The sequence below is a fragment of the Amblyraja radiata genome, chromosome 1, assembly GCF_010909765.2.
Source record: "Amblyraja radiata isolate CabotCenter1 chromosome 1, sAmbRad1.1.pri, whole genome shotgun sequence".
Lineage (NCBI taxonomy): Eukaryota > Metazoa > Chordata > Chondrichthyes > Rajiformes > Rajidae > Amblyraja > Amblyraja radiata.
Genome location: NC_045956.1, coordinates 190,845,458 through 190,917,546, shown reverse-complemented (window position 1 = coordinate 190,917,546; position 72,089 = coordinate 190,845,458). Strand labels below are relative to the sequence as shown.

The 72,089-nt window shown below is 46.3% G+C and overlaps 1 protein-coding gene across 1 annotated transcript; it reads left to right on the top strand.

Moving 5' to 3' along the window:
• The first annotated feature begins 49,404 nt into the window (after positions 1-49,404).
• Positions 49,405-54,006, top strand: LOC116982858 (NACHT, LRR and PYD domains-containing protein 14-like). The gene is made up of 4 exons (XM_033036384.1): positions 49,405-50,013; positions 53,215-53,301; positions 53,455-53,622; positions 53,787-54,006. The coding sequence occupies exons 1-4, from the start codon at positions 49,436-49,438 to the stop codon at positions 53,872-53,874; spliced, it is 921 nt and encodes a 306-aa protein (XP_032892275.1). The 5' UTR covers positions 49,405-49,435; the 3' UTR covers positions 53,875-54,006.
• The last annotated feature ends 18,083 nt before the right edge of the window (positions 54,007-72,089 follow it).

Here is a 72,089-nt window from a genome sequence, read left to right as displayed (position 1 = left end):
CCATATCCACATCCAGAATGTTAGCATTTGATAGAGGGAGAGAGGCTGAATTAATTAATTATTGAAAGAAAGAAAAAGGTTGCTTAACAAATAATTAGAGATCACAAGAAAGAAACTGGATATATATAGAAATTAGGTGCAGGAGTAGGCCATTCGGCCCTTCGAGCCTGCACCGCCATTCAATATGATCATGGCTGATCATCCAACTCAGTATCCCGTACCTGCCTTCTCTCCATACCCTCTGATCCCCTTAGCCACAAGGGCCACATCTAACTCCCTCTTAAATATAGCCAATGAACTGGCCTCGACTACCCTCTGTGGCAGGGAGTTCCAGAGATTCACCACTCTCTGTGTGAAAAAAGTTCTTCTCATCTCGGTTTTAAAGGATTTCCCCCTTATCCTTAAGCTGTGACCCCTTGTCCTGGACTTCCCCAACATCGGGAGCAATCTTCCTGCATCTAGCCTGTCCAACCCCTTAAGAATTTTGTAAGTTTCTATAAGATCCCCCCTCAATCTCCTAATTCTAGAGAGTATAAAACCAAGTCTATCCAGTCTTTCTTCATAAGACAGTCCTGACATCCCAGGAATCAGTCTGGTGAACCTTCTCTGCACTCCTCTATGGCAATAATGTCCTTCCTCAGATTTGGAGACCAAAACTGTACGCAATACTCCAGGTGTGGTCTTACCAAGACCCTGTACAACTGCAGTAGAACCTCCCTGCTCCTATACTCAAATCCTTTTGCTATGAAAGCTAACATTACCATTCGCTTTCTTCACTGCCTGCTGCACCTGCATGCCTACTTTCAATGACTGGTGTACCATGACACCCAGGTCTCGCTGCATCTCCCCTTTTCCTAGTCGGCCACCATTTAGATAATAGTCTGCTTTCCTGTTTTTGCCACCAAAATGGATAACCTCACATTTATCCACATTATACTGCATCTGCCAAACATTTGCCCACTCACCCAGCCTATCCAAGTCACCTTGCAGTCTCCTAGCATCCTCCTCACAGCTAACACTGCCCCCCAGCTTAGTGTCATCCGCAAACTTGGAGATATTGCCTTCAATTCCCTCATAGGGAATAGATCATTAATATATATTGTAAATAGCTGGGGTCCCAGCACTGAGCCTTGCGGTACCCCACTAGTCACTGCCTGTCATTGTGAAAAGGACCCGTTTACTCCTACTCTTTGCTTCCTGTTTGCCAGCCAGTTCTCTATCCACATCAATACTGAACCCCCCAATGCCGTGTGCTTTAAGTTTGTAAACTAATCTCTTATGTGGGACCTTGTCGAAAGCCTTCTGGAAGTCCAGATACACCACATCCACTGGTTCTCCCCTATCCACGCTACTAGTTACATCCTCGAAAAATTCTATAAGATTCGTCAGACATGATTTACCTTTTGTAAATCCATGCTGACTTTGTCCAATGATTTCACCACTTTCCAAATGTGCTGCTATCCCATCTTTAATAACTGACTCTAGTAGTTTCCCCACTACCGATGTTAGACTAACTGGTCTGTAATTCCCCGTTTTCTCTCTCCCTCCCTTCTTAAAAAGTGGGGTTACGTTTGCTACCCGCCAATCCTCAGGAACTACTCCAGAATCTAAAGAGTTTTGAAAGATTATTACTAATGCATCCACTATTTCTGGAGCTACTTCCTTAAGTACTCTGGGATGCAGCCTATCTGGCCCTGGGGATTTATCGGCCTTTAATCCATTTAATTTACCCAACACCACTTCCCAGCTAACCTGGATTTCACTCAATTCCTCCAACTCCTTTGACCCGCGGTCCCCTGCTATTTCCGTCAGATTATTTATGTCTTCCTTAGTGAAGACAGAACCAAAGTAGTTATTCAATTGGTCCGCCATATCCTTGTTCCCCATGATCAACTCACCTGTTTCTGACTGCAACGGACCTACATTTGTTTTAACTAATCTCTTTCTTTTCACATATCAATAAAAACTTTTGCAGTCAGTTTTTATGTTCCCTGCCAGTTTTCTTTCATAATCTATTTTTCCTTTCCTAATTAAGCCCTTTGTCCTCCTCTGCTGGTCTCTGAATTTCTCCCAGTCCTCCGGTATGCTGCTTTTTCTGGCTAATTTGTACGCATCATCCTTCGCTTTGATACTATCCCTGATTTCCCTTGTTATCCACGGATGTACTACCTTCCCTGATTTATTCTTTTGCCAAACTGGGATGAACAATTTTTGTAGTTCATCCATGCAGTCTTTAAATGTCTTCCATTGCATATCCACCGTCAACCCTTTTAGAATTAATTGCCAGTCAATCTTGGCCAATTCACGTCTCATACCCTCAAAGTTACCTTTCTTTAAGTTCAGAACCATTGTTTCTGAATTAACAATGTCACTCTCCATCCTAATGAAGAACTCAACCATATTATGGTCACTCTTGCCCAAGGGGGCACGTACAACAAGACTGCTAACTAACCCTTCCTCATTACTCAATACCCAGTCTAAAATAGCCTGCTCTCTCGTTGGCTCCTCTACATGTTGATTTAGATAACTATCCCGCATACATTCCAAGAAATCCTGTTCCTCAGCACCCCTGCCAATTTGATTCACCCAATCTATATGTAGATTGAAGTCACCCATTATAACGGTTTTGCCTTTGTCGCACGCATTTCTAATTTCCTGTTTGATACCATCTCCAACTTCACTACTACTGTTAGGTGGCCTGTACACAACACCCACCAGCGTTTTCTGCCCCTTAGTGTTTCGCAGCTCTACCCATACCGATTCCACATCCTCCAAACTATGTCCTTCCTTTCCATTGCGTTAATCTCCTCCGTAATCAGCAACGCTACCCCACCTCCTTTTCCTTTCTCTCTATCCCTCCTGAATATTGAATATCCCTGGATGTTCAGCTCCCAGCCTTGGTCACCCTGGAGCCATGTCTCCGTGATCCCAACAATATCATAGTCATTAATAGCTATCTGCACGTTCAACTCATCCACCTTATTACGAATGCTCCTTGCATTGAGACACAAAGCCTTCAGGCTTGTTTTTAAACACTCTTACCCCTTATACAATTATGTTGAAAAGTGGCCCTTTTTGATTTTTGCCCTGGTTTTGTCTGCCTGCCACTTTTACTTTTCACCTTGCTACCTATTGCTTCTACCCTCATTTTACACCCCTCTGTCTCTACACTCACACATTTAAGAAACCCTTTCCCTTTAACTCCATACTCCACTATCCCATTCGACACCCCACCCCCCTTATTCAGTTTAAAACCACCCGTGTAGCAGTGGCAAACCTGCCTGCCAGAATGCTGGTCCCACACCTGTTAAGATGCAATCCGTCCCTTTTGTACAGTTCCCCCTTACCCCAAAACAGATCCCAGTGATCTAAGAATCTAAATCCCTGCCCCGTGCACCAGTTCCTCAGCCACACGTTCAGGTCCCGCATCTCCCTGTTCCTGCTCTCGCCAGCACGAGGAACTGGAAGCAAACCGGAGATAACAACCCTGGAGGTCCTGCTTTTCACCATTTTTCCGAGCTCTCTAAAGTCACGCTGCAGAATATTCATCCCCTTCTTTCCGACATCGTTTGTGCCGACATGCACTACCACTTCCGGATGTTCACCTTCGCCCTTGAGGATTTTCTGCACTCTGTCCGTGACATTCTGGATCCTGGCACCAGGAAGGCAGCACACCATCCTCGCATCCCGTCTGTTGCCGCAGAAACCCCTGTCCATACCTCTCACAATGGAGTCTCCCACTACAATGGCGTTGCCTGCCTTCGGACTTTTTGGTTTTGGCTCAACAGCCCTATTCGCATCACAAGCCAGTCCGCCGCCCAGTGTAAATACCTCTTCTGTCCCGACAGCTTCTAAGTGGGTGAACCTGTTCACAAGAGGTACAACACCCGGGGAAGTTGGCATTCCATGCTTCCCTCCCGTTTTCACTGTCTCCCACCTTCTCTCTTCCAGTACCTTAGGTGTAACAATCGTACTGTAGGACTTGTTGAGGAACGACTCCGTTTCTCGGACGAACCGGAGGTCATCCACTTGCTTCTCAAGTTCCCCAACACGGCCCTTCAGGAGCTCTACCTGGATGCACTTCTCGCATTTGTAGCAGCCAGAGGCACCAGCGGTGTCCTTGACCTCCAACAAACTGCAAGCATCACACTGAATCAGCTTGCCTGACATCTCCTTCTTTCGTCTCTGATATATGATTTATAATGAATATATATGCGTTTATAATAAGGAACTAGAGAAATATATGTATGTGTGCGTTATATAATTCTCACATGGGAGGCTTGGTCCCTCAACGCAATAGACAATAGGTGCAGGAGGAGGCCATTCGGCCCTTCAAGCCAGCATTGCCATTCAATGTGATCATGGCTGATCATCCACAATCAGTACCCCGTTCCTATCTTCTCCCCATATCCCCTGACTCCGCTATCTTTAAGAGCCCTATCTAGCTCTCTCTTGAAAGAACCAAGGGGGCGCCGTTGACTATGGTTGCCCTGCCTACAGCTGTTTGTCCTTTTCACCCTTTTTTGCTTTTAATGTGTTAAGGGTTTTTGTTTTGGAGGTCTAGTCTTTTTGTGTGTGGGGGTGGCAAGGGGGAAACTGTATTTCTCGGTCCCTACCTGGTCGGAGTTGTGGCTTTCCTCTGAGCCGCATCTTCGCCCCTTCCTTGCGGCCTACCAACGGGACTGCAGCGGCGTTTCCTGCTGGAACCTGCCAGAACATCAGCTTCGGCGACGGCACAGCACTGAAGCACCATCGCAGAGTGGGCGATGCCTTACCCGCGGCGCTGTGTTGTAAGTTCCGGAGTGCTGACACGGCCGGCTCCAACATCGCGGAGCTGTGCTTGCGGAGCGTACAGTTGCGGGCGGCGCTGACTTTGAACACCGCGAAGCCTGGGATCTCTCGCCGAGATCGGCAGTATTGAAGCTCTGACCAGCGTGGCCTGTGGACTTCGGGAGCCGCAGACTCCTGGGAGGAAGCAGCCGTTCCAGATGCTCTAAGCCGCTGAGAGTGTTCACCCGACAATGGAGTTCCATCATCCAGCGAGAGGGCCTGAAACATCGGGCCACCATTGCGGCGACTGCGGAGGCCTCAATAGGTCCGACCATGGGTGAACAAGAGGAAGAGGATTGGATTTTGTTGCCTTCCCTCACAGTGGGAACCATTGTGGGGGGATGTTTTTATGTTTCGTTTTAAATTCTTTGATGTTGTGTTTTGCTTTTGTTGGTGTGCTGCAGATGGCTCGGAAAAGATGGCTGCTGGAGGTGAGAGTGGATGCTGGCGCGATTGGCTGCTGCTGCTCTCTCTCCGAATTGTGTATTGTTGCTGTATATGTTGTTTTTGTTTCATGCTTGTGCCTTGAGAGTCCTGAAAGGTGCCCATAAATAAAATGCATTATCATTATTATTATTAAGTATCCTGAGAACCGTCTCCACTGCCCTCTGAGGCGGAGAATTCCACAGACTCACAACTCTTTGTGAGAAAAACTATTTCTTCCTCTCCGTTCTAAATGGCCAACCACTTATTCATAAACTATGGCCCCTGGTTCTGAACTCCCCCAACATCGGGAACATGTTTCTTGCCTCCAGTGTGTCCAAACCCTTAACAATCTTTTATGTTTCAATAAAATATCCTCTCATCCTTCTAAACTCCAGAGTGTACAAGCCCAGCTGCTCCATTCTCTCAGCATATGAAAGTCCCGCCATCCCGGGAATTAAGCGGCATCCTAGGAATTAACACCATCCCTGGAATTAACCTACGCTGCACTCCCTCAATAGCAAGAATGTCCTTCCTCAAATTAATGGACCAAAACTGCACACAATACTCCACGAGTGGACTCACTAGGGCCCTGGTTCACTCAATCACGTTTTGTGGACTCACAGTTCACTCATTTGCAGCTTGTGGACTCACAGTACACTCACTCACGGCTTGCAGACTCACAATTCACTCGCTCACGGCTTGAGGACTGACAGTTCATTTAGTCGCGGCTTGTGGACTCACAGTTTACTTGCTGACGGCTTGTGGACTCACAGTTTACTTGCTGACGGCTTGTGGACTCACAGTTCACTCGCTGACGGCTTGTGGACTCACAGTTCACTCGCTGACTGCTTGTGGACTCACAGTTCACTCGCTGACAGCTTGTGGACTCACAGTTCACTCGCTGACAGCTTGTGGACTCACAGTTCACTCGCTGACAGCTTGTGGACTCACAGTTCACTCGCTGACAGCTTGTGGACTCACAGTTCACTCGCTGACAGCTTGTGGACTCACAGTTCACTCGCTGACAGCTTGTGGACTCACAGTTTACTCGCTCGCGGCTTGTGGACTGCCAGATATGGCTGATGATCGACAGGAAACAATGTATGGCTACCCATGTTGTATTCCGATAAAAGTGGTTTGATCTTGTGTGAGACATGCATGGTATGACATTTGGTTGTATTGAATGACATCTGCCAGGTTTTTCCCCATTCACAGAGAGCATCCAGATCCTTCTGTAAGGACAAGCTGTCTTCTGGTGTTTTAATCTCTCTATAAATTATGGCATCATCTGCGAAGTGTCGAATTCTGGACAAAACTGCATTTGGAATGTCATTGATATACAGTAGTACGAGCAATGGACCCATGACAATCCTCTGTGGTACATCTGATGTCACAGAAGTTTCAATAGACGTCTCTCCCTCCAAGAGCTCTCGCTGGTGTCTCCTTGTCAAAGATTTTAAGAGGTTACATAGAAACATAGAAATTAGGTGCAGGAGTAGGCCATTCGGCCCTTCGAGCCTGCACCGCCATTCAATATGATCATGGCTGATCATCCAACTCAGTATCCCGTACCTGCCTTCTCTCCATACCCTCTGATCCCCTTAGCCACAAGAGCCACATCTAACTCCCTCTTAAATATAGTCAATGAACTGGCCTCGACTACCCTCTGTGGCAGAGAGGTCCAGAGATTCACCACTCTCTGTGTGAAAAAAGTTCTTCTCATCTCGGTTTTGTCTGTCTATTCCTACATGTTGCACTTGTACAGGAGCCGCTTGTGGGGAACCTTATCAAAAGCCTTACTGAAGTCTAACATAATCAGGTCAGTCTGACCCTTGTTATCAAGTGACCTGGCTAGATCATCGATGAGTCCCGCTAGTTGGGTTTCACATGATCGACCCTGTCTAAATCATAGAAACATAAAAACATAAAAAATAGGTGCAGGAGGAGGCTATTCGGCCCTTTGAGCCAGCATCCTTACCAACTGTATCACAGTATGGTACGGCAACTGCTCTGTCTCCAACCGGAAAGCATTGCAGAGGGTGGTGAAAATTGCCCAACGCATCACCGGTTCCTCACTCCCCTCTATTGAGTCTGTCCAAAGCAAGCGTTGTCTGCGGAGGGCGCTCAGCATTGTCAAGGACTGCTCTCACCCCAACCACAGACTGTTTACCCTCCTACCATCCGGGAGGCGCTACAGGTCTCTCCGTTGCCGGACCAGGTCCAGGAACAGCTTCTTCCCTGCGGCTGTTACATTACTCAACACTATACCTGTACCAGTGATTTGGCCTCCACTGTAGCAGGGAATTCCACAAATTCACAACTCCTCTGTACACAATACTCCAGATGTGGTCTCACCAGAGCCCTATACAACTGCAGAAGAACCTCTTTACTCCTATACTGAAATCCTCTTGTTATGAAGGCCAACATTCCATTAGCTTTCTTCACTGCCTGCTGTACCTGTAAGCCAACTTTCAGTGACCGGTGTACAAGAACAACCAGGGCTCGCTGTACCTCCCCCTTACCTAACCTAACCCCATTGAGATAATAATCTGCCCCCTTGATCACCTCACATTTATCTATATTATACTGCATCTGCCCAGCATCTGCCCACTCACTCAACCTGTCCAGGTCACCCTGCAAACTCCTAACATCCTTGTCACAGCTCACACTGCCACACAGCTTTGTGTCATCTGCAAACTTTTAGTGTTGCTCCTAATTCCTTCTTCCAAATTATTAATATATATGATAAACAGTTGCGGCCCCAACACCAAGCCTTGCGGAACTCCACTCGCCACTTCCTGCCACTCCTACTCTTTGCTTCCGGTCTGCCAACCAATTTTCTATCCATGTCAACACCCTACCCCCAATACCATGTGCTCTAATTTTAGTCATCAGTCTCACGTGCGGGACCTTATCAAAGGCTTTCTGAAAGTCTAGATACACTACATCCAGTGGCTCTCCTTCATCCATTTTACTGTCAAATCCTCAAAAATTCCAGCTGATTAGACAGGCATGATTTCCCTTTCATGAAGGGAATCCAGAGCTTTCTCACGGAGCGACCGCAGGCAGTGAGACTGGGCCCGCACCTGTCCTCCACCATCACCCTGAGCACCGGCACACCACAGGGTTGTGTACTAAGCCCCATGCTCTACTCCCTCTTCACTCACGACTGTGTCCCTGCATTCGACACCAACACCATCGTGAAGTTTGCAGACGACACAACAGTGATTGGGCTGATCACCAACGGTGATGAAACAAAATACAGAGCGGAGGTGCAGAACCTGGCGGACTGGTGCGCCAATAACAACTTGGCACTAAACACCTCCAAGACCAAGGAGCTGATTATTGACTTCAGGAGGTCCCATTCTGGAGAATACACCCCAATCTCCATTTATGGGGAAAGTGTGGAGAGAGTGTCCAGCTTTAAGTTTCTGGGCACTCACATTTCAGAAGACCTCACATGGTCCACAAACACCGCCGCGCTGGTCAAGAAGGCACAGCAACGACTGTTCTTCCTGAGGACATTAAAAAAGACTGGTCTGCCCCAACAGCTGCTGACGACGTTCTACCGCTGCACCACAGAGAGCATACTAACGTATGGCATCTCTGTGTGGTATCTCAGCTGCACGGAGGCGGAGAGGAGAGCTCTTCAGCGCGTCGTCAACAGAGCGCAGAGGATCATCGGGACAGAGCTACCAGCCTTGGAGGGCATCTACCACACGCGGTGCCTCAGGAAGGTCCTCAGCATCCATAAGGACTCATCACACCCCTGCCACGGTCTGTTTCAACTACTTCCCTCCGGCAGACGTTACAAGGCCTTCTACGCCCGAACCTCCAGACTCAGGAACAGTTTCATCCCAAGAGCTATAGCGGCTCTGAACCGGCCCTAATGAGTGCCCCCCCCACCCACCCCCTTTGGACAGTCTCCCTCAGATGGTCACGTCAATCAATTCAGCTTGTTTATTTATGTATTGTATTTATTTACCTTTCTTGTACATCAGTGGAGCTGCACACTAAATCTCGTTGCACTGACGTGCAATGACAATAAAAAAAAAAAAAGATATATTATATTATTATGAGTCAGAGAGGTGAAAACAGTTGAAAAGTAGAAGCCAAGCACAGGCAGACTTTACTCAGAACTGCTGTAGTTTTGGGAGCAACAGCAGCAGGAGTTAGCAAGAGATACGACTGATTGGCTCTAGCCCGAGTGGGAGGAGAGAAGTGAGTCAGAGGGGTGAAAACAGTTGAAAAGTAGTAGCCAAGCACATGCAGACTTTACTCAGAACTGCTGTAGTTTTGGGATCAACAGCAGCAGGAGGTTAGCAAGAGATACGACTGATTGGCTCTAGCCCAAGTGGGAGGAGAGAAGTGAGTCAGTGCCGGGAAACCAGTTGAAAACTGAGGAATTTGTAAACTGAGGTTTGTAAATTGGTAAATCAGTCAATTTATCAGTCAATTTAAGCAAGACGGCTCTTAGCGAGCAGCAGTGAGTGAGCGGCCTTGTGAGGGAAGTGTGAGTCTTTCGCTCGAGAGTCTTCGGCCAGGAGGCTGAGGAGAGGAGACCACGCAATACGCTTGAGAGGTAGAGACGAAAGAAGGAGATGTCAGGCAAGCTGATTCAGTGCGATGCTTGCAGTATGTGGGAGGTCAAGGACACCGCTGGTGCCTCTGGCTGCTACAAATGCGAGAAGTGCATCCAGGTAGAGCTCCTGAAGGGCCGTGTTGGGGAACTGGAGAAGCAAGTGGATGACCTCCGGTTCGTCCGAGAAACAGAGTCGTTCCTTGACAAGTCCTACAGTACGATTGTTACACCTAAGGTACTGGAAGAGAGAAGGTGGGAGACAGTGAGAAAGGGAGGAAAGCATGGAATGCCAATGACCCCGGGTGTTGTACCTCTTGTGAACAGGTTCACCCACTTAGAAGCTGTCGGGACAGAAGACGTGTTTACACTGAGCGGCGGACTGGCTTGCGATGCGAATAGGGCTGTTGAGCCAGAACCAAAAAGGCCTAAGGCAGGCAACACCATTGTAGTGGGAGACTCCATTGTGAGAGGTACGGACAGGGGTTTCTGCGGCAACAGATGGGATGCGAGGATGGTGTGCTGCATTCCTGGTGCCAGGATCCAGGATGTCACGGACAGAGTGCAGAAAATCCTCAAGGGCGAAGGTGAACATCCGGAAGTGGTAGTGCATGTCGGCACAAACGATGTCGGAAAGAAGGGGATGAATATTCTGCAGCGTGACTTTAGAGAGCTCGGAAAAATGCTGAAAAGCAGGACCTCCAGGGTTGTTATCTCCGGTTTGCTTCCAGTTCCTCGTGCTGGCGAGAGCAGGAACAGGGAGATACGGGACCTGAACGTGTGGCTGAGGAACTGGTGCACGGGGCAGGGATTTAGATTCTTAGATCACTGGGATCTGTTTTGGGGTAAGGGGGAACTGTACAAAAGGGACGGATTGCATCTTAACAGGTGTGGGACCAGCATTCTGGCAGGCAGGTTTGCCACTGCTACACAGGTGGTTTTACACTGAATAAGGGGGGTGGGGTGTCGAATGGGATAGTGGAGTATGGAGTTAAAGGGAAAGGGTTTCTTAAATGTGTGAGTGTAGAGACAGAGGGGTGTAAAATGAGGGTAGAAGCAATAGGTAGCAAGGTGAAAAGTAAAAGTGGCAGGCAGACAAAACCAGGGCAAAAATCAAAAAGGGCCACTTTTCAACATAATTGTATAAGGGGTAAGAGTGTTTAAAAACAAGACTGAAGGCTTTGTGTCTCAATGCAAGGAGCATTCGTAATAAGTAGTAATGTTACAAAATTTTGAGATTTTAAAAATCAAGTCTGTAATTTATCCCATCAGATAAAGCATAAAAATAAGTTTAATTTGACACCTAATTCACTTTCATATCTCAAGTATTTAAAAGGTTATGGCCATTTTCATACTCGGAAATGAGCATCTTGTTCCCTATTGATTTTCTATGGACATAACAAAAAAGTTGTGATCGTGAACAGTCAAAAGCCCATAACTTTCTTAAAAATTAAGAGAACTGAATGAAATTTTCAGTTATCATAGATTGAAGCATTCTGAAACAAATATAAAATAATCTTACTTGGATGACCTGAAATTAAAGCATATAATTAGTTAGTTACCTAATTGTAGCTAATTTCAGACTTCAATACTAGATCTAAACATCTATCCATTTCTTAATAAATTATTAACATTTTTAAATAGCCTAAATGTCCAAATAATATTCACAAATAATTCACAATAAAACATGATTTTTAAATCTCATTTACATTAATTTATAGACCAAATGGAAGGAATTCAGTGTTCAATTGCTGTAAATAAATGCCCATTTAAATCAGCTTTCTAGTGGGATCCTGTGGAACGCGCTGGTTTAGAACGTTCACATTGCGGTAGATTTGTGCCCCAAATGCCGAGAAAAATACTGCGCGATATAATTTGCCCAAAATGAGCTACTCGCAATATTAAACTTTGTATAAAGGGATCTTTAGAAGCCCTTTTTAATGTAAAAATGAACAGCCTACCTTCTGCTATTTGCTTTATGAGACCCTGCGGTTGCTGACGGTCGCGGGTTTAGAGATTGATTTTTAAACTACTATAACTATTATACGAGGCCTTTAAACCTAATAATAGCTTTTGCGACGGGGTCTTCCAGCGATTTTTCGTTAATAATTAACTAGGCTGAACATCTTCGATTTGAACAGCCTAGAGAAAATCGCGTTTTAAACCCGCCCCCTCTAAACGGCGCCAAAATCGCGCACACCCGCAACGGCAGATTTTCAAAGACGCTTCAGGTAGGCTTTGCAACATACCTATAATAAGGTGGATGAGTTGAATGTGCAGATAGCTATTAATGACTATGATATTGTTGGGATCACGGAGACATGGCTCCAGGGTGACCAAGGCTGGGAGCTGAACATCCAGGGATATTCAATATTCAGGAGGGATAGAGAGAAAGGAAAAGGAGGTGGGGTAGCGTTGCTGATTACGGAGGAGATTAACGCAATGGAAAGGAAGGACATTAGTTTGGAGGATGTGGAATCGGTATGGGTAGAGCTGCGAAACACTAAGGGGCAGAAAACGCTGGTGGGTGTTGTGTACAGGCCACCTAACAGTAGTAGTGAAGTTGGAGATGGTATCAAACAGGAAATTAGAAATGCGTGCGACAAAGGCAAAACCGTTATAATGGGTGACTTCAATCTACATATAGATTGGGTGAATCAAATTGGCAGGGGTGCTGAGGAAGAGGATTTCTTGGAATGTATGCGGGATAGTTATCTAAATCAACATGTAGAGGAGCCAACGAGAGAGCAGGTAGACTGGGTATTGAGTAATGAGGAAGGGTTAGTTAGCAGTCTTGTTGTACGTGCCCCCTTGGGCAAGAGTGACCATAATATGGTTGAGTTCTTCATTAGGGATAGTGGAGGATGGAATCGATATGGGTAGAGCTGCGAAACACTAAGGGGCAGAAAACACTAGTGGGAGTTGTGTACAGGCCAATCGAACCTGCCTCCACCACTTCCACTGGAAGCTACCACTCGATGTAAGGCTTGAGATTCCAAATAATTCCTGGCTCATTTTCTTGATGTAATTCCAGAAACGCTTTGTGTCTTCTGATTTTAAACTTTCCCATATCACATCTTGGATGTAATCTTGATCCGTTTTCCTGATTTGTCTGTCAATTGAACGCTGACATTTCTTGAAATCTGTCCATGCGGATGTTGACCCCGATTTCCTTGCTCTGTTTTAAAACGTTTGTTTTTGTCCTAATTGCACGTCTTATTAATGAATTTACCCACGGTAAATTATATCTGGTGGAACACAGAACAAGAACCTGTTTAAAATCTAACCATAGCGTGTTTGTGTCTGTTGCTGCCAGATAATCTTCTGTTAATTTCTCATTAAATTCTGATATGTGTTCATCTATGGAAGAAATATCTGCCTTTTTGTAGAGGAAAATCGTCCTTCTCGGTGGTCTAACTGCTTTGGCTGTCATCTAGGCTTGGACAATAACAGCATCATGGTCGCTTATGCCTGGTGTCACATCATAACTTTCTACAAAGGAGCGATGGCTGACAAATCACGTCAAGTATATTTCTGTCTCTAGTGGGCTTATCAACCATTTGAGTGAGGTTAAAATCATTGGCAAAATCAAACATAATCTTGCTACATGCGGTATCTTTTCCCCCAGTACGAAGATCGTCAGCGGCCTCTGCAGTCCGTCTGCGTTTTTATTATTTTATGTCTTATGTTTTTATGTAGTTTTTGTTATTTTTTGTTGGGGTATGTGTGTGGGGGGGTGGGGGTGGTGTGGGGGGGAGGGGGTAACTTTTAAATCTCTCCCTGCACGGGAGACTCGACCTTTTCTTTGTCGGGTCTCCGTTGTCGTTGGGGCTGCAACGAGGAGCGGCCTCCAACAGGAAGACCGGGAGCTGTGGTGCCGACTACTCACCTCACTGTCGCGGAGCTGGCCGAGTCCAGAGCGGGTGGAGCTGTGGTGGACGCTGCTGCGGCCCGACCCCCGGAGTTTCGGTGGCTGCAACTGCGGGTTTGGCGGACGGCACCGGGAGCACGCGGGTCCCTGGAGGGAGACCGCTTTTCAGTGCTTCCGCAACGGCGACTTCTCCCACCCGAGTTGCGGGGTTGAAGAGCTCCTGGAGCGGGGCCTTGCACCATCGCCCCGCACGGCTTGGAATGGCTGCGGGCTGCGAGCGCACGCCGGGGGCTCTAACACCAAGACCCGGTGTGCGACCTTGCATCACCCGGCGTGGCTTTAATGGCCACGGGACAATCGCCATCGCCCGCCGGGGGCTTTGACTTTGACTTTGACATCGGGGGGGGGGGGGGGGGGGAGTGCAGTGGAGAGAGAAGTTTTTTTGGCCTTCCATCACAGCAATGTGATGGATGTTTATGTAAATTATGTTGTGTCTTGGGTCTATTTGTTTGTAATGTATGGCTGCAGAAACGACATTTCATTTGGACCTCAAGGGGTCCAAATGACAATAAATTGAATTGTATTGTATAATTGTTGGACCAGTCTATATTAGGGAGATTAAAATCACCCAGTAGCCTCAGAAGCAGACTTTGGAATCTTGGATAAAGAAGCTATTAAATGTTGCTGTCCTGATGATGAAGGGGGGTAAAATGCCTCGATGTATGTAGTCTTTATCCCCTTTATGTGAATGCTAACCCACAGCACCTCGCAGTTTGCATCAAGATCTTTTTCTTCAGTAGCAATATGCAAGTTCCTAATAGCGATGAATACAACCCCATGAGAGTCCCCTTCGTCCCTGTCCTTTCTAAACACCTGGTGGAATGTTGGAGAATTTTCAGCTGCGGCAGTGTCTTTGTTCAAACAAGATTCTGTACCGATTATTATGTCTGGGTTTTCCTGGTCTATAAGAGCCTGGAATTCTGCTTTCTTTGCTCTAATGCTCTGGCAATTGAGATGAAGAATTTTTAGAGTTTCTTGTTTACTATGACCAAACTTCATCGTCTTGGGCTTTGACTTGGCCCCGGAGTTTCTTTCACCAACATTTTTGCTTTTTTCAGACGTGCTGATCACCGTCTACTTTCGGACTAGATGTCCTAGGGCTGGGTGAAGCTGAGTTAAGACTAGGTACGACGTCAGAGTCTGCACATATGTTGAGATTTTCAAAGCTGTTTGCCAAGTTAATGTTAAAAAATGAAGAATCAAAAATTGGGGGGGCCACATTTGCAGCACACCCACGAGTACGATGGATGCTGGACAAGCACGCTATAAATGTGTTCATTCATGCCAATACTGTTCCTGTGAAACCACCAGTCACATCCCTCACATTCTATTGCTTGTTGATCATACATTGCTGTCTTGTTGCACACCATGCATGGGTATTTGGGTTGGTAGGGCCCGGCTTTAATGCTACGTCTCCAGCAAGCATGATAATTAAGAAAGTGTAAGTCATTGGCCTTAAATTAATGTTAATTTAAGACGGTGGGATACACATATCAGAGGAGCCTGCAGTGCAGCGCATCACCACATGGTGGGAGTGTTGACCACAGATTGGACAGATATTTGGATGCCCAAGCCAACTATGAGATGCTATAAACAATAGTTCAAGTTCAAGTGAGTTTATTGTCATGTGTCCCTGTATAGGACAATGAAATTCTTGCTTTGCTTAAGCACACAGAAAATAGTAGGCATTTACTACAAAACAGATAAATGTGTCCATATACCATGATATAAATATATACACACATGAATAAATAAACTGATAGTGCAAATAACAGAAAGTGGTTGGTAATAATCAGAGTTTTGTCCGAGCCAGGTTTAATAGCCTGATGGCTGAGGGGAAGTAACTATTCCTGAACCTGGTTGTTGCAGTCTTCAGGCTCCTGTACCTTCTACCTGAAGGTAGCAGGGAGATGAGTGTGTGGCCAGGATGGTGTGGGTCTTTCATGATACTGCCAGCCTTTTTGAGGCAGCGACTGCGATAAATCCCCTCGATGGAAGGAAGGTCAGAGCCGATGATGGACTGGGCAGTGTTTACTACTTTTTGTAGTCTTTTCCTTTCCAGGGCGCTCAAATTGCCGAACCAAGCCACGATGCAACCGGTCAGCATGCTCTCGACTGTGCACCTGTAGAAGTTAGAGAGAGTCTTCCTTGACAATCCGACTCTCCGTAATCTTCTCAGGAAGTAGAGGCGCTGATGTGCTTTTTTGATGATTGCATTAGTGTTCTCGGACCAGGAAAGATCTTCAGAGATGTGCACGCCCAGGAATTTGAAGCTCTTGACCCTTTCAACCATCGACCCGTTGATATAAATGGGGCTGTGGGTCCCCCTCCTACTCCTTCCAAAGTCCACAATCAGTTCCTTGGTTTTGCTGGTGTTGAGGGCCAGGTTATTGCGCTGGCACCATATGGACAGTTGCTCGATCTCTCTTCTGTACTCTGACTCATCCCCATCAGTGATACGCCCCACAATAGTGGTGTCGTCAGCGAACTTGATGATGGAGTTCGCACTGTGGTTCGCTACGCAGTCATGGGTATAGAGTGAGTACAGCAGGGGGCTGAGCACGCAGCCTTGAGGTGCTCCCGTGCTGATTGTTATTGAGGCTGACACATTTCCACCAATACGAACAGACTGTGGTCTGTGGACGAGGAAGTCAAGGATCCAGTTGCAGAGGGATGCGCAGAGACCCAGTTCTGCGAGTTTGGTAACCAGTTTGGAGGGGATGATTGTGTTAAATGCCGAGCTGTAATCAATGAATAACAGCCTGACATATGAGTTTTTGTTGTCCAAGTGGTCCAGTGCGGAGTGGAGGGCCAGCGAGATCGCATCCACCGTTGATCTGTTGTGGTGGTACGCGAACTGCAGTGGGTCCAGGTTTTTGTCGATGTAGGAGTTGATTTGCTCCATGATCAACCTCTCAAAGCACTTCATCACCACCGGCGTTAGTGCCACTGGTCGATAGTCATTGAGGCACAATATAATAAACAAGAGAGTAAAACACGAGAGAGGGAGGGGGAGGGGGGGGGGGGCGTGAGCGAGAGGCACTCTACGTGCTTGTATTGCTACTTGCAGGGAGCTGTGGACCTGTCACCTGTACATCAATGCTGTTGAGGGTCTTGCTATTAACTTTATACTTGAGGTTCAGAAGTAGGTTAACTGACCCCATGAACTTGCTCTGCTCATCAGTAAGTTGATGCACGAATCAGTCTTGGCCCCAGCATCACTTTCTCACCCATTATTATTTTGCGGTTGAAATGTCTGCAATCACTGGCTTGAATATGTTCAGTATTCCCACCTCCACAGCTCTCTGGCAGAGAAATTGTAAAGAAGAATTTCCACATGATTTCATATTTTCTTTCAAAATCACATTTTCCTACATCACCATCTCTCACCACCTTGCCTGGCACCCCAGTGATTTATACAGATTGCAGCTCTTTCTCGCCTCCTGACATCTGAGGATCGATCATCAGCAAATTTCTCTCCATTACACTCGGTCCAGTCATCCACATCTTGTTTACAGTTTGTAAATAGCTTGGCCAACTGCAACTCCACTAGTTATTATTGATCGCTAATACAAAGTCACAACATTATCACAGAAGCATTTGATAAGGTGCCAGTCTAGGGACTGCTTTGTTCATAAGTATTTGTTGTCCTTGAGCAGAAGTCATGAGCTGCCATCTCCAGTCACGACGGAGTTTAGGGAGGGAGTTCAGCATTTAGACTGACAAATGTGGGGCGGATGATGATAGATTGTTACGTTGAACATCAACTTGCAGGATGTGGTGTTCCGCACATGTGTCCTTGCCATCTTGCCAGCACACTTGATGGCACATGTGTCCTTGCCATCTTGCCAGCACACTTGATGGCACATGTGTCCTTGCCATCTTGCCAGCACACATGATGGCACATGTGTCCTTGCCATCTTGCCAGCACACATTTCAGATGTATGTTTGAAATGAACGAGCCAAGTAACTGCAATGCTTTTATTGATGGCAGAGACCGACCCATTTTGTGTCATTGGTAGAATTGGTGTCATTGCACATAGACCATAAACAGCACAGGCACTGGAATAGACCCTTCTGCCCACAATGTCTATGATGTCAAGTGAAACTAATCTCCTCTGCCTGCATATGATCAATATCCCTTCATGCCCTGTAGATCTACATGTTGATATAAACCCTCTTAATGCAATTATCATAAATGGCTACACCAAAAACTTAGGCACTCACCCTTCTATACATGTGTAAGAAAATAAAATATGCCCCACCCACCTCCTTTAAATCTTGCCCCTCTCGCCTTTAAACTATGCCCTCTAGTCTTACATTTCCATCCTGGGACAAAAGTTGTCACTGTCCACGTTATGTATAATTCTCATCATTTTATATACCTCCCCTTAGCTTTCGACGTTCCAAAGAAAATAATCCAATTTTGTCCAAACTCTCCCTCCAGATGATACACTCTAATCCAGGCAACATTATGGTCAACTGCTTCTGCAACCTCTCCAAATCCTCCACATCTTTCCAGTAATAGCAGCCCGAACGGCACACAATGCTCCAAATACGGCCTAACCAAAATCATACAGGCCGGATTGCCAGATTAATAGAATAGAATGCCTTTTATTGCCATTCAAACAACTTGGTTTGAACGAAATTACATTTCTACAGTCTTAACATTACAAAAAAACAAACAAGTTTTTTAACACAGTTTACACAAAGATCCATCACAGTGAATCTCCAATACATCCTCACTGTGATGGAAGGCAAAGTCTTATCTCTTCCCTTTGTTCTTCTCCCACGGTCCAGCAGTCCAACTGCAACGTCTAGGCGACTGGGGCTCCCGATGTCAAAGCCCCCGGCAGGCGATGGTAAGTAACACGGCCGTTAAACCGCGCCAGGCGATGTTAGGCCCCGCTCCGAGTCCTTTAAACCCCACGATTCCGGCAGAAGAAGTTGCTGTTGCGGAGCTCAGAAAAGCAGTCTCCCACCAGGGACCTGCGAGCTTGGGATGTTCCTGTCCACCGGGCCTGTGGCCAGAGCCTCAGAAGCCGGGTCGCAGCCGCGCGCCACCACAGCTCTCCCCGCTCCGAAGACGGCCAGCTCCACGATGGCGAGTCCGCAGGCTCCGTGACAGGAGCCCTCAGGTTGGTCCCGGCCAGAGGCCGCCGCTGCCTCCACGATGTTAGGCCCAACGACAGGGAAAAAGTCAGGTCCCCGAACAGGGAAGAGATTAAACGGTTTCCCCCACCCCCCACATATACACAGCTAAAAAATAATAAAAACTAAAATGAAAAACATACATTTAACGAGACAAAAATTAAAAAAAGACGGACGGACAGTAGTCGAGCCACTGCCGTAAGGCACCGCCACACTCCAGACTCCCTGAACCTTGTATTTAATGTTCCATCTGATGCTACAAGCAGACCACACATCTTCTTTCCCACTGTACTTGTGTTGCCACTTTCAGAGAGGTATGGACTTGTTATCCTGATACCCTTGATCATCACTAACAATGATTAACCGTTACTGAAGGCGAGAGTCGTGTGTGGAGAGAGGAGCTGCGTCACTGGTTCCGCTCAGAGACCCCCTCCACCCAGCACGTCATAAGGATAGAAGCAGAATTAGGCCATTTAGCCCAAGATAAGGATAGAAGCAGAATTAGGCCATTTAGCATCAAGTCTACTCTGCCATTCAATCATGGCTGGTCTATTTCTCTGTCCTAACACCATTCTCCTACCCTCTCCCCATTACTTCAGACACCTATACTAATAAAGAATCTATCTTTCTCTGCCTTAAAAATATCCACTGAATTGGCCTCCACAGCCATTGGTGGCAAAGAATTCCACAGATTCAGTACCTTCAGACTAAAAAAAGGTCTCATCTCCTTCTTAAAAGAATGTCCTTTAATTCTGATGCTAAGACCTCTAGTCCTGAGACTCTCCCACTAGTGGAAATATATTCTCCACATCCACTCTATCAAAGCCTTTCACCATTCTGTATATTTAAATAACGCCCCCCCCCCTCATTCTTCTAAACTCCAGCGAGTATAGTCGCAATGCCGACAAACGCTCATCATAGGTTTACCTAGTCATTCCTCGGATCATTCTTGTAAATCTCCTTTGGAACCGCTCCAGATCCATAATATCCTACCTCAGATACGATACCCAAATTGCTCACAATATTCGAAATACAGCCTTACCAGCACCTTATAGAGCCTCAGCAATACGTCCCTGTTTTTGTATCCAAATCCTCTTGAAATAAATGTAAGCATTGAGTTTGCTTTCTTTTAAAATCTTTTTATTAGTTTTTTTCAAAAGCAAAAACAAAAGAAAAAAAAGTAATGATAAACATAACAGTGATATTGATACATAGGGATCAGGGTTACATTAATGGCAGGTATAACCTAAATATGAGTCCAGTGTCAAAATACACATTGAGTATAGACCTCCCGATCTCTATATGTATAAAAACCAAAACATAAAAAGAAAAAAAAAAGAGAAAAAAAGAGAAAAAACAAAACCATCCTAAACTAAAGAAGGAAAAAAAAAAGCAAAACTGAATCTGGGCTGCAAAGAGTTTCAACAATTTAAGTCCTTGTTTGTCGTCAAGTCCGTTCCACCGTAGACTAGTAAAAAAAATTATTATAACAGTTGGAGAGGGGACAGTTTATGTCGTATGAAAATGTTGAATAAATCTTCACCAAGTCCTATCAAATTTAACCAAGGGTTCAACAATATCACTCCTATTTTTTCTAGATTTAAACATGATATCGTTTCAAAGTACCAATGGAGTGTGATCGGATGATTGGAATCTTTCCATTTAAATAAAATAGATCTTCTGGCAATCTGGAAAGGGATCCTAGCAGGAAAAGCTTCTTTAGATATGTTAAGGGCATATATGAAATTATTATGGGCAACAAGGAAATGGCAGAAGAGTTGAATAGGTACTTCGGATCTGTCTTCACTAAGGCGAGAAATAGTATTGGGTAGGGTAATGGGACTGAAGGATGATAAATCCCCTGGACCTGATGGTCTGCATCCCAGGGTCCTCAGGGAGGTGGCTCTAGAAATAGTGGACGCATTGGTGATCATTTTCTAATGTTCAATAGATTCAGGATCAGTTCCTGTGGATTGGAGGATAGCTAATGTTATCCCACTTTTCAAGAAAGGAGAGAGAGATAAAAACAGGGAATTACAGACCAGTTAGCCTGACTTCGGTGGTGGGAAATATGCTGGAGTCAATTATTAAAGAGATAATAATGGGGCATTTGGATAGCAGTAAAAGGATTATTCCAAGTCAACATGGATTTATGAAAGGGAAATCATGCTTGACTAATCTTCTGGAATTTTTTGAGGATGTGACAAGTAAAATGGATGAAGAGGTGCCAGTGGATGTAGTGTATCTAGACTTTCAGAAAGCCTTTGATAAGGTCCCGCACGGGAGACTGGTGACTAAAATTAGAGCACATGGTATTGGGGGTAGGGTGTTGACACGGATAGAGAATTGGATGGCAGACCGGAAGCAAAGAGTAGGAGTGAACGCCGGGGCGGAAACCCCGGGGGGGACAGAGGGGACACGTCCCCTCCATGTTTTGAGTGGTGGGGGACATCCCGCCCCAAGTTTTTGTAATCCGGATTTAAAAATCCGGTTAAATCTCCGCTTTTCACGAGACAGTGGGGGTGGGACTGATGATCGAGGGCGCCGATTGGAGGATAGAGACGTCGGTCAGCAGGCAATGGGGGCGGGGCATGATTCAGCGCAATGATTGGAGGAGGGAGGAGTGGGGGGGGTGGGGCTGGGACTGAGGATAGAGCGTGGTGATTGGAGGAGGGAGACATCACACAGACCTGCGCATCATCCGCAGCCAGGATGATCCCGGCCGGCTGGGTCTCCGGCGCTGTCCTGTCCCCACCCGAGTACCCCCCCCCGCAGGTGGCCAGAGAGGTCAGCAGCAAAGATCCTCCGCTATAGGATCTTTGGTCGGCAGTCAGACGGGCCAGCGCAGAGAAACAGCTCTAAACCCAGCTAACTCTGCCTGTCCCGCGAGGTGAGCTTACAACCCTTCCTGGACTTGCGGGAAATATGGCCAGCGTGGAGAAGCAGTGCTGGTATCTCGTCAGTCCAGACAGGGCTGTGGTTAACCCGGTGAGACAGGCAGAGTTAAGTTGCATTTAGCGCTGGATTAAGCCTCCGAAGCATTGCGCGCGTGTGAGTGTGCGCATGCGCGCGCGGCCACCAAGAAATTCTGTCCCCCTTGTCTCCCGGTCCCCTCCATGTTTTGACAGCGATTTCCGTCTCTGAGTGAACGGGTCATTTTCAGTATGGCAGGCAGTGGCGAGTGGAGTGCCGCAAGGCTCGGTGTTGGGGCCGCAACTATTTACCATATATTAATGATTTGGAAGAGGGAATTAGGAGCAACACTAGTAAGTTTGCAGATGACACAAAGCTGGGTGACAGTGTGAACTGTGAAGAGGATGTTAGGAGGTTGCATGGTGACCTGGACAGGTTGAGTGAGTGGGCAGATGCGTGGCAGATGCAGTATAATATAGATAAATGTGAGGTTATCCACTTTGGCGGCAAAAACAAGGGGGAAGATTATTATCTCAATGGGGTTAGGTTAGGTTAGGTAAGGGGAGATACAGCGAGACCTGGATGTCCTTGTACACCGGTCACTGAAAGTTGGCGTGCAGGTACAGCAGGCAGCGAAGAAAACTAATGGAATGTTGGCCTTCATAACAAGAGGATTTCAGTATAGGAGTAAAGAGGTTCTTCTGCAGTTGTATAGGGCTCTGCTGAGACCACATCAGGAGTATTGTGTACAGTTTTGGTCTCCTAATTTGAGGAAGCACATCCGTGTGATTGAGACAGTGCAGCGTAGATTCACGAGATTGATCCCTGGGATGGCGGGACTGTCATATGAGGAAAGATTGAAAAGATTAGGCTTGTATTCACTGGAGTTTAGAAGGATGAGGGGAGATCTTATAGAAACATGTAAAATTATAAAAGGACTGGACAAGCTAGATGCAGGAAAAAATTTCCCAATGTTGGGCGAGTCCAGAACCAGGGGCCACAGCCTTAAAATAAAGGGGAGGTCATTTAAGACTGAGGTGAGAAAAAACGTTTTCACCCAGAGAGTTGTGAATTTATGGAATTCCCTGCCACAGAGGGCAGTGGAGGCCAAATCACTGGATGGATTTAAGAGAGTTAGATAGAGATCTAGGGGTTAGTAGAGTCAAGGGATATGGGGAGAAGACAGGCACAGGTTATTGATAGGGGACGATCAGCCATAATCACAATGAATGGCGGTGCTGGCTCGAAGGGTCGAATGGCCTCCTCCTGCACCTATTTTCTATGTTTTCTAAATCCATGTTGACTTGGACTAATCCTTTTACTGCTATCCAAATGTCCCATTATTACTTCTTTAATAATTGACTCTAGCATCTTTCCCACCACCAGTGATTTTTGACTGAAACTAGACTCGGGAGGGAAGCTTGGAATGAGCTATTTACATTGGGGGCTCGTCCAGGATCTCAAAGGACCCTGAAACACGTTTGTGATCAAGTGTGTTGAGCTTTTTCGATCGCGAGTGCAGAAACCGGCCAACTCTGTGGTTTTCGCGGATCGATCATTCTTGGGCTTGGGAAAGGGTCCAATCAAGATCATTAGAATATAGTCTAGCAAGCAAGGGGTGGGGGGTGGTTAACACTCCTTGGGGTTAGGTGCCAATAACACAGGGCATAGAGTGGCCCAAAACTTGGTCGTGGTTGTAAGTAAGACCGGGGCACTCGTAGTCCTCAGGATGCGCCGGTTGGAGCTCCGACCCCGGCGAACTCGATCCCTGGCTCTGCGGCGCTCCAAATCCAGCGCCGCCCGCAGCCCCAGCTCCGCGATGTTGGGATCGACGGCCACAGCGCTCTGGAGCTTACCGCACGGCGACCTGGTAAGGCATCGCCCGCTCCCTGTTGGTATCCCAGCGCTGCACCGCCGCTGCCGAAGCTGTAGTACCGGCCGGTCCCGACAGGAAACGCTGCTCCATTTTCGATGGTAGGCCGCGAGGACGGGGCGAAGAAGCAGCTTGGAGGGATGCTGCCTCTCCGACCAGGTAGGGGACTAAGAAATAAAGTTTCCCCCCACCCCCCACATAGAAGACCTCCACTAACATTTTTTAACAGGACAAAATAAAATAAAATTTTAAAAAAAGGTGTAGAGACGGACTGCAGGCAGGCTGCCATACACAGACGGCGCCCACTCCCGCACATCCGCCATCTTACAAATCTTACAAACCCTCTCATCCTTCTAAACTCCAGAGTGTACAAGCCCAGCTGTTCCATTCTCTCAGTATATGACAGAGTTGCTTATTGGTTACAATCTGAGGAGTATGATGATGCTACTGATTATGATATGCCAATGTACCAGCTAGCAACTGAACTTCTCCATAAAGACTTGGTCTATTGCTAGAAATTGTAATTCATTTACCTGTCTGTTACGGACTTACAGCATATAATACAATAATATTAAATTTCTGATCTTGAGAATATCACAGGCTAGAAGTAAGTACAATAATGTAGTACATAGTGGCTAATACATAATGAGATAATACAGTTCATGTACAACCTCTTTTTTTCAAATTTAGCAGAATAGAATAGAAAATGAGAGTTTAAGGCAGTCTGGGGGTTTATTACTATTTCCGTCACAACGATCAATTTTGTAATTAACTACAATTAGGTAATTAACTAATTATATGCTTTAATTTCAGGTCATCCAAGTAAGATGTTTTATATTTGTTTCAGAATGCTTCAATCTATAAAAACTGAAAATTTCATTCAGTTCTCTTAATGTTTAAGAAAGTTATGGGCTTTTGACTGTCCTCGATCACAGCTTTTGTGTTAAGTTGTGAAAAGCAATAGGGAACAAGATGCTAATTTCCGAGTATGAAAATGGCCATAACTTTTTTAATACTGAAGATATGAAAGTGAATTAGGTGTTAAATTAGACTTATTTTTATGCTTTATCTGATGGGATAAATTGCAGACTTGGTTTTTTAAATCTCAGAATTTTGTAACATTGCTACTGTCTCCGCCTCTTCCTTTCTTCTTCCCGCCCCCCACCCACCTTAACATCAGTCTGAAGAAGGGTCTCAACCCGAAATGTTGCCTATGGTCGGAGCTCCAACCAGCATGGCTCGTGGACTTCGGGAGCGCGGTCTCCGGGGAGGAAGCGGCCGCTCCAGACACTCCGAGCCGCTGAAAGTGTTCACCCGACGCCAGAACTCCATCATCCGGCGAGAGGGCCTGAAGCATCGGACTGCCATATCGGCAATGGCGGAGGCCTCAATAGGCCCGACTATGGGTGAACAGTGAACCTTCCCGGTCACTTCGCTGCAATTTTAACTGTCCCCACATTTAGACTCAGCACCATGGGTGCCAGAGCCTTCAGCTGCTCTGCCCTACGTCTCTGGAACACTCTCCCACCTCCCATCCGTCACCTGGACACTATCGATCAATTCAAATCACAACTCAAAACACACCTGTTTAGATTAGCATACCCGACATAACTTCCACCATGTTCACCCTGATTTTAATGACTTAAAATGTTTTGTGTATTTTTTGTTTTTTTTGTTTTTAATCAACTTGATTTTTAATCAACTTGATTTTAATATTGATAAATGTATTGTGATTTTATGTCCTGTAAGGTGTCCTTGGGTGGCCAGAAAGGCGCCAGCAAATAAAATGCATTATTATTATTATTATTAACAGGAGATGGGACTGGACTTTGCTACCTTCCCCCACAGTGGGAACCATTGTGGGGGGATGTTTTTGTGTTTGAAAAATTATTTGATGTTGTGTCTTATAGAAACATAGAAAATAGGTGCAGGAGTAGGAGAAATCCAGGAACTCGGTACGGTAAATCAAGACACTGAACTGAATATCACATTGAAACACTGGAGTTAACAATGTTATTCAAGTCTGGTTTAATGAATGCTTGTTGATTTGAACAGGTCCTGATCCACAAGAATACATGAACATCATCACAGGTTTATCTGAATGACCCTCTCATATGGAAGGTGAGTGTTGAAATGTACAGTTCGCACCAATTACTTGGTAGATACAAGATACAAGATCCATTTATTTGTCACATGTGCCAGTTGGCACAATGAAATGTAATCACCATACAGCCATACAGTAAAAGTAAAGAACACAACATAGAGTTGAAAGAATCTATATTACTAAATAGAAACATAGAAAATAGGTGCAGGAGTAGGCCATTCGGCCCTTCAGCCTGCACCGCCGTTTGATATGATCATGGCAGATCATCCAACTCAGTATCCCATTCCTGCCTTCTCTCACAGAAACATAGAAAATAGGTGCAGGAGTAGGCCATTCGGCCCTTCGAGCCTGCACCGCCATTCAATATGATCATGGCTGATCATCCAACTCAGTATCCCATACCTGCCTTCTCTCCATACCCCCTGATCCCTTTAGCCACAAGGGCCACATCTAACTCCCTCTTAAATATAGGGAGGTTTCACGGCAGTCGGGTCACGACCCATGACCCATACTGTTGCTACGCTACTCCAACTGGAGTACACGCGATCAACTGCAGGTAAGCACTTACCAATATTTCCAGCGTAGCGGGCCCGTTAAAACCCGCCGAAAATGTCAATTTTTGCGCTGTAAATAATTATGGAAATTGGATTAGCGTGTGAGGCATTTAGCCTATTTCAGAATTCAATAAGTGAGGAGAAATGACAGTAGATAGAAACGAGAGCTGAAGAGACAACAACAGAGAGTGCTTAGCGAACATTGACTTAAACTGTGACCCCTTGTCCTGGACTTCCCCAACATTGGGAACAATCTTCCTGCATCTAGCCTGTCCAACCCCTTAAGAATTTTCTAAGTTTCTATAGGGTGATTGCACGAAAGGTCACTGGGTCATAGGTCTTCACGCACGGAGCCGCAAAATCCAACTGGGGTACATACGTCACTTCCGGTACATGTTATTAATGCTAGAAACGCGTACTTTCAAACCTGTTAAAAAACGCTAAAACGGTTAATTTATGCGCTGTAAATAACTGTGCAAGTCGGGGTGACCATGAGACACAGCTATCCTAATTTAGAGTTCCAAAGATTAAGAAAAACAAAGGTAAAGAGAAGAGAGAGCTGAAGGGGCAACAACAGCGGAAGTGGTTAGCGGACATTCGCCGTGCAGATATAAAGATAGAAAATATCGGGAATTATCGCGTTTTCTCACTGCATTTCATCAAAAGTAAGGCATTATTTATGTTTTTTCTTTATTCATTTGTTATATAAAAAGTTTTAAAAGTGAAAAATCCATCAGTAAAATTGCAAAATCGCCCATGGTTCTCAGGTGGGTTTTAACATGCAAAAAGAAAACGCTTCTGAAGCTAAATTTACCATTTAAATAATCATTAACCATAAATGCGTTTTGAAATAAATTTTACTCAGATGCAAGCTAAGGAATGGGATAATTGTCAGCTGTTAATTGGACATAATCAACCAGCAAATTTACAATCATTCCATGCTGCAGGCTTGTCTGTTATTAGATGATAAATAAATAAGTAGTTTGGGTGATTGTGCAGGCTTTAAACAAGAAACATTGAGAAATATATTTTGGCAAATAATAAAATGTCCTGACAGCTTAAACACCCACTCCCTTTCAAAGTTATTGTAAATTTGCTGAAGTTGATTATGTCCAATTAACAGCTGACAATTATCCCATTCCTTAGCTTGCATCTGAGTAAAATTTATTTCAAAACGCATTTATGGTTTACGATTATTTAAATGGTAAATTTAGCTTCAAAAGCGTTTTCTTTTTGCATGTTAAAACCCACCTGAGAACCATGGGCGATTTTGCAATTTTACTGATGGATTTTTCACTTTTAAAACTTTTTATATAACAAATGAATAAAGAAAAAACATCAATAATGCCTTACTTTTGATGAAATGCAGTGAGCAAACGCGATAATTCCCAATATTTTCTACCTTTATATCTGCATGGCGAATGTCCGCTAACCACTTCCGCTGTTGTTGCCCCTTCAGCTCTCTCTTCTCTTTACCTTCGTTGTTCTTAATCTTTGGAACTCTAAAATAGGATAGCTGTGTCTCACGGTCACCCCGACTTGCAGTTATTTACAGCGCAAAAATTAACCGTTTTAGCGGTTTTTAGCAGGTACCGGAAGTGACGTATTCACAGAGAGTGGTGAATCTCTGGAACTCTCTGCCACAGAGGGTAGTCGAGGCCAGTTCATTGGCTATATTTAAGAGGGAGTTAGATGTGGCCCTTGTGGCTAAGGGGATCAGAGGGTATGGAGAGAAGGCAGGTACGGGATACTGAGTTGGATGATCAGCCATGATCATATTGAATGGCGGTGCCGGCTAGAAGGGCCGAATGGCCTACTCCTGCACCTAATTTCTATGTTTCTATGTACCTCAGTTGGATTTTGCGGCTCCATGCATGAAGACCTATGACCCAGTGACCTTTCGTGCAATCGCCCTATAAGATCCCCCCTCAATCTCCTAAATTTGTGTGCTGCAATGGCAAGTCAAATTTCACTTCACCAATTGGTGTATGTGATAATAAATGTCCTTTATGATTTGTATCCTTGTATCCCATTTCCTTCGCTCCATAGATGCTGCCTCACCCGCTGAGTTTCTCCAGCATTTTTGTCTACCTTCGATTTTCCAGCAAAGATACTAGAGGAGCAAGATAGACCACTCCTACCAAATCCAATGGACTGACGTGTAGTACGCATCGGAACGCAACGGACCGTCACTTCCGCCATTTTAGGAATAAGACCCCGAACTCCGTTACGCCTTTCGCAGTTTAATCCACGTCAGTCCATTGGATTTTGCAGTTTATCTTAGTCTCTTAGCCTTCATTATTAGACCATTATTATTAACGGCTCGCTACGCTGGTAGATGTGGACGCCAAGACAGAAGCTCATTAAAAAAACCCTCATATATTTGATTCCCAAAATGGCGCGAAACAATTACCCATGACCGTACGACGGCTTTGTCGTCGAGTGGTCTATCTTGCTCCTCTAGTATCTTTGATCTCCAGTTCCAATTCCATTGTAGTAATTACTTACTTACCTCTTAAACACACAAATGTTTAATTCCCTTCCCGGTGACGGTTCTGCCCCGCCCCTCCCTGATGACGCACCGGCCGCAGCGCGCATGTGCAGATCACCGGATGGGCGGTGCTTCTTTCAGACCTGTTGGCGGCAACGGTTTTCCAGCTCGCGAGAGGAGCTTCAGTTCAAATATCCTCCGCTATAAGATCTTTGCTTCAGTTGGCGCCGCCGCCGCCGCCGCTTTGGCGGCACGAGGAGCGTTGTGGCTGTGGCCCGGCTGCGGGCAGTGGGGAGACGGGCCCGGCTGTCGGAAGCAGGGCCCCCTCTCTCCGGTGGGGGAGAGAGTCCGTGAGCGGCCAGGGAGCGGCACTTCACTGCCCGCTGGAGCGGGGTCCCCTTCTCTCCGGCCGGGGAGAGATACGACGAGCGGGGCCCACTGTCCGGCCGGGGAGCGAGGACAGCAGATCGCCATCCGACCCGTGAGCAATTTCCCGCCGGTCCCCAATAGTCGGGTCTAATCTTGGGGAGAAATTTGCGTTAAATTTACCCATTGAATTTGATTTGCTCTTGTCTGCGAGGGCAGCTGAGTTTATTGTTGTGACTAAATGTGTCCCAGTGTTGGTTTGGAGCCGAAATGTTCAGCATTAGCTGCGTTTGTCATTGGATGTGTTTGTGTAGATGTTGTACACTATGATACAGATCAATAAGGTTGTGAGGTAAATGTTGGAGTTTGTTTCACAGTGAGTAACAAAATGGCCATCAAATAGGAATGTTACAAAATTTTGAGATGTTAAAAATCAAGCCTGTAATTTATCTCATCAGATAAAGCATAAAAAGAACTTTAATTTGATACCTAATTCATTTATCTTCAGTATCTTTTACCTAATTCATATCTTCAATACTAAAAAAAGTTGTGGTCATATTTGGAAATTAGCATCTTGTTCCCTATTGGTTTTCCATTCTTAATGCAAAAGCTGTGATCGTGGATAGTCAATTGACATAAAAGCCCATAACTTTTTTAATTAAGAGAACTGAATGAAATTTTCAGTTATTATAGACAATAGGTGCAGGAGGAGGCCATTCGGCACTTCGAGCCAGCACCGCTATTCATTGTGATCATGGCTGATCGCCCCAAATCAATAACCCGTGCCTGCCTTCTCCCCATATCCCTTGATTCCACTTGCCCCTAGAGCTCTATCTATCTCTTAAATCCATCGAGTGATTTGGCCTCCACTGCCCTCTGGCAGGGAATTCCACAAATTCACAACTCTTTGGGTGAAAAAGTTCCTTCTCACCTGTCTTAAATGGCCTTCCCTTTATTCTAAGACTGTGGCTGCTGGTTCCCAACATTGGGAACATTTTTCCTGCATCTAGCTTGTCCAGTCCTTTTATAATTTTATGTTCCTATAAGATCCTCCTCATCCTTCTAAACTCCAGTGAATACAAGCCTAGTCTTTTCAATCTTTCCTCATATGACAGTCCCACCAGCCCAGGGATGAATCTCGTGAACCTACGTTGCACTGCCTCAATGACAAGGATGTCCTTCCTCAAATTAGGAGACCAAAACTGTACACAATACTCCAGATGTGGTCTCACCAGAGCCCTATACAACTGCAGAAGAACCTCTTTACTCCTATACTGAAATCCTCTTTTGTTATGAAGGCCAACATTACATTGCCTTTCTTCACTGCCTGCTGTACCTGTATGCCAACTTTCAGTGGTACCCAAAAATGCTGGAGAAACTCAGCGGGTGCAGCAGCAGCTATAGAGCGAAGGAAATAGGCGATGTTTCGGGCCGAAACCCTTCTTCAGTCTGAAGAAGGGTTTCGGCCCGAAACGTCACCTATTTCCTTCGCTCCATAGATGCTGCTGCACCCGCTGAGTTTCTCCAGCATTTTTGTGTACCTTCGATCTTCCAGCATCTGCAGTTCCTTCTTGAACGCCAACTTTCAGTGACTGGTGTACAAGGACACCCAGGTCTCGCTGCACCTCCCCTTACCTAATCTAACCCCATTGAGGTAATAATCTGCCCCCTTGTATTTGCAGGCAAAGTGGATAACCTCACATTTATCTATATTATACTGCATCTGCCCACCCACTCACTCAACCTGTCCGGGTCACCCTGCAACCTCCTAACATCCTCTTCACAGTTCACACTGCCACCCAGCTTTGTGTCATCTGTAAACTTGCTCGTGTTGCTCCTAATTCCATCTTCCAAATCATTATTTTTTGGGCATTTCTCCCCTTCTCTGTGAGTTAAAGCCTCCAAACAGGTGAGATGTGGATGTTGGGGATTGACCAAGTTTGGTCTGGAATAGTGATACGGTGATCAGGGGGTTAGAAAGCTTTCAGGTATCTGGTACAAATGATGAGTTGGTCCCTTGGATAGATCAGACAATGTCTTATGGATGACAGGGTAGACATGAAGAACTTGGTGGTCTACTCCTGCTTTTATTGTTTGTTCATTTGTTGGGGTGTACCAGCTGGTTTGGATGGGATGTTATCTGCATCTCTGCTGCACTGTGATGCTGTTTGTTGGTTCACAAGGCAATGTCTTCCTTCACATTCAATTGTCACCTGATGGTTCTGTTAATATTGTTTATTCCAGAGCTGCAGAATTTGTGAAGGCCTGTCGTCGTCATGGCTGAAGGTAGTAACAGGAGAGGCGATTCAGTGGCGTCTACATCAAAGAAGCAAAAAGGTTTGTGAGCCTTCTGTGACATATATGATGACCTGTCAGTGGTTGTAGAGCTGATGCAAGAAATGATGTTCACACAGGTGAGATAGGGAAGGGGCTGCGCGCAGAGATCTACAGGGATAGCACTCAGAGATCTACAGGGACAGCACTCAGATTCTGTGCAGAAATTAGCCTTTGACCCATTTGCCACCTGTCATTTTCTCCACACTAATCCCATTTCTGAGCACGGTCTGTTGCCTACTATCGATTTACGGTTTGAATGGACATCCCGGTGCCCCTACAATGTTGTGACAGAGCCTCTAACACCATCTCAGACAGTGTGTCCCAGACTGCAGCCATCACTGCTGAAAGATTATTCCTGAAAGATCATCCTTTAAAACTCTTGGTCCTCACATCAAATCAATGCCCCCCTGCTGTTAACCACCTCTGCTATGGCGAAAACTATTTTTGCCATTGACCCTATTTTTCTCATAGTATTCTGTACTTCTGGATCACTGTCTGTCCGCCCCAGCTTCAAGGAAGACGACTTAAATCACTCCAGTCTCTGCTGAAAATTGAAATATTCATTTCCGAGCAATATCCTAATGAATCTCCTCCACAACTTCTCCAGTGTAAAGGCATCCTTCCCACAGTATGGAGATTAGAATTGCACACATTTCTCCAACTTAAGGCTTAATTAACTCCCTATAAAATTGTATCAAGGCCTCCCTGCACTGTATTCAATGCTGCAGCTAATAACAAGAATGCTAAATGTTGGCTTTGTGTGTGCTGCTGAATTTAGGGATCTATGGATTGTGTGGGTGTTTCTCAGTGGTCTCTGGGCCCTTGCAATTCATGGTAAATATCCTGGTTTTATTTATCCCTCCAACATGCATCAACGTGCCGTTATCAGGATTAAACTTGAAATGTCATTTCTGTGTTTAACATGTTTAAGAAGAAACTGCAGATGCTGGAAAATCGAAGGTAGACAAAAGTGTTGGAGAAACTCAGCGGGTGTGGCAGCATCTGGAGCGAAGGAAATAGGCAATGTTTCGGGTCAAAACCCTTCTTCAGAATGATGTTGGGGGGGGGTGGGGGGACACAGTGAGGGCTACTGGAAATTAGAGAAGTCAATGTTCATGCCGCTGGGGCATATACTGCCCAAGCGAAATATGAGGTGCTGCTCCTCCAATTTCCAGTGGTCCTCACTCTGACCACGGAGGAGGCCCAGGACAGAAAGGTCGGATTCAGAATGGGAGGGGGAGTTGAAGTGCTGAGCCACCGGGAGATCAGGTTGGTTATTACGGACCGAGCGGAGTTGTTCGGCGAAGCGATCGCCAAGCCTACGCTTGGTCTCACCGATGTAGATCAGCTGACATCTAGAGCAGCGGATGCAATAGATGAGATTGGAGGAGGTGCAGGTGAACCTCTTTCGCACCTGGAACGACTGTTTGGGTCCTTGAATGGAGTCGAGGGGGTAGGTAAAGCGACAAGTGTGGCATTTCTTGCGGTTGCAAGGGAAAGTGCCAGGGGAGGGGGTTGTACGGGTGGGAAGGGAAGAATTGACCAGGGAGTTATGGAGGGAGCGGTCTTTGCGGAAAGCAGACAGGGGAGGAGATGGGAAGATGTGGGGTCACGTTGGAGGTGGCGTAAATGACGGAGGATTATTTGTTGTATGTGACGGCTAGTAGAGTGGAAGGTGAGGACTAGGGGGACTCTGCCCTTGTTATGAGTGGGGGGATGGGGAGAGAGAGAGCAGTGTTACGAGGTATTGAAGAAACACTGGTGAGAGCCTCATCTATAGTAGGGGAGGGGAACCCCTGTTCCCTGAAGAATGAGGATATCTCCGATGCCCTGATGTGGAACACCTCATCCTGGGAGCAGATGCGGCGTAGACGGACAAATTGGGAGTAGGGGTTGGAAGCAGAGTGGGAAGAAGTGTAGTCTAGATAGCCATGGGAGTCAGTGGGTTTATAGTGGATGTCGGTCAGAAGTCTATCACCTGCGATGGAGATAGTGAGGTCAAGAAATGGTAGGGAAGTGTCGGAAATAGTCCAGGTGTATTTGAGCGCTGGATGAAAGTTAGTGGTGAAATGGATGAAGTAAAACATCTAACATGTCTAACTCTGTCTAACATGTTGACTAATCGTATACAAATACTGGTTCAAATCCTGTTGCGGCAGTAGAAATGTACAGACAAGTGATCAGAATTTTGGCTGATAACTGAAACAACTGAAAGTACGTGGAACAAAATTATCAGATTATCTCAAAGTAACAAGCATCCAAATTTTATATTAGATATATGGAGATTCCATACAGTAGCACCAGATTCAAGGGCAGCTTTTTCCATGCTCTGATCAAATTCATAATTGAATCTCTCAGGCTAGGGATGTATTCCTGTCCTCCCCATTTAACCTTTCCCTATTTACATCTACCCCATCAAGGACATCGCACATTGTGTAAGAAACTGATGCGCTACAATGCTATGAACTGCACTCTGAACTCTATATATCTATCTCCACATCTGTCCCTGAGTTTAAATTGATTATATCTGTGTGTGGTATAGACAATAGGTGCAGGCGTGGCCTTTCGGCCCCTTCGAGCCAGCACCGCCATTCAATGTGATCATGGCTGATCATCCCCAATGAGTACCCCGTTCCTGCCTTCTCCCCATATCCCCTGACTCCGCTATTTTTAAGAGCCCTATCTAGCGCTCTCTTGAAAACATCATGAAAACCTGCCTCCACCGCCCTCTGAGGCAGAGAATTCCACAAACTCGCCACTCTGTGAGAAAAAGTGTTTCCTCATCTCCGTTCTAAATGGCTTACTCCTTATTCTTAAACTGTGGCCCCTGGTTCAGGACTCCCCCAACATCGGGAACATGTTTCCTGCCTCTAGCGTGCCCAAACCCTTAACAATCTTATATACATCTGATCCTTTTGGATTACATGCAAACCAGGCTTTTCACTGTACTTTGGTCCTTGTGACGTTAATGTACGAACAGTGCAAATGAATGCACGACTGAGGAGTTGGTGCAAGGGTCGGAGATTCAGATATTTGGACAATTTGGATCTTTTCTGGGATGGAGGTGATCTGTAGATGAGGAGTCTGAACTGGAAGGAGTCCAACATCCTGGTGGACAGTTTTAAAAGTGCTGCAAAGGAGGGTTTAAACTGATTGGTTGGGGGAGATAATCCAAAGTAGTATTCAAACAGTTTGAACTGAGGTGTTGGTGGACGTGCACTTTGTGACCAATGACGACAATTCAATTAGCTTTGAAACCCTGTGTAAAAGAACAGTTATGGCAATCAATGTAAAACTCTAAATTAGGTGATGAAAGTCCACCTTTGACAATGTGAGATTGGAATAGTCATAGAAACATAGAAAATAGGTGCAGGAGTAGGCCATTCGACCCTTCGAACCTGCACCGCCATTCAATATGATCATGGCTGATCATTCAACTCAGTTTCCCGTACCTGCCTTTTCTCCATATCCCCTGATCCCTTTAGCCACAAGGGCCACATCTAACTCCCTCTTAAATATAGCCAATGAACTGGCCTCAACTACCTTCAGTGGCAGAGAATTCCAGAGATTCACCACTCTCTGTGTGAAAAATGTTTTTCTCATCTCGGTCCTAAAGGATTTCCCCTCTATCCTTAAGCTGTGACCCCTTGTCCTGGACTTCCCCAACATCGGGAGCAATCTTCCTGCATCTAGCCTGTCCAACCCCTTAAGAATTTTGTAGGTTTCTATAAGATCCCCCCTCAATCTCCTAAATTCTAGCGAGTACAAGCCGAGTCTATCCAGTCTTTCTTCATATGAAAGTCCTGACATCCCAGGAATCAGTCTGGTGAACCTTCTCTGTACTCCCTCTATAGCAATAATGTCCTTCCTCAGATTTGGAGACCAAACTGTACGCAATACTCCAGGTGTGGTCTCACCAAGACCTTGTACAACTGCAGTAGAACCTCCCTGCTCCTATACTCAAATTGTTTTGTTATGAATGCTAACATACCATTTACTTTCTTCATTGCCTGCTGCACCTGCATGCCTACTTTCAATGACTGGTGTACCATGACACCCAGTCATTGGAGTAAGTCGTATGTGGGGAAAGGGACGTCTGGAAGGGGAAGTTTTTAAATTGTGAGAGTGAGATTTCAAGATATGCATGTTGTTAGTGAAGTACAAGTAGGGGATTCAGGATGATGAAAGAAATTGAGGCTCTGGTTAGGGAAAAGGGAACATGGGTTAGCGATAGGCTGCCTGGATTAATGCTTTCCTGGGAGAAGTGTGAGAAGTTGAGGAGCATACTTAAGAACGAAATCAGGAGGGAAAATAGTGTGCTCATGGTGGCACTTGTAATTACGGGGAAGCCAAATAGTTTTTACACGTTTATTAAAGGAAAAGGGGTAACTGTCGAGTGAAAGGATCCCCTCAGTGGTCATCTATGTGTCAAGCTGCAGGAGGTGGGCAAGGTCTTCAATTATAATTTCTCCTCTGTATTGACCATGGAGAAATACAATGTCTTGAGTGCAGTTGTATTATAATCGCGGTGGTGCTGGATGTCCTTATCCATGTGAACATAAAATGCGGCCTGTCATTAGATGTATCTAAGGTCACTGCTGAAAGTTAGAGAATAAATTGCAGGAGCCCTGGCTGAGATATGTGAATCATCGTTAACCGTGGGTGAAGTGCTGAACGTTAGAGGGTAGATAATGCTGTGCTTCTGTTTAAGAAGTGTTGCAAAGAAAAACCTGATAACTCTAGACCAGGAACCACGAGAAGAATGAAAACTACAGAATAGTTAGTCTAATGTCTGTGGTAAAACAGTTACTGGAGAGGAGATAAAGTGGTAAGATGTACGTGTGTTTGAAAATACAGATATTGGGGATAGTCACATTGGTTTTGGCTTTGGAGGTCGTCTTTGTTGATGAGGTTGATGAGGGCAGGGCCAGATACATAGTCTGTACATATTTCAGCCTATAAGATTCCCTGTGCTAGGTTAGATCATGTGGTGTTCACGGGGAGATGGCTAACTGGATACAGAATTGGTTTGATGGCTGGAAGCAGAGTGATAGTGAAGATTGCTTTTCAGACTGGAGGCCTGTGAATGGTGAGCCACTTGGAGTCCATGTTGGGCCCAGTGCTGACTCATCTGAAGAAATTAATTCAAAGGGGATGTTAAGGTATGATTAGTCAGTTTGGACATGTACGTTTGTGAAGTCGAACCAGGATAGGGTCTTCACGATGAACGGAAACGCCATGGAGAGTTTCCAATACAAGTACTTAATTTCCAAAAAATGGCATCAGGATGAATAGTGGTGAAGGTGGCTTTTGGCGCACTGGCCTTAATCATTCGGGAAATTCAATGTAGAAGTTGGAACGTATGTTGCAGTTGCACATGACATTGGCTGCACTTGCAATCTGTTCAGTTTAGTCACCCTATTTCAGAAATGACAGCATTAAAATGGAAGATTGTGCAAAGAAGAATTACACGGATGTTTCCAGTACCTGAGGGCACGAGCTGTTGAAAGAGGTTGGGCAGGCTAGAATTATATTCTTTGGTGTGCAGGAGACATTCTTTGTTCATCTCGAGTGCGGTACTCTTCGGCCTGTACAAAACTTGTTGGCCTCCCAGCTCAGTTGAAATGTCTAAGAGGGATTCCACCGGATGGTGCCCGAGCAGCAGCCTTGCCAGCAGCTCCTGTGTTTTTTTTTAAACTTTGTTATTTTTAGTGTGTGTAAATGTATGTCTCGATGTTTCCCAATATGTTTTGATGTGATGGTGAGGGGGGGGGAGGGGGGGTTACAGGGGAAAACCGGCTCTAGTCACCTTCCTCAACAGAGATGCGACTTTTTGCATCTTTGCCCCTCCTTGGGATCCTTTGCTGTGGATGCCAGTTTTGTAGCTCCGACCGCGGGGCCTGTTGACTCTAACATTGTGAAGCCGTAGTCTCTGGTAAGAAGCGGCCGATTCGGGAACTCCAAGTGTTCCGATCCGTCCCGACGTCGGAGTTTCGATCAGCCCGACCAGAGGGCTTGTACATCTGTTGCGGTGACTGAGGAGGGTTCAAGGCCCTGACCACGGGTGAACAAAGGAAGATGACTGAATTTTATTCTCTTCTATCACAGTTAAGATTACTGATTCCACTGTTGTGGATGTTTCTGTTAAATTCTATTGTGTGCTGTGTGCTCTTTACTTGTATGGCTGTATGGTAACTCTAATATCACTGTGTATTAATTGGCACATGTGACAATAGATGTGAACTTGAACTTGAAATGTTGACACATTCCAGATTGCAGGACGACAGGAGAGATTGGGGAGGGTGAGCAACGAGAACAAAGATGGGACCAGGCAGAGGTCCATCGAGAACAAAGGGGGACCCAGGGGAGGTCGCCGAGGAAAAAGGTGGGACCCGGCAGAGGGCCACCAACAACAGGGAGACCCAGGCGAGATGGGGGTGGGGTGGCGTGGCGTTATTGGCTGCGTTCAGCGGCAGGCCTGGATAGCCTCTGCGAGCAGCAGTTAGAACGGTTTGATTAACGCGGCTACTCTTGTGTACTGCATAGTCGAGGTCTGCTGTATGATTTTACCCAGTTGTGTGCAAAACAAAGCATTTCACTGAACCTCAGCACAAGTGACAATATAGTATTATGGAATATTGAGATTGAAGGGTGATCTTAGAGTTGTTTAAAATCATGGGGTGGGTAATAGATGGGGTGCATGCACAGGTATTTTTTTTCTCTGAGTAGAAGAATCTAAAGGGCAGAGGCTTAAGGTGAGAGGGGAACCATTTAATACGAACTTGAGGGTTAACATCGTCGCACAGATTGGTGGGTATATGGAACAAGCTGTCCGAGGTGGTAATTGAAGCGGGTACAATAATAACATGTTGTGGAGCGATACAGTGTGGAAACAGAGCCTTCAGCCCAACTTGCCCACACCGGCCCACAATGTCCAGCTGCACTTGTCCCACCTGCCCCCGTTTGGCATATACCCTCCAAACCTGTCTTATCCATGTACCTGTTTCTTAAAAGTAGGAAAAGTCCCTTCCTTAATTACCTCCTCTGGAAGCTTGTTCCATGCACCTACCAACCTTTGTGTGGAAAAAGTTACCCCTCAGATTCCTATTAAACCGTTTCCCCAAAAGACATTTGGACAGTATGGTTTAGAAAGATTAAGGTCAACCCGTAGATTGATGGGATTCGCTTCGATTGGTTGGGACGAAGAGTCTGTTTCTAAGACGACCATTAACTTCCACTTACCCCAGAATGCCAGCTCAGATTGCTGCCGGCTATTCCCAACCTGTGGTTCTCTCAATTTGAAATTGCTCTGCAGCCTGCAATTAATGTTTTTTTTCAGGTGGGAAATTAACTCAAGTGGGCAAGGTCCTCAAAAGACTTTGGCCAGGCACGTCATCAAAGAAAGATGGTCAGAACACGGGAACAGCGACAGAAAAGCAAAGTCGGATTGAGAGCGGAACCTTAATGGAATGCGAACCCGCCGAAGAGGAAAGGGAACAATGTCAGTCCCGAGGGAGAGGAATAGGAGACGTGGTTCACGGCCCTGGAACTGACCCAAGTGACGGAATCCATCATGACCGAGATACATCAAACATGGAATCATCGAGTCTCGTCCAAGGAGCAGGTGAGTGAAATGGGAGGGGAGTGGATGTTGCAGAATGGTGAAGAATGCAGTGATAGGGAAGATAAAAAACAAAGGGGTTAGAGCGAGGGGAAACTGGAGAGAGGAATAGTGGCAGACGAGTGTTATTCTGACTAGGTTCTTGATCAATAGTATTCTGCAAGGATCAATTCTGGCAACTCCACAATTTCTAAACATGTCCACGGTTTGGACAAAAACGTAGGTGAACGAGTTAGTAAGTTCAAAAACAATATAACTATTTGCAGAATTGAGGATAATGAGGAAAGCTGTCAAAAGATCCACTGAAATGTACATTAGGCAGCATGGTGGAACAGTGCTGGAGACCCGGTTTCGAACCCGAGTACGGGTGCTGTCTGTAAGGAGTTTGTACGTTCTCCCCGTGACCTGCGTGGATTTTCTCCGAGATCTTCGGTTTCCTCCCACACTCCAAAGACGTACAGGTATGTAGGTTAATTGGCTTGGTGAATGTAAAATTGTCCCTAGTCGATATAGGACAGTGTCAGTGTGCGGATATCGCTGGTTGGCGCTGTCCCGGTGAGGTGAAAGGGCCTGTTTACATTCTGTATCTCTAAATTAAGCTAAATGTCAGTTTGAAATATGGTCTGAGTTAAGGCAGACAAATATTTGGATTGACCGAACAGAAGTATAGAATATAAGGGACATAAATCTTGTCAGTCTTGTTACGAAGGTGGGGATGTTTCTTACTGGAGAGAGGAATATTTAAAGGGGACAGGCTGGACTAGTTTTTTACGCAGACTTTGGTCGGTGCCTGAGGAGGTGATGGAAACGCTGTTTCAAATGACACATGACCGACACAGTCAGGGAAACCGAGGGATCCAGTCCATGAGCAGGTAGATGGGATTCGTTCAAATTGGCATGGTATTGTTGGTGCAGATATGGGGGATTGAAGAGGCAGTTCCTGTGCTGCACTATTCTATGTATCAGCTCCAGGTTTGGCTTCATTAATCCAAATCATAAAGTCCTAAACGCGTACTCCAACACACTGTGAAAATGTTCTCCCCAGATTCCTATTAAATCTTTCTCCTCTAACCTTATGTTCTCTGGTTCTTCATTCCCCTGCTCTGGGTGTAAGACACTATTCACTTCCCTCATGAGCTTATCCACCTCAATAAGATCATTCCTCGTCCTCCTGCGCTTCAAAGTATAAATTGCTAGCATGCTCACCTATCCATGTAATTCAGGCCCTTGAGTCCTGGCAACATGCTCTTCAATCTTCTCTGCACCCTTTCCAGTTTGGTAACATCTTTCCTATATCAGGGTGTCCAGAACTGAACACAATATACTAAATGTGACCTGGCCAAAGTCTTGTACACCTGTTACATAACGTCCCAACTTCTATACTCAATATTGTGATTGATGAACCCTGTCATTCACTGAGCTGTCCTGCTTTGACTTCCCAAAATGCAACACCTTGAGCTTATCTGTATTAAACTCCATTCAACATTCCCCAGCCCACCGGATGAAGAGCCGGTTGCAACATTTGATAACCATCGTACTAATCATGCCTTGTGTTCTCATCCAAATCTTTGATATAAACCACAAACAGTAATGGGCCAGCAAAAATCTCTGGGAAACATAGAAACATAGAAATTAGGTGCAGGAGTAGGCCATTCGGCCCTTCGAGCCTGCACCGCCATTCAATATGATCATGGCTGATCATCCAACTCAGTATCCCGTACCTGCCTTCTCTCCATACCCTCTGATCCCCTTAGCCACAAGGGCCACATCTAACTCCCTCTTAAATATAGCCAATGAACTGGCCTCGACTACCCTCATCACAAGTCACAGACGTGCAGTCTGTAAAACAAACTTCCACTGTCACCCTCTGCTTCCTTTCACAGTCAATTCTCTATCCTGTTAGCTAGCCCTCCCAGGATCACTTGATAAGTTCCCACATAGGAGATTAGTGGGCAACATTAGGGCACATGGTATTGGGGGGGAAGAGTGCTGCTATGGATAGAAAATTGTTTGGCAGATAGGACAAAAAGAATGGGGATTAACGGGACCCTTTCAGAATGGCAGGCAGTGACTAATGGGGTACCGCAAGGCTCGGTGTTGGGGCTAAATACAATATATATTAATGATTTAGATGAAGGGATTACAAATAACTTTAGCAAATTTGCAAGTGACACAAAGCTGGGTGGCAGTGTGAACTGTGAGGATGATGCTTGAGAATGCAGGGTGACTTGGACAGGTTGGGGGAGTGGGCAGACGAATGGCAGATGCAGTTTAATGTGGATAAGTGCGAGGATATCCACTTTGGTAGTAAAAACAGAAAGGAAGATTATTATCTAAATGGCCTCAAGTTGGGAAAAGGGATCTGGGGGTCCTTGTTCATCGGTCACTGAAAGTTAGCATGCAGGTACAGCAGGCAGTGAAGAAAGCGAATGGCACGTTGGCCTTCATAACAAGAGGAGTTGAGTATAGGAGCAAAGATGTCCTCCTGCAGTTGTACTGGGCCCTAGTGAGACCACTCCTGGAGTTATGTGTGCAGTTTTGGTCTCCAAACTTGAGGAAGGGCATTCTTGCTATTGATGGAGTGCAGCGTAGGTTTGCTAGGTTAATTCCCGGGATGGCGGGACTGTCATATGCTGAGAGATTGGAGCGGCTGGGCTTGTATACTCTGGAGTTTAGAAGGATGAGAGGGAATCTTATTGAAACATAAGATTATTAAGGGCTTGGACATTCCACCCCCTGCCCCTCTCCCAAAACCTACCCGCTCCCACCCACAACAGCGGGAGATTGATAGTGGTTCACGGGTCACTTGGAAATCTTTTCCTTCTTTATTTAACATTGTCTAATCCCACTATTGTTATTTGGTTTACTGCAGAGCAACAGAATATGGTAACACCTATCCACACCACGGCTGAAGTTGGAAACAGGGCTGTGGTTCCAGTGACCTCAACAACAAGGACAGACACAGGTGTGTTGCAGAATTGTCTTATTCTGGTATTCTGTTTGGATCATTCTAATTAGGGGGCAGGAGCAGTCATGATGAGGGTTGCTGTTGTAGCGGGAGCCAAGGCTACTGATTCAGATGGTGTTTAGTTTCTCTCTTTGAATACACAGATCTAAGGCTTACTTACTCTGAGCTCCTGACACAGTGGGACGACTACCAATTGTTCCAACTGACAAAATTCTATCGGGAGAGACTGAAACAGGCGATTGAAGAAGGGGTTGAACGTCTCGGCCTCATGATGAGGCCTCAGGGATATTTAAGTGAACAAGAACACGGGGTAAGTGGAAGGATCACGGTGACTTCTGTTTCCTGTCACAGAACTAATGCCACCGAGGGGGGTAGAGTGACCAATATCAGTCCCACTCACCTCTCACTCCCTGGGTTGAACAGTGCAATGGAGACACTGATCTCTGATCAGTTTGTGTCCTGTAGATCAGGTATCGGGAATACAACCTGTGACCTGGGGATTTCTGAGAATATTCCATTCTGATCCAGCTGTTCTTCCTACACATGCATCCTAGCACAACGGTCAGGGGGCAGTAAACTTGTAAACCTGAATCAAAAACGATAATACGTTTCAAGTGTCATCAGTTTCATTGGTCACATTTAGTTCAGTTCATTAAACCACAGAGGACATTGGGCAGAAGCACAAGGAACTGCAGATGCTGGTTTACAAAATAACACACAATGTGCTGCACAAAATAACTCTGTTTACGGAGATGCTGTCAGACCTGCTGAATTATTCTAAGACATTGAACTGTTCGCTTATCATTCAATTGACAAATAAAATAACCTAATGTACATTTGCTAAAATCTACAATATAAACAAACGTCAGTTATTTACGCATCTGTGGGAAGAGAAGCCGCGTTAATGTGCAGTGAAAGGTGATGAGCTGCAGGAAGTGTACAAGAGAGGGATGTCTTTGATCGGGCAGAACTGAGATAGGTATTGAAATAAAAAAGTTATCTGATCAATAAGTGAATGCGGGGTCAGCGAGGGGAAGAATGTAGATAAAAGAACATAATAGCTTCACAATGCAGAGCAGGAAGAAATGCAGGCTGGACTGGACATGTCCATTTCCAGTGGGATACAGTCCATGTGAGGCCAAAAGGAATTGGATTAATTTCACGTCAATTTCAACACAGCCACCATTGGCCTGAATGGCTTGTTCCCGTGCTGTACTCTGCTGTGTTCTTGGACACTGCCAGGTGTGAAGTGAGTTTCCCACTGTCGGGACTCTGGGAGTACACAGTTTGTCAGCGCAGTGTCATGGGTGTATGAAGAGTCACTATGCTCAAAACTAGCAGAATATCCCATCACTGAACAGCTAATTCCCTCCCCATTAGCATTGTCTCAGTCACATCTCCACATATTCATTGTTGTTCTTCACAGAGTGTCGCTGAGCTCGTGGTAAATGGAAACCGCAGAGACAGTTCCACACTCTTCCTGAGTCTGGTGATGGAGAAGGGTAACCGGGCCCGGCGGGTGATGTGGGAATCCTTTGTGAAAATGCAGAATGAATTACCAAAGCTGGACAAAATACTGAGAGAAATCCAGGAACTCGGTACGGTAAATCAAGACACTGAACTGAATATCACATTGAAACACTGGAGTTAACAATGTTATTCAAGTCTGGTTTAATGAATGCTTGTTGATTTGAACAGGTCCTGATCCACAAGAATACATGAACATCATCAGAGGTTTATCTGAATTACCCTCTCATATGGAAGGTGAGTGTTGAAATGTACAGTTCACACCAATTACTTGGTAGATACAAGATACAAGATCCATTTATTTGTCACATGTGCCAGTTGGCACAGTGAAATGTAATTACCATACAGCCATACAGTAAAAGTAAAGAACACAACATAGAGTTGAAAGAATCTATATTACTAAATAGAAACATAGAAAATAGGTGCAGGAGTAGGCCATTCGGCCCTTCAGCCTGCACCGCCGTTCGATATGATCATTCATGGCTGATCATCCAACTCAAACTCAGTATCCCATTCCTGCCTTCTCTCATAGAAACATAGAATATAGGTGCAGGAGTAGGCCATTCGGCCCTTCGAGCCTGCACCGCCATTCAATATGATCATGGCTGATCATCCAACTCAGTATCCTGTACCTGCCTTCTCTCCATACCCCCTGATCCCTTTAGCCACAAGGGCCACATCTAACTCCCTCTTAAATATAGCCAATGAACTGGCCTCAACTACCTTCTGTGGCAGAGAATTCCACAGATTCACCACTCTCTGTGTAAAAAATCATTTTCTCATCTCGGTCCTAAAAGACGGCCCTCTTATCCTTAAACTGTGACCCCTAGTTCTGGACTTCCCCAACATCGGGAACAATCTTCCTGCATCTAGCCTGTCCAACCCCTTAAGAATTTTGTAAGTTTCTATAAGATCCCCCCTCAATGTTCACCCGTGGTCGAGGCCTCTCCGAGCCCTCCGCAGTCACCGCTGCGGGTGGCCCAATGTTCAGCTCCGCTCGCCGGGGTGATGTAAGTCCGACGACGGGGCTGAGGGAGCTCCTCAGCGGCCTGGACATCATAATTGGCCACCTCCTACCAGAGTCTGCGGCTCCCAAAGTCCGCAGGCCGCGCTGGGTGGAGATGCAATACCGGTGGCCCTCGGTAAAGGGCCCCAGGACACTACGATGACGGTCAGCGCCACCCGCGTTGGAAGCTCTCCCAAACCGCAGCTCCACGATGTTGGAGCAGCGGCCCAAAGCTCCGGAGCTCCTAACGGCGATCCAGGTAGGCATCGCCCGCTCTGTGGTGAATTCAGCGCTGCGCCGCCACTGATGTAGCTCTGGTCCGGTTCCCGGTCCCCGGCAGGAAAGGCCGCTCAGGTCCAGGTGGTAAGCCGCGAGGAGGTGGGCGAGGACGCGACTCTGAGAAATAGTCGGGTCCCCGCCAGGAAGCGACAGGGAAACAGTTTACCCCTTACCCTGCCCCCTCCCCCATATATAAAAGTCAAAGATTCCCCCAAAAACAAACTTTAAACTGACTAAAAATAAAAAAAAGATTGAAAAATAATTGGGCTGTAGGCAGAGGCTGCTGTCAGTGCAGCGAATTGATGTAATACTGAAACTGTACATTCAGAGCTTTGCAGAATCGGAAACAGCAAATCAAAGGCTGAAGAATTATTGGGACTGACACGGGGATTCACTATGCATTGCTCCTTCCTCAGTACATTCAGCTTTAATTGAACTTATTTTAATGTATTGTCACTTGAACCGAAGTGCAGCAAAAAACTTTTGTGCCATTCTGCCTAGTCAGCAGGATTACAATACGTGATTATAATCGAGCCATTTACATTGTAAAGATCCATGATAAGGAATAACATTTAGTACCAGGTAAAACGAGGAAAGTCCGATCAAGGATAGTCCGAGGGTAACCAAAGAGGTAGATAGTAGTTCCCAGATCAATTGATCTCTGACATACACTGGAACTATTACACTGCTTTATTTCAGCTCCTCCAGGCGTTAATTGTACAAGGCTTGGTAATGTATCAGATTGTGAGAGAGATCTGTGAAATCCAGTACACACCCTGGGGAGAATGTGTGTACAGTGATGCCCCACACACGGCTGGCAGGTTCCTGACACACTGTGTAACCCCACACACTCCTGGCATGGTCTTGACACACAGTGTAACCCCACACACTCCTGGCATGGTCTTGACACACAGTGTAACCCCACACACTCCTGGCATGGTCTTGACACACTGTGTAACCCCACACACTCCTGGCATGGTCTTGACACACTGTGTAACCCCACACACTCCTGGCATGGTCTTGACACACTGTGTAACCCCACACACTCCTGGCAGAGTGTTTAAGTGTTATTTATCACATTAGCTTTTGAAAGATACAACCGGGTATCCGACACTTTCGAAGGGCTGAATAGGCCCGTTTGCGGGGCCTTTAATCAATTTTAAAATCAAAGTGCTGCGTCGAGGCGATCGAGGCTCCCGATGTTGAAGCCCCCGCTGGGCGATTTTAAGCCGGGCCAGACGATGAAAGGCCCCGCGAACGGGCCGATTCAAGCCACACGATTTGGGGCAGATGATGCTACCGTTGCTGGAGTTTGGAGTCAGTCAGCTCCCAGGGCCTGATATCGTCCACAGGGCCCACAGCTGAAACCTCCAAAGCCTCACGCACATTTATGTGTGTGCGCGCGGCCACCAAGAAATTGTGTCCCTCCCATGTTTTGATAGCGATTTCCGCCCCTGTCCCACACACTCCTGGCAACATCCTGACACGCTGTTTAACCCCACATACTCCAAGATGGGTCCTGACGCACTGTGTAATCCCACACACTCCGCAAGGTCCTGACACAATGTATATCCCCACACACTCCTGGCCGGTCCTGACACACTGGCACCCCGCACATTCCTGACAGGGTCCCAGCACACTGGCACCCTGCACACTCCTGGTAGGGTCCCGACACACTGGGAAACCCCACACACTCCTGGTAGGGTCCCGACACACTAAGAAACCCCACACACTCCTGGTAGGGCCCTGACACACTGTAAATCCATACACTCATAGAGTCATAGAGTAATACAGTGTGGAAACAGGCCCTTCAGCCCAACTTGCCCACCGCGGTCAACAATGACCCCGCTACACTAGTCCCACCTGCCTGCGCTTGGTCCATAACCCTCCAAACCTCTCCTGTCCATGTACCTGTCCAACTGTTTCTTAAATTTTGGGATATTCCCAGCCTCAACTACCTCCTCTGGCAGCTTGTTCCATACACCCATCACCCTTTGTGTGGAAAAAGTGACCTCACGGATTCCTACTAAATCTTTTCCCTTCACCTTGAACCCATGTCCTCTGGTCCTCGATTCCTCTACTCTGAGTAGGAGTCTGTGCATCTACCCGATCTATTTCTCTCATGATTTTGTACACCTCTATAAGATCAACCCTCATCCTCCTGCTCTCCATGGAATAGAGACCCAGCCTACTCAACTTCTCCCTGTAGCTCACACCCTCTAGTCCTGACAACATCCTCGTAAATCTTTTCTGAACCCTTTCAAGCTTGACAATATCTTTCCTGTAACACGGTGCCCAGAACTGAACACAATATTCTAAATGTGACTTCACCAACATCTTGTACAACTGCAACATGACCTCTCTACTGCTTTACCCAGTACTCTGACTGAAGCAGGCCAAACACCCACACACTCCTGGATATAGTCCTGACACACTGTGTAACCCCACACACTCCTAGCAACATCCTGACACACTGTGTAACCCCACACACTCCTAGATGTGTCCTGACACACTGTGTAACCCCACACACTCCTGACAACATCATGACTCACTGTGTAACCACACAAACCGTGCTTGAATCACTGATTAGTACCTCATGTCCCAGTACAATGCGTGACAACATTCTGGACTCAACATTGATCACAATATGTTTCAATGATCAGCATCACCTTTCCCTTCCATCTCCCTCCCCCCCCCCCCCCACCTTCTCCCACTCCCTCTCTCTCTCTCCCCTTCCCCAACTCCCAATCTCCTCCTCCCCTCTCTTTGCCTCTCCCTTCCCCTCCATGTCCCATTCCCTCTCCCGTACACCCCTCTCTCTTGCCCGTCCACCCCTGCACCCCTCCGTTCTCCCTCTCCCTGCGCACCTCCTTCCCCCCCCCTCATTTCCCCCGCCCCACAGTTGCTGCCTGAGCTGTTGGGTATTTCCCTCCAGTTGCCCCTCTGACAGAACACCCAATGCCCTTTACTGTGAAATCTGTTCCCAACAGATCAACACTGAGTTCTTCAAAGTCTGTGTTCAAACCCAAAATAAATGCAAGCTGTGTTTGCCACAGGAGAATCAACTATAGGACATGCAGGGACCAGTGAACTGTCTGGGGAACGGTCTCACTTTCACAATCTGCTTGGCTGGTGATTTTCTCAGCCTTGGCTCATTGTCATCTCCCGTGTCTGTGACCAGGTTTACCTCACTCCACTGAAATCTGTCAGTGAATTGATTTAACTGAAGGGCATTGAACTCGTACTTGTATTCTTGAATGTTGAGTTTTGAGTTGAGCCACCTAACATTGTGTCCATTATCTGCCTGTTCCCGTGCAAGATGTTCAACAGAAACACAAGGAGACTCTGCGAGCACAGACTGAAACACTGAGTGTGAACACCATCCTAATGAATGAGAAGGTTAAGATTTACCAGCTGCTTGATCGATACGCTGAGCTCACAATCATCTCCACTGTTCGAGATCGGACACTGGTGGAACATGAGCTGCTGGCAAGAGGCCGGGACCATGAAGAGTGGAGAGAGAAATGTCTCCGGGGAAAACTGGAAAAAATCAGGATTGATCAATTGTTCCACAGCAGCTTTTCCCGGAGTAAGTCTAGATCTGGGAGTTCAGCAGCAGCGGCCGGAGTTCCGGGGATCGGGAAAACAACAATGGTGCAGAAGATTGTTCATGACTGGGCCACAGGGAAAATATTCCAACAATTTCAGTTTGTCTTCAGTTTCAAATTCAGGGATTTGAACATGATTAAAGACAGAGTAACCCTGAAGGAACTGATTCTGGATCAGTATCCTTACTTTGGGAATATCCTGGGGGAGGTCTGGAAGAACCCTAAGGGATTGCTGTTTATATTCGACGGTCTGGATGAATTCAAGGGTGGAATCGATTTTGCTGACAGTCGGAGAGATACAGAACCTAAGCACCAGTGCCCAGATCCCGAGTGGTGGTGTGAAGTGTCTGATATTGTGTACAGTTTAATCCAGCACAAGCTGCTCCCAGGGTGTTCAGTGCTAGTGACCACCCGCCCCACTGCGTTACATTTACTGGAAAAGGCAGAGATCCGTGTCCGGGCTGAAATCCTGGGATTTGATGGTGAGGAACGGAAGGAATATTTCACCAGGTATTTTGAAGATCAGTCGGTGGCAGCAGCTGTTTTCAAACATGTGGAGGAGAATGACATCCTGTACACCATGAGCTACAACCCCTCCTACTGCTGGATCCTCGGCCTGACACTGGGCCCCTTCTTCACACAAAAACACCGGGACCCGCAGCGAGTTCCCAAGACCATCACCCAACTATATTGCTGCTTTATTTACAACATCCTGAAAAACCACGGCCGTGAGATTGAGAGCCCCCGTGAGGTGTTACTGAGGGTTGGTCAGATGGCCTTCACTGGAGTGGCAGAGAAGAACATTGTGTTCACAGATGGAGATTTGATCAAATACAATCTGCAGCCTTCCCAGTTCCTGTCCGGGTTCCTGATGGAACTTTTGGAGAGAGAGGATTCAGCCCGGAGCGTGGTGTACACCTTCCCACACCTCACCATACAAGAGTTTGTAGCCGCACTCGCACTATTCCTGACTCCAGATCGCGGGGATATCAAGACACTCCTCACTGAAGTCCATGCCAATGCAGACGGGCGATTTGAAGTATTTCTCCGTTTTGTCGCTGGTCTCCCCTCCCCACGGTCAGCTTGGATCCTGAAGGAGTTTCTGGGTCCATTCCCTCATCAAACAATCTGCCGAGTGATTGACTGGGTGAAGGAAGAGGTTCAACGTCAGATTATAAATGTTGGGAGTGAGTTTGGTAAACGGAGCCTCCTGAACACGCTGCACTACCTGTTTGAGGCTCAGAATCCTGCACTGGCTAAGGAGACACTGGGATCTGTGGAAACACTTTCATTTAGTGGACTGGGACTGACCCCGATTGACTGTGCGGTCCTGTCTCATGTCATCGGGCCCTGTGATACAATCAAACACCTCGATCTGGGGAACTGCCGCATTCAGTGTGAAGGTCTCAAGCGGCTGGGACCTGCTCTGCACAAGTGTCAGCACTTGGGGTAACTGTCCGTTTGATGCTAACACTGAGCTGTATAATTGTTTCACTATTTTGTTCTTCCATCCAGCACCCCTTCCATGGGGCCGGTTGTCACTGCACAGCACCCCTCCTATGTTACATTCCTTCGATTTGGTGGTGGTCGACTGTCCTCTCCTCCCCCGGGTTGCCGTTGGTCAACTCCGCCCCCTCCTCCCCAGGGTCGCTGGTGGTCTACTCAGCTACACTCTCCCCCGGGTCACTGGAGGCCGACTCCCCCCATCTCTCCCCTGGATCGCCGGTGGTTGACTCCGTCACCACCGGGTCAGAAGTGTTGCAGCCGTTCTCAGCATGGGATACTTTTCTCAATTATCAGGGAATGAAAATAAGTGGTGAAATTCACCAAACACTCCAACCACGGAGATGCATTCAATAATTTGTTGAGGCGCTTCCAGAAATATCAGTTTTGTTATCTCTGCCCCGGGGTTTGTATCAGTTTGTTTTTTACTCTGTCTTAACTCTGGAGTTAAAGGGGAAGTGAGCACAGGAAAAGGAACAAAGGACTATCGAATTAATGGGAAGGAAAGTTTGAGAAGGGATAAGAGAGTAAGGTCAGGGCCAATCGTGACAGGTATGAGAGGGGAGGTGAATACCGAGTTCAAGGTGTTGTATATGAATGCGCAAAGGATAAGGAATAAAGTGGACGAGCTTGAGGATCAGTTAGAAATTGGCAAGTATGATCTTGTGGGAACTACAGAGACATGGCTGCAAGAGGGCCAGGGTTGGGAATCTGAATATTCAAGGGTATACGTCCTATAGAAAAGACAGACAGGTGGGCAGAGGGGGTGGGGTTGCCCTGTTGGTGAGAAATGAAATTCAGTCCCTTGCGATGTGTGAAATAGTCAGGAGATGTGGAGTCAGTATGGATAGAACTAAGAAATTGCAAGGGTAAAAAGACCCTAATGGGAATAATCTACAGGCCCCCAAACTGTAGCCTGGACATAGGGCGCAAGTTGAATCAAGAGTTAAAATTGGCATGTAGCAAAAGTAATGCTGTGGTTGTTATGGGAGATTTCAACATGCAGGTAGACTGGGAAAATCAGGTTGGTAATGGACCCCAAGAAAGGGAGTTTGTGGAGTGCCTCCGTATAGATTCTTAGAGCAGCTTATATTGGAGCCTACCAGGGAGAAGGCAATTCTGGATTTAGAAACATAGAAATTAGGTGCAGGAGTAGGCCATTCGGCCCTTTGAGCCTGCACCGCCATTCAATATGATCATGGCTGATCATCCAACTCAGTATCCTGTACCTGCCTTCTCTCCATACCCTCTGATCCCCTTAGTGTTGTGTTATGAACCGGATTTGATAAAGGACCTCAAGGTTAATGAGCCATTAGGAGGCAGTGACCATAACATGGTCAGGTTTAACCTACAATTGGAGAGGGAGATCGGAGGTGTCAGCGTTACAGTTGAATAAAGGGGACTATGGGGCCATGAGGGAGGAGCTGGCCAAAGTAGACTGGAAAGACACACTAGCAGGGATGACAGTGGAACAAAAATGGCAGGTGTTTCTAGGAATAATACAGAAGGTGCAGGATCGGCTCATTCCAAAGAGGAAGAAAGATTCCAAGGGGAGTAAGGGACGACCATGGCTGACAAGGGACGCCAGGGACAGTATAAAAATTAAAGCACAGAAATACAAAGTAGCAAAGATGAGTGGGAAGCGAGAGGATAGGGTGATGTTTAAAGAACAACAGAAGATAACTAAAAAGACAATACGGGGAAAAAAGATGAGGTACGAAGGTAAGCTAGCCAAGAATATAAAGCAGGACAGTAAAAGCTTCTTTATATATGTGAAGAGGAAAAAAAATTTAAGACCAAAGATGGACACTTGAAGACCGAAAAAGGTGAATGGTAATATGGGGAACAAGGAAATGGCAGATGAGTTGAACAGGTACTTTGGATCTTTCACTAAGGAGGACACAAACAATCTTCCTGATATAGTAGTGGCCAGAGGATCTGGGGTGACGGACAAACTGAAGGAAATCGACATTAGGCAGGAAATAGTGTTGGGTAGACTGAAGGCTGATAAATCCCATCATAAAATATGAGATAGCCGAACATTTGGATAGCAGTAACAGGATCGGTCCGAGTCAGCATGGATTTACGAAGGGGAAATCATAGTTGACTAATTTTCTGGAATTTTTTGAGGATGTAACTAGGAAAATGGAAAGGGAGAGCCAGTGGATGTAGTGTACCTGGACTTTCAGAAAGCATTTGAGAAGGACCCACATAGATTAGTGGGCAAAACTAGAGCACATGGTATTGGGGGTAGGGTGCTGACATGGATAGAAAGTAGGTTGGCAGACAGGAAACAAAGAGTAGGGATTAACGGGTCCCTTTCAGAATGGCAGGCAGTGACTAGTGGGGTACCCCAAGGCTCGGTGCTGGGACCGCGGATTAATGTAAGGTTATCCACTTTGGTAGCAAAAATAGTAAAGCTGATTACTATCTAAATGGTGTCAAGTTGGGAAAAGGGACAACGGGATCTGGGTGTCCTTGTTCATCAGTCACTGAAAGTAAGCATGCAGGTACAGCAGGCAGTGAACAGAGTGAATGGCATGTTGGCCTTCATTACAAGAGGTGTTGAGTATAGGAGCAAAGAGATCCTTCTGCAGTTGTATAGGGCCCTAGTGAGACCACACCTGGAGTATTGTTGGAGTATTCCAAATTTGAGGAAGGACATTCTTGTTATTGAGGGAGTGCAGCGTAGGTTTACAAGGTTAATTCCCGGGATGGTGGGACTGTCATATGCTGAGAGAATGGAGTGGCTGGTGCTTGTACACTCTGGGTTTTAGAAGGATGAAAGGAGATCTCATTGAAACATATAAGATTATTAAGGGTTTCGACGCACTAGAGGCAGGAAATATGTTCCCGATGTTGGGAGAGACCAGAACCAGGGTCACAGTTTAAGAATAGGAGGTAAGCCATTTAGAACGGAGACTAGAAAACACTTTTCTCTGCTTCAGAGGGTGGTGGAAGCCGATTCTCTGGAGGCTTTCAATAGAGAGTTAGATAGAGCTCTTAAAGATAGCGGAGTCGAGGGATATGGGAAGAAGGCAGGAACGGGGTCCTGATTGTGGATGATCACAGTGAATGTCGGTGTTGGCTCGAATGGCCTATTGTCTATTGCCTATTATCTATTGTCTATTATTTGTTTGTATTTAGACTAGGAAACAACGACCTGGGAGACTCCGGAGTGAAACTGGTGTCTGAGGCTCTGAGGAAGCCGGCATGTAAAATACAGATACTGGAGTAAGTCCCAGACTGTGAGAGATTGTGTTTACACTCACTGGGTGTCTGACACTGAACATTAATATGATCAATAATTGTGTCACTGATAAACACTGGGGATTTGCACGGTCTCCTGTCTCACTGTGTCCCTCACCCTCTCACTCTCATCTCCAGGCTGGGCGGTGTCGGCCTCACAGATTCTGGAGCCGAGGTTCTCGTCTCCACTCTCATTACAAAGCCCTCATTGACGGAGCTGGAGCTGTCACACAACTCCCTCACAGACCGATCTGTCCCCGCCCTCCGCCGCCTCATACTGACCCTCCCAAAACTTGAGCGGATCTGGTGAGTATTTGTGTTAATGTTTAATGTGATAAAATATCAGGGGATCCGCGGGCTTCTTTCTCCTGTGATTTTGTTCTGTAAGTGTTGTTGAAATATTAACCCCAGTCCCTGTTATTGACACTTGTTTCATCTGATTATTTCCTCTATTTCTGGACTTGTTTCAGGCTGTGGAGGAATAAGTTCAAACCGACCGGGAAGAAGGAACTGAGGTCGCTTAAGGAACCCAGACCCGGACTGATTGTGGAACTGTGAACATCTCGGGGTGCAAACGTATTGTGCGCTCTTTTTCTCAAATTTGAGGAAGGAAATTGTTATTGAGGGAGTGCAGCGTAGGTTCATCAGGTTAAATCCCTGGACGGCGGGACTGTCATATTCTGATAGAATGGAGCTGCTGGGCTTGTACACTCTGGAATTTAGAAGGATGAGAGGATATCTTATTGAAACATGTAAGATTATTAACGGTTTGGACATGCTAGAGGCAGGAAACATGTTCCTGAATCCTGATGTTGTCACCGCCCTGGGGACCGGAATATTGTTGGCCAATTCCCCACCCTTCCCTTTAAACGGCCACCCTCCCCTTTAATAGAAACATAGAAAATAGGTGCTGGAGGAGGCCATTCGGCCCTTCGAGCCAGCACCGCCATTCATTGTGATCATGGCTGATCGTCCCCTATCAATAACCTGTGCCTGCCTTCTCCCCATATCCCTAGACTCCAATAGCCCCTTGAGATCCATCTAACTCTCTTAAATCCATCCAGTGATTTGGCCTCCACTGCCCTCTGTGGCAGGGAATTCCATAAATTCACAACTCTCTGGGTGACAAAGTTTTTTCTCACCCCAGTCTTAAATGACCTCCCCTTTATTCTAAGACTGGCCCCTGGTTCTGGACTCGCCTAACATTGGGAACATTTTTCCTGCATCTAGCTTGTCCATTCCTTTTATAATTTTATATGTTTCTATAAGATATCCCCTCATCCTTCTAAACTCCAGTGAATACAAGCCTAGTCTTTTCAATCTTTCCTCATATGACAGTCCCGCCATCCCAGGGATCAATCTCGTGAACCTACGCTGCACTGTCTCAATCACAAGGATGTCCTTCCTCAAATTAGGAGACCAAAACTGTACACAATACTCCAGATGTGGTCTCACCAGAGCCCTATACAACTGCAGCAGAACCTCGTTACTCCTATACTGAAATCCTCTTGTTATGAAGGCCAACATTCCATTAGCTTTCTTCACTGCCTGCTGTACCTGTACGCCAACTTTCAATGACCGGTGTACAAGGACACCCAGGTCTCGCTGCACCTCCCCCTTACCTAACCCAATCCCATTGAGATAACAATCTGCCCCCTTTTTTTTGCCACCAAAGTGGATAACCTCACATTTATCTATATTGTACTGCATCTGCCCACTCACTCAACCTGTGCAGGTCACCCTGCAACCTCCTAACATCCTCTTCACAGTTCACACTGACACCCAGCTTTGTGTCGGTTTAAACGGCCGCCCTCCCCTTTAAACGGCCACACTCCGGGTTTAAACCCCAACGGTTCCTGGGCCGACCGGTGACGACAGAGGCGGCCCTGCCCGCTGTCACATGACCCGGGTACGCGGCGCTGTTGCTGATGCCGGGTATCTGGTGCTGCCCCCAGTGGGGGACGGGGGAATTGCAGCTGGACCTGCAGGATCCTGGATGTGACTATCAGCTCCTGCTGTGGATTGATGGTGACAACAGCAACATTGTTCAAACTGTTCATTCACACAGCAATGTCTTACTGCTGTATCGTCTGTAAACCAAATGTAAATAGTTTAAACTTGTAGATTGGTTATTGCATGTGAACAAATCAGAGTAATGTAGCATCACTTAACTCATTAACCCCACTGTACACTTTATATTATCCATTTCCTGCATTACGTAGTTATACTAGTAGCGATAAACTAACATCCTACTGTACTGCACTACTATACCTTATGATTAAAGATGATTTAAACTCCACACCTGTGTCTTAAGTTGTTTACAAAACTTGTAAACTTTGTTGATGTCTAGGTTACTAACCCCTCCTGCTTCTCCCCCCCCCCCCCCCCCTGCTGTAGGGGGATGCCTCATCACCTTTTCCCTCCAAACATGGGGACTGGGGTTGGTAATGCCGCCATGGGGGAACCGGGGGTGGACCAACAAGGGGAGCCCGGGGCACCGGTTACCATGGGAGACGCAGGGGCAGACCGACGCGGGGAGTGTGTGGTCTTGGTAGCAACAGGTGACAGAGCGGCTGCAACAGGCATCGGTGTAAACATGAACAGGGGGGCATCGGGACCCGCAGGCGCTGGACAAGGATCCTTCACTGGAAGGAGGTGTTGACGGTTGCGTCTGTAGAGGACACCATCCACTTCGACCAGGTAGGAGCGTGATTCCTTCGAGGGGCCATGAATGTGCCCTAGTTTTGAATGTCCTTTGTCAGTTTCTAGGCCTACCACTTGTCCTTGTACTAGTGGTTTAAGCAGTTTGCTGGTCTTGTCGTAAAACTGCTTTTGTGTGCCGTGTTTAAACTGCACTCGCTTTTGTATCGTGGTGGGGCGGAGGACCTACGGCTGCAGCTGTTGCTGGGAGACAGGCAGTCGTGGACGCGTTTGGCGAGACATTAGTCGCTGGGCAGGGGAGCCGAGAATGCTGTCCCTTGAAATGTTCCGCAGGTTGAGTAGGTCCAGGTAGACGTCAGATTTTGCTAGGTCGGAACGTTCCATGAGTTGTTTAGTGCTCCGAACAGCAAGCTCAGCAAGTCCATTGGTCTGTGGGTATTCTGGGCTGCTGGTGATGTGTTGAAAGTTCCACCGATTGGCAAAGTTCTTGATCTTTTGACTGGTGAATTGACTTCCATTGTCAGTTTGAAGGCAGACGGGTGCCCCATGCATGGACAGGTGGATTGATAGTTTTTGGATCACTGTTTCGGAGCTGATTGTTGGGAGTAGGTCAATTTCGATCCAGCTTGAGTAGGAGTCCACCAAAACAAGGTCATGTTTCCCGTGCCATTCAAAGATGTTGGCGGCCACTGAAGACCACGGAAGGGAGGGAACTGGCTGAGGCAGGTGGGGCTGCTTCTGCTGGTGTGGTGTCAGGCTGTTACAGATGGTGTATAATTCGGTCTTTTCGCGTATGTACCTTGTCATTCCGGGCCAGTAGATCATGTTCTGGGCCCGTTTTAGTGTGGCCTCCGTGCCGGGGTGGCCTCTGTGGATATCGTCATAGTACTCACTCCCTAGAGTGGGAGGGATGACTGCCTTATGGCCTTTGACGATTATTCAGTCCTGTAGAACCAGGAAGTAGGGGCGTGTTTCAAACGGGGTATTTGACTGTTGGGCCATCCGTTCCTTATGAAGGTAGTTAGCAGTTGTGAAGTTTTGTCCGCAGATGTGTGTTCGGCAAGGCGGCGTAGACGATCAGTGGGCTCGAACGAGACCTTCAAGACTGAGAATTTGTCTTGTTCGATGGGGTGAGGTTCGCTGGTAGTACGCGGGGCTCTGGAGAGCTTGTCTGCAATGTGCGTATCTTTACCTTTCTTGTATACGATGCGGAAGTCAAAACGCTGTAGCTGCATCATCATGTGTTGTAGACGAGCCGGGGTGGCGTGGATGGGCTTGTTCAGGAGGGTGACTAGTGGTTGGTGGTCAGTCTCAACAGTGAAAGTTTTGCCAAAGATGAAGTTTTAAATTTTGAACAGGCGAAGACGACGGCAAGCAGTTCCTTTCCAATTTGGGCACAGCGTTGTTCAGTGTCTGTTAGGGTTCGTGATGCGTAGGAGACAGGCATCACATCACCGTCAGTGGTTGTCTGTAGGCATAGCCTGTACTGGGATGCATCGCAGGTGATGGTGATCGGCAGCTTGAGGTTAAAGTACGCCAATGTTGGTGCACTGGCTAGCTGGAACTTGAGCATCTCGAAGACTCTTTGGTGTTGTGCGTACCAGGACCATGCAGTGCCCTTGTGAGTCAGTTGTCGCTGGGGGCCAGAAAGGTCGCTGAGGTTGGGAATAAATTTGCCCAGATAGTTTACCATGCCGAGGAAACGTTGCAAACTGGTGATGTCGGTTGGAACTGGCAGTTCGTTAATGGCTGCAGTCTTTAACGGATCAGGTCTTAATCCGTTGCTGGTGAACACATGGCCGACGTAAGTAACTTCCGGAACACGGAATCTGCACTTGAGAGGTTTGAGTTTAAGGTTGATGTGTCTGGCACGGTTTAGTATCTTCTTCAGGTTGGCGTCGTGCTCGGCTAAATCACAGCCGTAGACTAGGATATCATCAACAATAATGGCTCATGGATATTCTGCGAACAGCTGTTCCGTTGCGCGTTGGAAAACTTCGCTGGCTGAGTTGATGCCGAAGGGCATTCTTTAAATTTATAGTGGCCAAATGGTGTGGCAAAAGTTGTTAGTGCAGATGATGCCCGGTCCAGTGGTATTTGCCAGAAAGCTTTTGGTATCAAGGACCGAGAATACGTTGCATTTCCAATTTGCACAGCCACATCCTCAGTTCTCATCGGGTAATGTGGGCATTTGATTGCTATGTTTTAGGTCTCTGGGATTGATGCAAACCCGCAACTCTTTGTTTTTCTTGGTGGTTACGACCATAATGGAGACCCAGTCAGAAGGTTCGCTGACCTCGTCAATAACTCCAAAGGAGACCATTCGTTTTAGTTCAGTGTATATTCTTTCCCGCATGGCATGGGGAACACGGTGGGGTGCGCGAGCCACTGGTACAACTGTGATTCTGTATGTCGTGGGCAGCTTGCCAAGTTTGTTGGCGAACAGGTCACTGTACTGGGACAGCAGCTGCTGTGTTGGTTCATCTGTCAAGCACAGTTTGTGGGCAGCACGTCCAAAATAGACCAGTCCTAGGTCATGGCATGCACTGATGCCAAGCAAGGTTTCAGAGTTAGGTTGAACGATATAAAACATCAGGTTTTTTGTTTGTTCACTGGCAGTACGTTTCAAATCAGGTTTCCCCAGTGGGTGCAAAACTTCCCCACCATAGGCAGGAACGGGGTACTGATTGGGGATGATCAGCCATGATCACATTGAATGGCGGTACTGGCTCGAAGGGCCGAATGGCCTACTCCTGCACCTATTGTCTATAGGCATGTAGCGTGGAGGAGTCCTTTTTCATTTGCTCCGTGCTCCTGATCTTGTTGAACTCTCTAAGTGACATTACGTTGACCTTGGCACCAATGTCCACCTTGGCTGTCAGGGTCTTGTTGTTTATCACCATGGTCACTGCTGGGTCCAGCAGTTTGCCTGAGGATCGTAGGAGAGACAGTCACTGCTGAGTCCTTGTCTGTCTTATCTGAATCATTCCCGTGGGAAGCATCGTCGTGTTTTTGGGAGTTGGTGTCAGCCAGTTCTTGTTGAAGCGGGTGCAGATTTGTCCTTGAAGCATCGTTCCCACGAGACCGACAACACGTAGCAAAATGATTGAGCTTCTTGCAGTTGATTTGATTTGATTCAATTTATTGTCATTGCACTTTTCAGTGCAACGAAATGGTTTAGCCTGCAGTCATAACATAGAATAAATAACAAACACTCAACACAGTTTAAGTCCCAAAGTCATTGTCTCTTCCCTCCTTGCTCTCCCTCTGCGCTGAGGCAATCCAAGCCTCCGATGTTGTGACCCCGCCGGGTGATGATAGGTAAGTCCCGCGGCTGAATCCGTGCTCCGCAAACAGGCCGGTTCAAACTCCGCGGCCCGGGGCGGTCGAAGCTGCCGTCCTCCAGCCCAGCGGACGCAGTTGTAGTTGCGGGAGCTCCGGAAAACAGAACTCGAGCTCCCGATGATGTTGTCCACTGGCCCGCGGCCGAGCCTCCGAGGCTCCAAAGTCGGGTCGGAAGTTGGGTCGCACCGCAACCACCGCCCCGAAGTCGGCCAGCCTCGCGTTGGTAAGTCCTGGCTCTGCCTCCGCAGCCTCGAGATCGGTCGCAGTTGGAGGCCGCCAGCTCCGCGATAGGCCTCAGCGCAGACGGACACGGAGACCAAAATAAACTAAAAACGGGACAAGAGAAAACAAAAAACAGAAAAGACAAACGGACTGCAGGCAAGCCGCAGCTGCAAGGCAGCGCCGCCACTAGGAAAGTTGTGACAAGCTTTCTCATGGGCTACGCAGAACTGGTACCCCACCAGTGGAAATAATTGCAGTTGGGGCATCTCGTGGCAGGCACATTAGAACTTTTCCGAGGCACAATTGAAACATTGTGGGGAGAGTAGTTAGCAAGATTGACGTGTTGATGTTGTGGGCTGGCAGGATCAAAGTCTGCAAGCGGGGCCATGACCTCTGCCATGTGACAAGAGTGAATGGCTTGCTCTAAAATCAATTCTGCGTTTCGAAGGAGTTCAGTTCTTAACTTGCGATCGCTCATTCCCCCCACAATTTTGTCGCGTACTAACTCATTAGTCAACTCACCGAAGCTGCACCGTGTAGCCATATGTCATAAATCACTGATGAAGCGTTCGACAGGGTCTCGACCTGCTGTTGTCGGGCGAAAAACCTTGTTCTCTCAAGGACGTGATTTGGGGGCAGGTCACATAACTCTAAACTTTCTGAGTAAGACGGTTGGATTGTCGATAGATTCTGCTGGCACTAGGACCTGGCCATTAGCGTTGTTGATTGCTGGGGCAAACTCAAAGTTGTCTGCACGAATCATTGCCTCTGGACCCACTAGATTGAGCAGTAGTAATGCCTTCAGATCATCGGGGTAATTCCGGTGAACTATGCGAATATAGTGAGCATATTCACGTTCAAACATGCACCATCGCTCGGCTATGTCAGAGTCAAACCCAAGGGGACTCGGTTTTTGACAGGTTGGCCATAACGTCGAAAATTTCAAAATAAAACTGCTAAAGATAATAAATCGTGGTAAACAAACGGAGTGAGTCAGAACCAGTTTTCTGACACCATGTAATTACCTGACTCACACACAGGTGAAGGTGTAAGCATCTTTAATAGTCATTCCGGTATCAGATATGCAGTACATTGTACGTTCAGTCTGCTGCAACTACTGAATATAATAAGTCAAGTCAAGTTTATTTGTCACATACACATACGCGATGTGCAGTGAAATGAAAGTGGCAATGCTCGCGGACTTTTGTGCAAAAGACAAACAACCAAACAAACTATAAACACAATCATAACACACATATTCTTTTACATAATAAATAATGGAAGGAAAAACGTTCAGTAGAGTTAGTCCCTGGTGAGATAGGCGTTTACAGTCCGAATGGCCTCTGGGAAGAAACTCCTTCTCAACCTCTCCGTTCTCACTGCATGGCAACGGAGGCGTTTGCCTGACCGTAGCAGCTGGAACAGTCCGTTGCAGGGGTGGAAGGGGTCTCTCATGGCTCTGGAGTTGCACCTCCTGATGTATAGTTCCTGCAGGGGGGCAAGTGAAGTTCCCATAGTGCGTTCGGCCGAACGCACTACTCTCTGCAGAGCCTTCTTGTCCTTGGCAGAGCAATTCCCAAACCAGATGGTAATGTTCCCGGACAAGATGCTTTCCACCACCGCTGCGTAGAAGCACTGGAGGATCCTCGGAGACACTCTGAATTTCCTCAATTGCCTGAGGTGGTAAAGGCGCTGCCTTGTCTTACTCACGAGTGCTGAGGAGTGCTGAGGCGAATAAACGGGTTCTTACACTATAAAGCATGCACTGGGCGGGGTTATGACTACTAATCATTCTGATTGGCTAACATGCAATAGCTAATCGACAGATACTAGCATGGATAGCTGGTTGGCTGGATGGCAGAAGACAAAGAGTGGCAATAAAGGGGGCTTTTTCTGATTGGCTGCCAGTGACTAGTGGAGTTCCGCAGGGGTCGCTACTCTTCACGTTGTATATTAATATTTGGACGAGGGGATTGGAGGCTTTGAGGCAATGTTTGGAAATGATCCGAAAATGGAGGTGCAAGTAGCGTAGATCAGTGATTAAACCAACCTGGGGCCATATGGCAAATTTCAGGGGGGCCACAGAAAAATATTGGGATTTAGGGGGCCACAGGTTCAATGAAGGGGGCCACAGAGCTACCACCCTGTTGCCTCCTAAATTTCAGTTCTAATAAATTTATATCTGGGGGGGGGGGGGGGGGGGGGGGGGGGGCACAGAAAAATTAAAGATCCCAAAGGGGCCATGAGCTAAAAAAGGTTGGGAACCACTGGCGTAGAGGATGCAGGGACTCTGCAGAAGGACTTGACAGGTTGGGAGAGTGGGCGGAGAAGTGGCAGATGGTGCATAGTGTAGCAAAGTGTGGAGTCATGCATTTTGGTAGTAGGAATAAAGATGTAGACTATTTTCTAAATAGGGAGAAAATCCAGAAATCAGAGATGCAATGGGACTTGGGAGTGCTGGTGCAGGATTCCGCATCAGTTAATCTGCAAGTCGAAAGAAAACTCAATGTTAGCTAGTAGTTAATTCGGGAGGGCTTGCATGCAAAAACAGGGATGTTATACTAGACTCGCTGAATGTCCCTATCCAGCTAATGTCCCTATCCAGTAAGGGGGAACTGTACAAAAGGGACCGTTATAATGGGTGACTTCAATCTACATATAGATTGGTTGAATCAAATTGGCAGGAGTGCTGAGGAAGAGGATTTTTTGGAATGTATGCGGGATAGTTATCTAAATCAACATGTAGAGGAACCAACGAGAGAGCAGGCTATTTTAGACTGGGTATTGAGTAATGAGGAAGGGTTAGTTAGCAGTCTTGTTGTACGTGCCCCCTTGGGCAAGAGTGACCATAATATGGTTGAGTTCTTCATTAGGATGGAGAGTGACATTGTTAATTCAGAAACAATGGTTCTGAACTTAAAGAAAGGTAACTTTGAGGGTATGAGACGTGAATTGGCCAAGATTGACTGGCAATTAATTCTAAAAGGGTTGACGGTGGATATGCAATGGAAGACATTTAAAGACTGCATGGATGAACTACAAAAATTGTTCATCCCAGTTTGGCAAAAGAATAAATCAGGGAAGGTAGTGCATCCGTGGATAACAAGGGAAATCAGGGATAGTATCAAAGCGAAGGATGATGCGTACAAATTAGCCAGAAAAAGCAGCATACCGGAGGACTGGGAGAAATTCAGAGACCAGCAGAGGAGGACAAAGGGCTTAATTAGGAAAGGAAAAATAGATTATGAAAGAAAACTGGCAGGGAACATAAAAACTGACTGCAAAAGTTTTTATAGATATGTGAAAAGAAAGAGATTAGTTAAAACAAATGTAGGTCCCTTGCAGTCAGAAACGGGTGAGTTGATCATGGGGAACAAGGATATGGCGGACCAATTGAATAACTACTTTGGTTCCGTCTTCACTAAGGAAGACATAAATAATCTGCCGGAAATAGCAGGGGACCACGGGTTAAAGGAGTTGGAGGAATTGAGTGAAATCCAGGTTAGCCGGGAAGTGGTGTTGGGTAAATTAAATGGATTAAAGGCCGATAAATCCCCAGGGCCAGATAGGCTGCATCCCAGAGTACTTAAGGAAGTAGCTCCAGAAATAGTGGATGCATTAGTAATAATCTTTCAAAACTCTTTAGATTCTGGAGTAGTTCCTGAGGATTGGCGGGTAGCAAACGTAACCCCACTTTTTAAGAAGGGAGGGAGAGAGAAAACGGGGAATTACAGACCAGTTAGTCTAACATCGGTAGTGGGGAAACTGCTAGAGTCAGTTATTAAAGATGGGATAGCAGCACATTTGGAAAGTGGTGAAATCATTGGACAAAGTCAGCATGGATTTACAAAAGGTAAATCATGTCTGACGAATCTTATAGAATTTTTCGAGGATGTAACTAGTAGTGTGGATAGGGGAGAACCAGTGGATGTGGTGTATCTGGACTTCCAGAAGGCTTTCGACAAGGTCCCACATAAGAGATTAGTTTACAAACTTAAAGCACACGGCATTGGGGGTTCAGTATTGATGTGGATAGAGAACTGGCTGGCAAACAGGAAGCAAAGAGTAGGAGTAAACGGGTCCTTTTCACAATGGCAGGCAGTGACTAGTGGGGTACCGCAAGGCTCAGTGCTGGGACCCCAGCTATTTACAATATATATTAATGATCTGGATGAGGGAATTGAAGGCAATATCTCCAAGTTTGCGGATGACACTAAGCTGGGGGGCAGTGTTAGCTGTGAGGAGGATGCTAGGAGACTGCAAGGTGACTTGGATAGGCTGGGTGAGTGGGCAAATGTTTGGCAGATGCAGTATAATGTGGATAAATGTGAGGTTATCCATTTTGGTGGCAAAAACAGGAAAGCTGACTATTATCTAAATGGTGGCCGACTAGGAAAAGGGGAGATGCAGCGAGACCTGGGTGTCATGGTACACCAGTCATTGAAAGTGGGCATGCAGGTGCAGCAGGCAGTGAAGAAAGCGAATGGTATGTTAGCTTTCATAGCAAAAGGATTTGAGTATAGGAGCAGGGAGGTTCTACTGCAGTTGTACAGGGTCTTGGTGAGACCACACCTGGAGTATTGCGTACAGTTTTGGTCTCCAAATCTGAGGAAGGACATTATTGCCATAGAGGGAGTGCAGAGAAGGTTCACCAGACTAATTCCTGGGATGTCAGGACTGTCTTATGAAGAAAGACTGGATAGACTTGGTTTATACTCTCTAGAATTTAGGAGATTGAGAGGGGATCTTATAGAAACTTACAAAATTCTTAAGGGGTTGGACAGGCTAGATGCAGGAAGATTGCTCCCGATGTTGGGGAAGTCCAGGACAAGGGGTCACAGCTTAAGGATAAGGGGGAAATCCTTTAAAACCGAGATGAGAATAACTTTTTTCACACAGAGAGTGGTGAAGCTCTGGAACTCCCTGCCACAGAGGGTAGTCGAGGCCAGTTCATTGGCTATATTTAAGAGGGAGTTAGATGTGGCCCTTGTGGCTAAGGGGATCAGAGGGTATGGAGAGAAGGCAGGTACGGGATACTGAGTTGGATGATCAGCCATGATCATATTGAATGGCGGTGCAGGCTCGAAGGGCCGAATGGCCTACTCCTGCACCTAATTTCTATGTTTCTATGTTTCTATGTTTCTATCCAGCAAGCTAAACAATTGATCCAATAAAGGCTGTTACAGACGAGCTGTTGTTTGATGCTTTACTGTATTTAATATGAAACTGTAACATATAAGCACAACAAGAAACAACATAGGGTTCAGTTACATTATATATCTATATAATTGAAAGTCTCATCTTCACCACTTTCTGCATTGGTCATTGATTTTAGAAAAATGCTACCATATATTACTATGATTTTTGGCCATCTTACTCACAGTCCTCCGCTGAGCAGGCCCCGAGGATTTTTCCCATCGCTGAAAAATAAGAACGCTATGAATGTTTAAAAACATTGAGATCCTCTCGCCGGTCAATCACCACGATGAAGGTAACGTCCCCTTCTGGGGGGGGGGGGGGGGACAGGACAATAAAATCCCGGATGCCTGGACTCAGTCACTCTGCAAGATCGCGAGGGAGAGGCCACAACGCTCATTCTAAGCTGTGAATCAACTGAACTGTGAGTCTGCAATGTACTTGCAATAAATTATTTGTTAGCCCATAATGACAATGCCACGAGTTGTTTGGCCCAATGATCCTTTAGCGGAGCAAGATAACCCACTCGACGAAAAAGCCATAGTAGGGTCATAGGTAAGCTTCAGCACGATATCAGTAACCGGCTTCCGTCTCTGCTCTGGTATATTTGTTTTGGTCATGGCGTCTTCATACACAAATCATCTTTTTTGTTTCTCAGGTGCAGGTAATCATTTTGATATTCCTGCCTAGACGTCCTTATTAACTTTGAACATACAAAATATTGCCATTAGGAATGAGCTCCAGAAAATCCTGCACCCACTCAAGCCATCATCCCCACCCACCCCCCCTCCCACCCCCCCCCCCCCCCCCCTTCCTTCCGACACGTACACGGAGCGATCGCAGCCCCCTTTTTTTTGTTAAACATCTATTTCCTTCGGGTGTTTTTTTTTAATTTCCCCCTTACCATTTCCGTACTTTTTCGATAGCTGCCATGACCCATTTGATGTCAGCCTTCGCCCTGCTCCTGGTCTCTGGCAGACATGCCATGTGTGTGTTTGTTTTGCGGAGACTGGGTGGAGAAGCGCCGGCACCAAGTGCAAGCGAACGCGCGGACAGATGGACGAAAGCAACGATCATAGAGCGGAATAGGTGCCATTTCGGGTCGAGACCCTTCTTCAGACTGACAGTCAAGGGAAAGGGAAACGGGAGATATAGGCATATCTTCCATTCATTTGTCCAAATTAGGAAAGTGAAAATAGATTATGAAAGAAAACTGGCAGGAAACATAAAGCCTGACTGCAAAAGTTTTTATAGGTAAGTGAAGAGAAAGAGATTAGTTAAAACAAATGTAGGTCCCTTGCAGTCAGAAACAGGTGAATTGATCATGGCGAACAAGGACATGGCGGACCAATTGAATAACTACTTTGGTTCCGTCTTCACTAAGGAAGACATAAATAATCTGCCGGAAATGGCAGGGGACCGCGGGTCAAAGGAGATGGAGGAACTGAGTGAAATCCAGGTTAGCCGGGAAGTGGTGTTAGGGAAATTGAATGGATTAAAGGTCGATAAATCCCCAGGGCCAGATAGTCTGCATCCCAGAGTACTTAAGGAAGTAGCCCCAGAAATAGTGGATGCATTAGTCATAATTTTTCAAAACTCTTTAGATTCTGGAGTATTTCCTGAGTATTGGAGGGTAGCTAATGTAACCGCACTTTTTAAAAAGGGAGGGAGAGGGAAAACGTGGAATTACAGACCAGTTAGTCTAACGTTGGTAGTGGGGAAACTGCTAGAGTCAGTTATTGAAGATGGGATAGCAGCACATTTGGAAAGTGGTGAAATCATTGGACAAAGTCAGCATCGATTTACAAAAGGTAAATCATGTCTGACGAATCTTATAAAAAATTTTCGAGGATGTAACTAGTTGAGTGGATAAGGGAGAACCAGTGGATGTGTTATATCTGGACTTTCAGAAGGCTTTTGACAAGGTCCCACATAAGAGATTAGTATACAAACTTAAAGCACACGGTATTGGGGGTTCAGTATTGATGTGGATAAGAGAACTGGCTGGCAAACAGTAAGCAAAGAGTAGAGGTAAACAGGTCCTCTCTCCCTCCCTTTTTAAAAAGTGGGATTACATTAGCTACCCTCCAATCCTCAGGAACTACTCCAGAATTTAAAGAGTTTTGAAAAATTATCACTAATGCATCCACTATTTCTGGGGCTACTTCCTTAAGGTAGCCTACTCCTGCACCTATTTTCTATGTTTCTATGTCCTTAGTACCGTCTATATCTCTTGTTCCTCTTTCCGCAGACTCAGTCTGAACAAGGGTCTCGACCCAAAATGTCATCTATTCCACTCTATGTACGTTGCTTTCATCCGTCTGTCTGCCCGTTCACTCGCCCTTAGATTAAGTAGCGCAGGATAAAACTGCGAATTCACGCACAGGATGTGTTTGAGAGGGAGAGAGAGAGATCCCGCCACTTGCACATCTCCGATTATTCCCCCTTTACAGGAATGTAGCATTTATTTTGTAGGTCAACACACAGTTTTCTAAAATCGGAGTGTCTGAAGAAGGGTCTCGGCCCGAAACGCCACCCATTCCTTCTCTCCAGAGATGCTGCCTGTCCCGCTGAGTTACTCCAGCGTTTTGTGTCGACCTTCTTTCAAAAACCAAACCCTGGTCCCGCAATGTTTTAAAACACACAAAAAAAATTGTAAAATTGTAAAATGTTTTTTTTGTAATAAAGGAGAGAGGAGGGTGAAATCTGGATAGGGGGCGCTGCACTGGCAGCAGCCTGTCGGCAGCGTGTCCGTTTTCCCCCCAACTTTTTTTATTTTTTTAGTACGTTTAAAAGTCTGTTTTTAATGTTTCTTTGTGTGTTATGTGTGGGGGGTGGTGTGGGGGGGGGGGTGAGGGGGAAACCGTTTCGGCCGCCTCTTCCATGGAGAGGCGATTTTTTCAGGTCGCCTCCCCCGTGGCCTAACATCAAGGATCGGCGCGGACTTTCCCGGAGACGCGCCCGGGGCTTCAGCGGCGGGCGCAGCATGGACTCTCGGCGCGGAGCGGGTGAGACCTCGCTGGAGGGGAGCGCTCCGTTACGCTGGCCCGCGGCAGCCGGCAGCCTGAAGCCGCAGTCTGCAGAACTCCAGCTGGTGCGGCGTCTACAGCCCGGGATCCCTCGTGGAGGACCCGGGGGGAAGAAGAAGCTTCCACCGCCGGCCCGCGGCCGTCTTCTACCGCGGGTGCGGCATGGACTTACCATCTCCCCTGGAGGGGAGCTTCGACCGCCGGCCCTGCAGACTGCGGTGCTTCCGGCTGCGGCACGGCAGGTACTTTAAAACTTTGACCGCCGGCCTGCGGCCTACACCAGCCTGAAGCCACGGTCTCTGGTTGGGAAGAGCCGATCCTGGACTCACCTTGACTTTGACTTTGTCCCTTACCATCTGGATGCTCGCAGCAACGGCTGTGGAGGGTGGAGGTCCCGACCACGGGGGAAAATGGAGGAGGACTGGCCAAGCTCTGTGCCTTCCACCACAGTGATGAATGCTGTGGTGGATGTTTGTGTAACTTTTTTATTGTGGTTGTGTTCTTTATTACTGTACCGCTGCTGGCAACCCAAATTCCACCGACCTTGGTTGTGTGGCAATTAAATTATATCTATCTATCTATCTATCTATCTATCTATCTAAATTGTATCTAAATTATATCTATCCCTCTGCAATTGGGTCCTCAACTTCCTCATTCACAGGCCACAGTCTGTTCGTATTGGTGGAAATGTGTCAGCCTCGATAACAATCAGCACGGGGGACTTCCGGCGGCGTCATGGAGAATTAAGGCGCGGCATTGAGCTTCTCCCCCGTAAAAAAAATTGTAAAAGCCGTTTTAAGTCAGCACCGATTTTTCTTAAAAACTCACCGAAGTCGCCTGGTGTTGTGTAAGGGTGATATCATCAGAAGGTGACGTGAAAATCGGGGAGATTAATGGTGAAATCGGGTGTTTAAATGAGTTTAAATGAGCAGAGATAATCGTTCAAGGGCGCCAGAGAAAAATACTATCAGCCTTCAGCTCGAGGAAGTATTGGATACTCTGCAAACGACAGAAGAAGGTTCAGAAGAAGAAGATTCTTACAACCAAGGGTCTCTGCTTGAAATGGCAACAAAAGGAGACAAGAAGGAGAAAGAGGTGAAGCAAATGCTTTTAGATATAACTGCTACAATTAACATGACACTGGAGAAGATGGAGAGTAACAAGCAGAGTATGGAGATTACCATGGAGAGTTACAAGCAGAGTATGGAGACTAGCATGGAGAGTAATAAGCAGAGTATGGAGACTAGCATGGAGAGAATTTCTCAAAAAATTGATAATACTTGCAGCGAGTTAAAAGAACTCAAAAAGCAGTATAAGGAATTTGATAAGAGATTAAAATCAGAGTGTGTCAGAATTGAAAATGATTACAACAAGAAATTTAAAGGTGTAAAGGATGATATCGGAAAGCTGGATGAGATAATGGAAGAGATGGAGAATGAGATAAAAGAGATTGTCTCGGAAATAAAGAATTTGAAACAATCACAGAAAACTGAAGAGGAAAAACTTGGAAGAATGACTGATAAATGTCTGGACCTGGAATCAAGAACTCGGAGATATAACCTGAGGATTCTCGGAGTAAAGGAAGGACGAGAGGGACATGAATCTCAAACATGTACTTTCGTTACTGACTTACTCAAAGAGGTCTTTGAATTGTCGGAAGAACCAAGAACCAACAGGTCTAAGAGGACGCCATATCGGCGGCCCTACACTCTGCCCTGACCCACCTGGACAACAACAACTCCTACATCAGGTTGCTGTTCATTGATTTCAGTTCCGCTTTCAACACTGTCATCCCCGCCAGCTTGATCACCAAACTCAGCGGGCTTGGCATCTCCACCTCCCTCTGCAACTGGACACTGGATTTCCTCACCAACAGACCACAGTCTGTTAGGGTCAACAACCTCAACTCCACCACTATAACACTGAACACCGGCGTGCCACAGGGCTGTGTGCTCAGCCCTCTCCTCTACTCCCTCTTCACCCACGACTGCATCCCTAAGTACGGATCCAACGCCATCATTAAGTTTGCTGACGACACCACGGTGGTAGGACTGATCAGTGACAACGATGAGTCAGCCTACCGAGAGGAGGTCCAGCACCTGACAACCTGGTGTGCCAATAATAACCTCGTCCTCAACTCCAAGAAGACGAAGGAAATTATTGTTGACTTCAGGAAGAACAGAGGGGGCAGACATACCCCCATCCACATAAACGGAACTGAGGTGGAGCGCGTCTCCAGCTACAAATTCCTCGGGGTACACATCTCGGAGGATTTGTCCTGGTCCCTCAACACCTCCAAGCTGATCAAAAAGGCACAGCAGCGCCTTTACTTCCTGAGGAGGCTCAAGAAAGTCCACCTGTACCCCCAGATCCTGACCAACTTCTACAGGTGTACCATCGAGAGCATCCTGACCGCCTGCTTCACGGTATGGTACAGCAGCTGCACTGTTGCGGACAGGAAGGCACTACAACGGGTGGTGAAAACCGCGCAGCACATCATCGGCGCCCCGCTCCCTGCCATGGATGCCCTCCACCGAAAACGGTGTCTGAAACGAGCTGGGAAGATCATTAAAGACCCCTCCCACCCCAATCATGGACTGTTTGCCCTCCTCCCATCAGGGAGGCGGTACAGGAGCCTCAGGTCTCGTACCAGTAGGATGAGGAACAGCTTCTACAATCATACCGTCGCATTGCTGAACTCGGAGTCCCGCCGATAGATTCCTCCGGTCCCTCCGTCCCCATTGTTTAATTATTCTGCATTTTCTATTGTTTTGTATCCTCTTTTTTTTTTTTTTTTTCTATATTGCACTACTACGGACTGACGCAAAACTGCATTTCATTGTACCGATACTCAGTATTTGTGCAATGACATTAAAGTTGAATTGAATTGAATAGACGTCGCTAAACGAGTTGGAAGAGGAACAAATTATTCAAGACAGATAATTGTGAAATTCCGTGACATCTCTTCAGTGGAATTTATATTGAAAAAGATCACTTATGGGAAGAAGCTGACATACCGTGGGGATAATGTGCGAATATTTCGCGATTACTCTCCTGAGGTAGTCCAGAAAATGAGATTGTTTACACCGGCAAGACACACTTTGAGGGAAGTCCCGGGAGTAAGATATGGAATTTACTTTCCCGGAAAAATGAAGATATCTTATAACGGCGTTGAACGCTCATTTGCAGATCCTGGAAAAGCTTTAAAGTATGCAGAGGATATCGTTAAGAAAACATCGGGGCAAGCTGCCGACAAGGAAGAAGATTGAACTTTTTACAGAGTTTTGAACTGATTAAAATGGCCAAGCTACCCAGACAATTATAAAGCTTATCTCGTTGGAATGTGTTATTCAGAGAGCTTGGTTATATTCAACCTTGGATGAAAAGCTCAAAGTTTAACCCCTTGGCACCTGCTTGTACGGTAGTTAACCCTTTGGTACCAGCTTGTATGATGTATGGTAGTTATAGAATGGGATATTATGTAAGAATCCTGGGTGGATATATATGGGAAAGTTTAGATTAGATTAAGATTGGATAAATTAGAGGGACATATATACTTATATAATCGTGTATATGTTGTGTTCTATATTTGTTTTGTTTTTTTATTCCTTATGTCTCTTTTTTCTCTCGGCTGTCACTAGCGCTGGTTTGATAAACTCATATAAGAAAAAACAAAATATGAAACGGTATGTAACTTTTTATGAGGATTCACCAAGGGGGAGGAGCTCAATGTATAACAATATCACGGAGGTCTATACATTTTTTGCCATCGTTGATGGCTATTCGTCCTTAAGGTATCTTCCCTTAGATACCTTAATAGCACCTTTTTTTTTAAAGCACAATCAAGATTTTTATCTGTTTAATTTTTTTGAAAGTAATTGTGTATCACATTCTTTTTTTCTTTTTCTAAGGCACTTTACAAGAAGGAGATGCAATATAAATCTAATAAACCGGGATGACCACCCAAGTCCTAAAATTCTGAGGTATTTGTTTGCACCATATGATTCAGGAATATTACCTTGATTTACAATGCAAGACGATAGACAAATAAAGAATGGAGGAATTACATTTTGTAGTTGGAATATAAGGGGTGCCAACGAACCAATTAAGAGGGGTAAAATTTTTGCCCAACTAAAATCGTTGAAAAGCGACATAATGTTTTTGCAGGAGACACACATGAAACAACAAACACAAATAAGATTAAAGGCGAATTGGATAGGCCAAACATACTACTCATTTACTTCTAAATCTAGGGGTACAGCTATTCTTATTATGAAATGTATTCCTTTTAAATTAAAGAATACCATATCAGATAAAGAG

Coding starts and splice junctions, on each gene's coding strand:
- LOC116982858 (XM_033036384.1), top strand. CDS start 49,436: ATGGAACTTTTGGAGAGAGAGGATTCAGCCCGGAGCGTGGTGTACACC. Junction 50,014..53,214: donor CACAAGTGTCAGCACTTGGG/GTAACTGTCCGT, acceptor GTTTGTATTTAG/ACTAGGAAACAACGACCTGG. Junction 53,302..53,454: donor TGTAAAATACAGATACTGGA/GTAAGTCCCAGA, acceptor TCTCATCTCCAG/GCTGGGCGGTGTCGGCCTCA.